Source organism: Canis aureus, chromosome 18 (assembly GCF_053574225.1).
Source record: "Canis aureus isolate CA01 chromosome 18, VMU_Caureus_v.1.0, whole genome shotgun sequence".
NCBI classification, from domain to species: domain Eukaryota; kingdom Metazoa; phylum Chordata; class Mammalia; order Carnivora; family Canidae; genus Canis; species Canis aureus.
The window spans coordinates 8956925-9029013 of NC_135628.1; the positions used below are offsets into that span (position 1 = coordinate 8956925).

At 41.0% G+C, this 72089-nt stretch overlaps 1 protein-coding gene and 2 long non-coding RNA genes across 5 annotated transcripts in view; 1 reads left to right on the top strand and 2 right to left on the bottom strand.

Moving 5' to 3' along the window:
* Nucleotides 1–547: 547 nt before the first annotated feature.
* LOC144288555 (uncharacterized) lies at nt 548–41768 on the bottom strand. 2 transcript variants are annotated; one of them, XR_013356505.1, is made up of 5 exons: nt 40083–41768; nt 14921–15104; nt 4693–4818; nt 1729–1849; nt 548–1613 (listed from the first exon to the last, which is right to left on the bottom strand). It is a non-coding gene; the product is annotated as an uncharacterized LOC144288555 (long non-coding RNA). The 2 variants fall into 2 exon arrangements; XR_013356504.1 differs by lacking the exon at nt 4693–4818.
* Nucleotides 41769–50298: 8530 nt separating this feature from the next.
* Nucleotides 50299–56546, top strand: LOC144288557 (uncharacterized). Its single transcript, XR_013356506.1, has 3 exons — nt 50299–50499; nt 50703–50876; nt 56257–56546. It is a non-coding gene; the product is annotated as an uncharacterized LOC144288557 (long non-coding RNA).
* Nucleotides 56547–59985: 3439 nt separating this feature from the next.
* Nucleotides 59986–72089, bottom strand: part of ZNF277 (zinc finger protein 277) — a 109047-nt gene continuing 96943 nt past the window's right edge. The window contains exons 8-12 of one of the 2 annotated variants that reach the window (XM_077856139.1): nt 71763–71830; nt 70059–70155; nt 68031–68073; nt 66476–66650; nt 59986–64720 (exon numbers count right to left, since the gene is read on the bottom strand). In XM_077856139.1, coding sequence (XP_077712265.1) covers nt 64534–64720; nt 66476–66650; nt 68031–68073; nt 70059–70155; nt 71763–71830 — 570 coding nt within the window. In that variant the 3' untranslated portion in view covers nt 59986–64533. The remainder of the gene's footprint in view (nt 64721–66475; nt 66651–68030; nt 68074–70058; nt 70156–71762; nt 71831–72089) is intronic. The other variant, XM_077856140.1, reaches the window with a different exon arrangement.

The following is a 72089-nucleotide window of genomic DNA, read 5'->3' on the forward strand; positions in this document are numbered from 1 at the left end:
ACCAGCCACCCAGATTCAAATCTTTCACACACTCTCCCTCTAGGGGGAAAAAAAAACAAAACCAAAAAACTCCAAATAGATTATAAAGAGGGAGGGAGAACACTTTTCCATTTAGATGTAAGTGGGACAGTAGAAATCCAAGGGCAGCCTTCACTCCTGAGCCCAGTCCAGAAGCCCAGACTTGTGAGAATTATGTGGAAGAGAAAAAGAGCAGTGGGGTCTTGCTGCTAGTAGAACCTAAATATCAGCCTGGGCTCACCGCCAGAGATGAGTAGCAGAATACAGGTCTAAGACCATGAGCTGCTTCACTCTCCTCCACGGGGCCCACAAGGGAAGGGTGGACCTTCCCCGTATGTGTGTGCTCCATCATGACCACTGCAGACTGGAGGAGGCCTGGGTATGCCAGGTTCACAGCAAGAATGAAGGCTCCCTCATCATTCCTATTCAAGTCTAGAGGATGTGTGAGGGCTTAGCTGCCATGGCTGAGGCTTCTTTTGAATCCACTTGATGGGGTTGAAGGCCTAGAGAATTGAGAGTCCCTCTGAGAAAACAAGATAAACACCAAGCAATTAGTAAACAAGACAGGATAGAGCTTGTTTATATTTACACACTGATATATCTACTAAATTATGCAGTACAGACAACCCAGAAATAGGATAGTATATAATAAGGTCCTGATCATAGGATGCCATGGATAAATACAAAAGATGCTGGAGAATGGACAGATCTCATAGGTGGAGCCATTAGGTCATGGATATCTTGATTAAAAAAAGCAGCAGTTAAAGCTAGATTCTTATCTCTGGCATAAAGATTGTCAAGAAGGCTTGCCACATAGACCTAAAGATGAGCAGGACAGAGGACCATTGGTACATTGGTGACCTTAAGATTATCTGATGGATGTGTTTTTTAGAAGGTCTCAATTTAGCCAGCAGAGGGCAAAAGAACACAGAAACCATTCCAAGATTTGTGATCCGAGAAATGTTTGGAATAGAAGGGCTCTATAGGTGTCTTTGCAAAACTAAACAACAAAAACACCACAGGTGTGATTCTTTTGAAAGATCATATTTAAAAACAGCATTTCCAAGGCAGTGACTAATTACCGTTGACACGTAACAAATTCTTGTTTTATAAAAAGTCAGAATTTATTTAAATGGTTTAAATGATGCATTTCTTTATAGAACCTTAAATGCCTGACAAAAATACGGGAATCTGTCTAAATAATTTAACCTAAATTTTAAGAAATACTTTTATTTGAAAATCTCACAGAAATAAAGTCTCTGAAACGTTAATAAACATGCATAGCCATGATTAATTTTACAAATCTAAAAAATGGATTTCTTTAAAGACTGTGATGCTACTGTAAATACAGAATGCAGTGACATTTGTTAAATGAGCTAACAAGTGTCAAAATGTTAAATGGGTTGTTGATTAAAGATGATTATGCATTTAGCCTACAGGTCAGTCAGAATGGAGGTGGGGAGAGGGAGAGAAGGAAATGCCCTTTCCAACAGACAGAGGGCAAAAGCAGGCTTAGACCTCAACAAAATCCCGAGGCCAGTGGCCATGTGTTCCCTCCAGTTTCCGGTCCTTTCTTCCTTTCCTGCTGTTCACCCCTGCAATTGCAAAAAGTACATTTACTATTCAAATAAAGCTTCAAGCCCACAGACTTCAGACCCAGAGAGACAAACTGCAACAAGGTTTCTCCAGGCATACTGTTAAAACACTTACCTTAGGTGTGGCAACCGAGTATCAAATTCCCTGAGTTGGAAGTCTGAGAACCAGGGTTCTGGCTGCAGGGTGGACACTAGGAGGGTAAACCACTGACTCTCCACTCTGCAGTATTTTTCATCTACAGGATAAAGGTGTGAGGTTAAGTGATGTCAAAGATCCCTGCTGATTCACAGATCCTAAGATTTCTGTTTATTTTGTCCCCATCTTATACTCCTCCATCTCAGTTGATACGTGAGCTGGTAAGCCTATAGGATGCTAGTCTCTGCTCAAGAAAAATATGTAATTTAAGAAAGAACTCTTAAAGACTCTGAGAAAAATAATCTTTACCAATAGAATTGTAGATCTGAAAGCAGGATGTAAGAAAATTTATCTGCTGAGTAGAAGATTTTGATGGCCATTCAAAACACTTTTTTATTTTTGTAAAGATTTTATTTTTTAATTTTTATCTTTGTAAAGATATTACTTTTAAGTAACCTCTACACCTGACGTGGGGTTCTAATTCACAACCTCGAGATCAGGAGTTTCACACTCCACCGACTGAGCCAGCCAGGCACCCCAAACCACACTTTTAGAGCCCCGCTTCAGGTTAGAAGTCTGCTTTTACACATATCAAGCCTTACTGAACTGTAATCGTTAGGGCTCCTAGGTCACTGAGTAATCAAAGCACTAACTAAAGGAATTAATAGAAGGCAAGATGGCCCATTCTAACACTCCTCCAGGCAATGGTGTGAAGAAGCATTACCTCCTACCCAAACTTTAAACCATCTGCAGCGGCTGAAAAGCATTCGGCTTTAAGTAATAGAATACTCAACCACAGAAGCTTAAGCCATAAGGAACAAGAAGCTCTGAGCTCGGCTCTTCCAGGGGTGGTCATCAGGTCAGTAGTTTCATCCACAGATTTAACACCTGATGCTCACAAGGTATCTGCCAGGTTCTAGGCAGCACAGTCTCACGTAACAGCTCCTTGAGCAGGGACAGATGAGTAGACAGGTGTAACTTTCTTTTCCAGCAGATTTTGCTCTTATTAAATGGAAAAATCTTTCCCCCAGACTACTTGCTCTTATATTTCATTGGCCAGAACTAGTTTACATTTATTTCTTAACAGTTATGGATGCCAGGAAATCCAAGATCAATGTGCCAGCCAAATGCAAAAATCCTCAAAAAAATAATAGCAAACCAAATTCAACAGCCTAATAAAAAGGATCACACAACACAAAAAAGGAGGATTTATCCATAGGATGCAATGATGGCTGAACTTACACAAATTCTAGACACCACATTTAACAGAATTTAGAATGAAAATCCTATGATCATCTCAATAGATGTAGGGGGAAAAAAGCATTTCTTTTATAAGGGCACTAATCCCATTCACAAGGGCTACACCCTCATGCCCTAATTACTTCCCAAAGACCCCACTCCAAATACCGGCACATTGGGGATTCGGGCTCCAACAGGATATTGGGGGTGGGGGCTGGGGCATACAGACACTCACCACCCACCAAAAGAGTTTTAACATTTAATTTTCTATTCTGTTGCTTAGCCTGTTGTGTTTCTCTTGCTCTTCTGTTAAAGGAAGAGTCTTTATGTTGAATCAACAGCCAGGTTATTCCCAGGGAAGTGACTGGAGACATTTCCTGGGGAAGATTCTCTTGGCAGACCAACAATATGCATACTATATGTTTCCACAGCTGCCCAACAGAGTGCAGCACTGCACTGCTCACGCCCTCCTGCGGGCGCAACTGTAGCAGTTGCCAAATTCATTTCTTCTTTCGAAAGGTAGAACATAGTTCACTCTGAGCTTCTGCCTGTTTAAGAAGTTAGAGCCAGAACCTTAGACAAAGGGATTTTAATTGCATGCTGATAAGGTGTCAAAACTATTGTGCATAAAATAGCTCTGGATTTTTTTTTTTTTTTTTTAAGAAAAAGATGCCTCCAGGATTACAAGATAAAGATTTCCCCGGTGAGTGAAATCTGTTTTGTAAGTCATCAGAAAATCTTCAACCTATGAGCAAATTCTCATATTTTCTTCTATAAGCCTTATACCGTGTCTTTCTACTTTTTGGACTGCACAGTAACACAATACACTAAAATGAGTGGTCTGCAAATTTGGTTAACCTATTTTTAACTTTAAGTGGTAATTTTTACCTCCCTGTGAAAACCTTAATGATGAATAAGGGCCACTGTTTGGGAAAGTTGCTTACTCCACAGAACACAGCTGTTCTGCCTCATGTTAAAGCATGAAGAGCTGAATCAGAAGGTCACCTTCTCTAACAGTCTTTCTCGCTTTAAAAAGAAAACATCCAGAGACAGCAAGGAAGTGGCGTGCTTTTCAAGGTCATCCAATAAGAGAAAAAGAGTTGCTCTACGTTAAGGCAGAGCTTTTCAACCAAAGCAAGGTCCCACCACGGGTACCCAGAATAGCCAGGGTGGGCTCTAGGGTTTACAGAACAATTGCTAGAATTACCTAGAAATACAGAATCATCTCCCAAAGGGGAAGTTTTTGTTTCTACGAGGTAAGACACATTCTTTGAGGGAGTGATTAATGAGAGGCAAGATGCAAAAGGTCTAAGGCACTTGTCACCATCCTAAGTATAGCATTTAAGCGACAAGCAAAAATGTATATATACATTTCTATTTGAAGGGATGCCCTTCAGGCACCTAGCTTACTCTGCAGTCCAACTGGCTCTTCTTAATTTCAGCAAAACAGTGTATATATATATATCTCAGCTTATAAAAACCTGTTCATCAAGTCTGAAGTTACACAACAAAGGAACAGATACCCTACTATTCTCATGATCGAATTACAAGTGCCTTAGCTGTTGGAGTGCTTTCCCAGGCAGCTTGCAGCCCATGAAAACCTCTAACTCTTCTGTTAGACCCATTAGGGTCCACAGCGGGTGCGTCCTTCTTTTGGCTAATGATGATGGCAAATGAACCCCCAGGTCACATGAGGGTGCTCACCTCCGCTTTAAGGAAACCCCGTGTTGGGTCCCGGTGGAGATCAAGAAGCTCCCTACGTGCACGCATGGACTCCTAAACTTGTCAGAGGTTACAGCCACGCAACTACGAAGCAAAGATGAAGTGTGCCTGTCAATGCAAGATTAACTGTCAAACGTTTAAATAAACTTTTTTGAAGTTTGACATACATGCGGAAAATTACACAACTATGAAGAGTGCAGCCCAGTGGGGAATTCCTGTCAAGGAGCCGGATCATAGGGGAGTTCGCTGAAGCAGCAGCAGGCACACCATGAAATGTTGTGGGGGGGAGAGAGCGGTCAGGGAAGAGCTTCGTGTGAAACCAAAATGAGAAAACGTGACACATGTCCCCCACAGAAAAACTGGTGTCCATGTTCCTCTAAAAGGCTAAAGCTGCCAGCACCCAGGAAGAGAAGGGCGGCCCTCATACCAGCTGTGGACAAGGGGTGCCTGGTTTCCAAACTGACATCTACGTTTCTGATTAGTCAAGATAGTAGTTTTTAATACCTGAAGACAAGACTCTTCAGATAACTGAAAGAGACCAGACATGAATGTCATTTGCCCAAGATGTCCACAGAGCCAGAAAAGAAAATCCAACATGCTGTGTTGAGGACAGCTCATTTTGTAAAGTGGCTACATAAGTTTGACCATCCAGAGCCAAGAGATGAAAAAAAAATGTCTGCTGACTCTCATAAGTTTGTATGCAGCCTAGGGAGGCTTTGGATTCTGAGGCAGGGTTTTAGATGAGATAAAGAAGTCTTTTAAATAAAGTCAGAGGGTAAGAGCAAGGTGACATAAGATTCTCCTCAAAACTTCAAAGCAAAAAAGATTAAAATGACACCTTGGACACCTTGACCATCCTAAGAGTAGGCTGAAGTTTTGAGTATAGTCAAGGTTTTTTCCAGAAGCTAGGAAAAATAATCTCCTTGACTAGTTATCACTTATGTACCTGGCCCTGTCACGCCACATCTGGAGTCAAATATTTCATTCCAGGGACCTCCCTTTCAGAGGGAAGTGGCCCAAAAGTAATAGAAGAATTTTAAACAGGAGAGGAAGGAGATTTGGAGCCCCAAAACACAAGCAAGTGGAAGGAAGCTGGGATGTTGAGTCTAAAGAGACTTAAGGAGCCCATTTCAGAGCTGTGACTGGCATCGTGGTAGCAGTCACTCTGTGTGCCTCTAGATGGCACACCTGCCACTTCATGAGGGGCGAGAGGGTGGCTGGTTTTGTCTTTAGAACCATTGTGTCAAAACAACTCCTAGCTATCTTTTAGGGGAGAGGGTCAACTTAAGGTCTAACAAGCAAGTCCATTCCCTGCTGGGAGCTCCCCCTCCCTTGAAACATCCAGCGACAAGAATAGATTTATTCCTCACACATGGAATTGGAACTCAAGGTTGAGAAGCAGGCAATGAATGAAATTGGATATTGTAGGCCTTGTTTTCCTATGTCTGCCTTTCAAGGAAGAAAAATCTTCAGAGTTGGCACCTGGGAGGGCAATGAGAGGGTTCTCACACATAGTGAGGTTGGTCAGAATCAAAGAAAAAAAATCAATAGAACTCAATGTAGTAGAATTCAAATAGAATTCCATATAATAATTTCAAGGTATTTTCAAGGCCCTCAGATTCCCATATTCTTGTTGATATCACCAATTTGGAATTGCAAAGAGATATAGGGGTTTCTGGCCCCATGGCTCTTGGGGTGAGCAGTGAATAGTAGTGAACAGTTGGGGGTGAAGAGCAGATAGTAGCAGAAGCCCTGAAGTGCCAGACAGAGCCATATGCTTTTCTCATCAGCCACTCAACCAACTTTGGATGTCATCATTGAAACCTGTGGGACACAATTTTGAAATGTGTAAAAACAAGACTAAAACTCTTTGGCAAGCAAGATCCTAAATCTCACATTCACCTAAGAACTCTTCCCTCCTACTTCCTCTCCTCCTTTTTCATAGAGTCTATAGTATACTTTAAGAGCAGCATGAAAAATAAACTGCTTTTAGGCCCTTTCAAAGAATCGTATTGAAACCTTAATGGTAGATTTATAGTAGGGATTTAAAAATGGACTATCCACCCTAATCTAATACTAGTCTTTTGGTACAAGGATACCAGTTGGATGCACTGCCATTATCATAGGATCTTTGAGTAGTTTTATTTTTATTTGTGGTGGTGATGAGTTTAAACTGGTCCACTCAACATGCTCCTAATGAATACATTTTGCAAGGCAGCAGGTAGCTTAGACGTATAATCAATTCATGGAGGGGGCCAAAAACACATGGATAAGGAACAATAATTATGAATAATATTTAATAAAGGTGTGGTATGTGCTAAGCCCTGTTCTAGTACTTTATTCACATGCATAATCTCATTTAATCATCACAGTAGTCTAGTAAGATAAGAAGTACTAGAAGTTCCCTCTTATCCATGGGAAATATATTCCATGTCAGTGGATGCCTAAAACCAGAGATAGTACTGAACCTGAGATACACAATGTTTTTATCTGTGATAAAACTGAATTTATAAATTAGGCACAGTAACAGTTTAACAATAATAACAAAAAATGAAGTAGAACCATTATAACAATAGACTTAATACAGTTATGTGGATGTAGTTCCCCCCCACCCAATATCTTATTGTGCTGTACTCACCCGTCTTCTTGTAATAATATGAGATGATAAAATGCTTACCTGATAGACAAAGTAAGGTGAATAATGTAAGTGTTGTAACAGAGTGAGGCTGCTACTGATCTTCTGATGATTCATCAGAAAAAGAATCATCTGCTTCTGGACCACAATTGACTGCAAGTCCATGAAACCACAGAAAGCAAAACTGCCAATAGGGCAGACCACTAGATCATTATCTGTCCTTGCTATCAGTGAGGAGCCCAAAGCACAGAGAGGTTAAGTGACTATTCCAAAGCCAAACAGCTTGAAAGTACTGCCACCTGGATACTGCCCAGCTGGGCCTGTTCTTCTGTATTCATTCACATAATAACACAATAATTCAATGCTCCCAATAATAGCACTTTCTGGACACAACCAGTTTGCTCTGATAGGTGCAGTTCCAAAATTTCTCCACATATCCAAAATTTCTGCACACCTCCCGTCCAGCCTTTGGCCTTTTGAAAACAGCTTAACACTAGGTGGGTCTGATTTAATGAAAATCTTGAGAATGAATTGAACGTTTCTAGTTAATATTTCTGAGTATACACTGTTGTGTTTGACATCTTAAAACAGCTGAAACTCTATCTTAAGAATGGGTCAGTTATGTGATTTTTTTTAAGACAAATGAAAATTACAGTTATGTTAGTTATGGGCTGTAATTAACATCACTGTTCGGTTTCCTCTAAAGATGATATTCCTTTCCTGCCTTATAATACCCACTCTTCACTGCTGGTTTCACTCTTAGTAACATTAACCTAAAATACTATAGCAGTCTCCTTGCTCTCTCCCTCTGAGACCTCGTTCCTCCCATTTTACCCTCCCTCTGTCCACGTGACCCAGCATGTGCCAGAGGCAGGGGTTCTTGTTTTAAATCATTTGGGACAAGTTACAATTAAGACTCAGATTTCTGAAACAACAGACTGGACATAAAAAAACCAAAAACACAAAACAAAAAAAAACAGGCTGTTAGTGTCTGATTGCTATACTTAGGGCAGAGAGGGTTATGTCTGAAAGAAATGGAAGCTCAGCAGATTTCAATGTTTGTGGCGCCTAGGGCTAGAGTAAAAATGTTGGGGAGGACGTGGAGAAAAGGGAACTCTTGTGCACTGTTGGTGGGAACGGGAATTGGTGCATCCTGTATGGAAAACAGTATGAAGGTTCCTCAAAAATTAAAATAGGACTACCATATGATCCAGCGTTTCCACTTCTGGGTAGTTATCTGAAGAAAACGAAAACATTGACTCAAAAAGACATATGCACCTCCATTTTCACAGCAGCGTTATTTACCATAGCCAAGACATAGGAGCAACCCAAGTACCTATCAAAGGATGAGTAGATAAAGAAAATGTGGTCTTCAGCCACAGAGGAAAAGAAAACTTGCCACTCGTGACTACATGGGTAGAACTAGAGGGTATTACGCTAGCTAAAATAAGTCACAGAAAGACAAATACCATGATCTCACTAATGTGTGGAATCTAAAACAAAATAAAACAAAACTGAATTCACAGATACAGAGAATAGAAGGGGGGTTACTAGAGGCATGAGGTGGGGGGTGGGGTGGGAGAAATGGATAAGGTGAAACAAAGGCACAAACTTCCAGTTATAGGTTAAGTCATGGAATGGAATGCACAGCATGGTGACTACAGTTAACAATGCTCTACTGTATATTTGAAAGTCGCTGAGAGGGTTGATCTTAAAAGTTCTCATCACAAAAAATAAGTTTTTGTGAATACGTGTGCTGATGGATATTAACTAAACTTACTGTGGTAATCAATTCACAATATATACAAATATAGAATCATTGTTCTATATGACACTCATATGTCTATTATATCTCAATTAAAAAAGAAAACACTTAATTTTAATTCATGTTTCAAAATGTTATATTAAAATGAAAAGGCAAAAACTATTATTGGGGGCAGCCCGGGTGGCTCACTTAGTGCCACTTTCAGCCCAGGGCGTGATCCTGGAGACCCGGGATCAAGTCCCACGTCGGGCTCCCTACATGGAGCCTGCTTCTCCCTCTGCCTATGTCTCTGCCTCTCTCTGTCTCTGTCTCTCATTAATAAATAAATAAAATATTTTAAAAAAACTATTATTGGGGCACCTGGGTGGCTCAGTAGGTGCAATGTCCAACTCCTGATCTCAGATCTTGAACTCAGGGTCATGAGTCCAAGTCCCACATTGGGTGTGGATCCTACTTTTAAAAATAAAATAAAACAAAATAAAACAGAAATAAAAATAAAAGCTATTTTTTTGTGGTAAAAAACTCCTAAAACTTACCATCTTAACCATTTTTAGGTATACTGGACAATACTGTTAACTATATGTAGCTTGTAAACAGATCTCTAGAACTTTCTCATCATGCAAAACTGAAACTGTATGTACTCCTATACCCATTGAATAACTTCTCTTTTGTCTTCCCCCTCTGCCTCTAGCAACTACCATTCTACTTTCTGTTTCTAAGAGTTTGACTACTTTAGTTAGATCTTTATATAAGTGAAATCATGCAGTATTTGTTTTTTTGTGCCTGGTTTATTCCACTTAGCATAATATCCTCAAATTTCATCCATGTTGTAGCATGATTAGTGATATTTAAGTTATTTTTTGGAAATATTAAATCTCACTACGTTTTCTATAAAAATAAAATGATTTACAATTTTTGCCAGCCACAGAGGTAAGTCATTCAGAATTCACTTGAAAGAGAAAAATGGGGGGCATCTGGGTGGCTCAGTGGTTGAAAGTCTGCCTTTAGCTCAGGTTGTGATCCCAGGGTCCTGGGATGGAGTCCCACATCGGGGTCCTTGCAAGGAGCGCGTCTCCCTCTGCCTGTGTCTCTGCCTCCCTCTCTGTGTCCCTCATGAGTAAATAAATAAAATCTTTAAAAGAGAGAGAGAGAGAGAGAGAAATGGCCATGAAGTATGCAGTCATCAATGGCTTCTAGCCATACCTTCAGGATCTACCTCAGTGTGCAGGCTGAGGCTATACCAATCTCATGGGGGCCCTCAGCTAGAGGCTGCTGAGATGTTTCTCATTTGAAAACAAATGCCATTTGTTTTCCATTTGTTAGCCATTTCTGCTCAATCCAGGACTCCTCTACCCACAATCTTTACCCTAGAGATCCCCACCATGCTGGGCCACACTGCCTCAGAACTGTACTACAGTCAGGGTATCCTCCTTCCCAAACTTACTTACTTTCCTCTCTGCCTTCCTGGGTGTCAGATGTACATTGTGGTCTGAAGACTTTCCTGACCCATTTCTTCCTGCTCCCTTTTCTCTTTAACAGATATTTCCCCAAATAAATCCCTTGTACTTCTGACTTTGTCTTGGCATCTGCTTCCTGAAAAACCAAAACTGGCACAACTTTTTAGCATTTAGTATCCATTTAGTTGACAGCCTATAGAGTTGGTATTGCATTCTATTCATGTTACATCTAGGCCCACATATATACAATCTTTAAAATAATATGAATTAATATTGCAAACTATTTCTTGGCCACCATTTGCAGTTTTTGTGGACACAATGCTCTGGAAACACAGATTGAAACATGAGGAGAAGCAAGAACATGGACATTTGCACTACTGAAAAATGATATTTTGTTGTGCAAGAATCTATTACATTCAAGTTACCTTAGAGCAGGCATGCAAAAGTTAATTAATTTGTCTTTTCTTTTTTTTTTTAAAGTTCTTTTTTTTTTAAATTTTATTTATTTTATGATAGTCATCAGAGAGAGAGGGAGGCAGAGACACAGGCAGAGGGAGAAGCAGGCTCCATGCACCGGGAGCCCGATGTGGGATTCGATCCTGGGTCTCCAGGATCGCGCCCTGGGCCAAAGGCAGGCGCCAAACCGCTGCGCCACCCAGGGATCCCTAATTTGTCTTTTCTTTACTAAACATTTCCGCTACTCAAATTCTCACACTAAAGCAGTGCCTATCTCCAATGTCTATAGTGGTAAAAACACACAGACGTTCAGGGCATTCAGATCCCAATGCCTATTGTTTAAAAGTATTTGGGCAAAACATGTGGATAAATATTTTGCTACGTCCTGAACAGTATTAGCCCTGAGGATAGAGGCATAATGTCATAGGTTGTACTAGATGAGAGCCAAGCTCTGGATCACAGTGACAGAGAACCTTATATGTTTTCTGTGTCTATGAAATACTGGTGCCAAAAGCCAGTTGGAAAAGGAAAAGAAACCATGTTGCCTGGATCTAAAGATCTAGGTGCTGACACTTTAAAATGGGTATCCAGACTTCTGAGAAAGAGAGCATATAGTAGGAGGATCCTAGGCTCACCTTGTCCCACAGATACACCTAGATAACACCAACATCACTGTAAATAACCCAGAAAACAACCCAAAGACTGGCAGAAATTACTCTCTGCAGTGAAATATAGAGAAGAGACCACATCAAGGAGAGTAGGTGGGAAAGAGATGCAGTCAGGAGCCAAAATGACCCAAAGGCATGGCCACAGGAGAAAGGGACCCTGCAGGTTCAGGGAGGGGAAAGGATCAGACTCCACTCCAGTACCCCAGGCACAGAGGACCTGCACCATGCTGACAATTCCCCATAACATTTGACTTCGTAAACCAGAGGGGCTTAACTTCTAGAGTTCTTACAATAAATGGGGCTTAATACCTGAAACTTTAAAAATCAGTGGGCTTGGCTCTAGGAAACCTGGAGAGTGATGGAAAACTGAGTAACTGCTCTCAAAGAAATAGCACAAGAAACAGCCCTGCTGAGATAGAGCACAGACGTGGTAATTTGAAAGACACCTGGAGTGTATGGGAGGGCGATTTGTTTGCTAATCTTAGGGCCTTTGCTGCAGGGGCAGGGATCTTTGGGAGACTTCTCTAAGAACAGAAGGGGTGGCAGGTGTCATCTCCACCTCTCACCCCCCTGCCTAGATACACAAATCAGCACAGCATGAACATTCCCCCCCTAGCTTGCTAACAGCATCCCCACCCCTGCACACTTCTGGAGAACTGCCCCCTCCAATCTGGCTACCTCCCATAGCAGACCTGTACAAACCTAGCAAATACTACACACCCCACCTCAGTGCTCTCCTGCACCCACCCCCTTTATTTTTTTTTTATTTTAAAGATTTTTATTTATTTATTTATTCATGAGAGACAGAGAGAGAGGCAGAGACACAGGCAGAGGGAGAAGCAGGCTCCATTCAGGGAGCCCGATGTGGGACTCGATCCCGGGTCTCCAGAATCATACCCCGGGCTGCAGGCGGCGCTAAACCACTGAGCCACCAGGGCTGCCCGTCCCACCTCCTTTAATAAACATGGCAGGGTGCAAGCAGCTCCAAAAGTGATCAGTATCACTCCAAATTGACTCCTGTCCCTACAAGAAATGTTAAAGAGGACTCTTTGAATGGAAAGTAAAGACCATAATTAAGAGTAAGAAAAGTAGGAAGTTTCACAAAAGGAGTAAAAATGAGTGTATCTGTAATAATCAGTAAAGGGATTCACAAAATAAAAGGATGTAACGTATGACTCCATATACTAAAAATGGGGGGTGGGGTAAAGAATGGGTTCAAACTTAACCATTAACTTAATATAGGCTGCTATATGCAGATGTAATATATAAACCTAATGGTAATCATAAATCAAAAATCAGTAATGGATATACAAAAGAGGGAAAGAGAGGGAAAGGAATCTAAGTATATCAGCAAAGAAAGCCAAGTTAAAGTGAAAAGAGAGGAAGGGAAGAAAGGAATAGAGAAGAACTATAAAAACAACCATAAACAAGCAACAAAATGGCAAAATATACATACCCATCTATAACTAACTTGAATGTAAATGGACCAAATGCTCCAATCAAAAGATTTAGGGTGACAGAATATATAAAAAGGACCCATCTATATGCTGCCTACGGGAGACTCATTTCAGACCTAAGGACACATGCAGATTGAAAATGAAGAGATGGAAAAGCATTTATCATGAAAATGGAAGTAAAAAGAAAGCCAGGATGTGATACTTCTATCTAACAAAATGGACTTTAAAACAAAGACTGCAACAAGAGGCAAAGAAGGACACTGTATAATAATAAAGAGAACAAGCCAAGAAGATATAACCATTGTTTAGATTTGTGCACTCAACATGGGAGTATGCAAATACATAAAGCTGCTAATCACACATATATAGGAAGTAATCGATAGTAATACAATATAGTAGGGGACTTTAACACTCCATTTACGTCAATGGACAGATAATCTAAATAAGAATTCAACAAGGAAAGAGTGGCTTTGAATGACACATTGGACTAACAGATAATTGAGAATATTCCATCCTAAAATAGAATACACATTCTTTTCAAGTGCATAGGGAACATTCTCCAGAATAGATCATATTTTGCAGCATTATTTACAATAGCCATGATATAGAAGTGTCCAAGTGTTCACTGATAGATGTATGGATAAATAAGAGGTGGTATAGATATACAATAGAATATTATTCAGCCACAAAAAGGAATGAAATCTTGCCATTTGCAATAACATAGATGGAGCTAGAGAGTATAATGGTAAGTGAAATAAGTCAATCAGAGAAAGACAAATATCACATGATTTCACTCATCTGTGGAATTAAAGAAACAAAAAAGAAATATTGGATAAGGCAGGAAAAATATTCAAGACAAATTACCAGAAGAGAGGGAGCTGCTAAAAGAAAAGGAAAAAGCTCTGGAGATCTTCAGAAGCATGCTCTTGAGTATTTTTGGTTGACTATTTATTATTCTTTGAGTGCCGAAAGGAAACTACCCAAGGTCAGGAAAAGAAACATGGGACATGAGAAGTCCTGACAATTCCCAGAGGTCATGTAGAACTGGGAATGGTTTGTTTTGTATCAGCATGAGTGGAAAGATTTCATAATACATGGGGCATTGTGTAGAATCCTCAAAAGTGGGCCACCTTAGTAGTAGGGCTAAACTATCTCCTAACTAAAGGTGACTCTAGATTTTCCCTGACAGAGAGTGCTTAAAGACAAAAGTGAAAAGGATCCAACTGGTTCCAAGTAACTTAACTATGTGCTGGGACAAAATCCAACACAATTTTAAGGAATACAACAAAACCAAACACTCAAAAATATGGAGTTCACAATGTCTAGCATCCAATCATAAATTACCATGTATGCAAAAGAAATAGGAAATATTATCTATAACCAGGAGACATTTTGACTTAAAAAATAAGAAAAGAAAAATATGATGAGTTAGCAAAGATATTGAAAGAGTTATTATAAATATTCAAGAAGGTAGAGAAACATGACCATTATGAGGAGAGAAATGGAAGACCTAAATCCTAACAGGATCACGCCCTGGGCCAAAGGCAGACACCAAACCGCTGAGCCACCCAGGGATCCCCAGATCTTCAGAATTTCTTAATGAAAAGGATCAAACTACTGAATAATTAAACTGTATAGTTACCTACTCTGTATGACAAATTTTTCCAACCCACAGAGACTTGAAAGAATTCCTGTGTGTCAGGAATCTGAGTGCAGCTTAACTGGGTGCCTCTGGTTCCAGGTCTCTTAGGAGGTTGCAATCAAGCTCTTACCTAGGGTTGTAGTCTCATCCAACAGCTTGACTGGTGGTAAAGCTGAGATCCACTCCACAGGTCATACTTGTGGTTGGCGGCAGGATTCAATCACTTGCCAGTTGGATTTTTCCACAGGGTTGCCTCAAAACATGGCAACTGGCTTTCCATCGTTAGTGATGAGAGAGAGAGAGAAAGAGAGAATCTAAAACAGAAGACAGTCTTCTTATAATCTCAAAAGTAACATGATGTCGCTCCTGCCATATTTTATTCATTAGAAGTGAGCCAGTAATTCCGTTCCAGAGCACTAGTGGGAAGTACCCACGGGCATGAACATCAGATAGTGGAGATCATTAGGTATTATTGTAGAGGCTTCCTACCACAATGGCATTGGAGTTTTATATTTTTGAAATGATTGTCTGACAAATGGTCTTGATTTTATTATTTTTTAAAAATTTTTATTTATTTATGATAGTCACAGAGAGAGAGAGAGAGAGGCAGAGACATAGGCAGAGGGAGAAGCAGGCTCCATGCACCGGGAGCCTGATGTGGGACTCGATCCCGGGTCTCCAGGATCACGCCCTGGGCCAAAGGCAGGCGCCAAACCGCTGCACCACCCAGGGATCCCCAAATGGTCTTGATTTTAATAAATTATTTTGCTTTTACATAGTAGCTAATATTGAAATGCTTAGGTTGGGTCAAGTTTTATGATCAATATTTTAGGCACTGAGCCTGTAAAATATACATACTGTTTTTTATAGGTTCTATATGTTTCATCTAGTAACTTCTCTTTCAGTAAATTAAATAGCAAACTAATTTCCACAACTCTGTTTTTTTTAAATAAATTTACTTTTTATTGGTGTTCAATTTACCAACATACAGAATAACCCCCAGTGCCCATCACCCATTCCCCCCCACCCTCCTCCCCTCTACCACCCCTAGTTCATTTCCCAGAGTTAGCAGTCTTTACGTTCTGTCTCCCTTTCTGATATTTCCCACACATTTCTTCTTCCTTCCCTTATATTCCCTTTCACTATTATTTATATTCCCCAAATGAATGAGAACATATAATGTTTGTCCTTCTCCGACTGACTTACTTCATTCAGCTCAGTTTTTTTAAAGTATTGAAGAGAAAGTAAATTTTCATGGTGAGAATTTCATTTATTATATATTACATAATTGGCTTAAATATTATACACACTTTGGCCATTATATATTTAAATATGCCCTTTCCCTTTCTCCTAGGACTTCAATTACCCATGTATTAGAATACTTGATATTGCTCACAATCATCAATGCTTTGTTAGTCTTTTTTCTCTCTGCTTTATGGGAGTGGTAGAGGGAGAGAGAGTCCTTTTTTTAAAAGATTTATTTAAATAAGATACTTATGTGGTTTGTTTTTTTTTTAAGATCTTACTTATTTATTCATGAGAGACAGAGAGAGAGAGAGAAGCAGAGACACAGGCATGGGGAGCCCGATGTGGGACTTGATCCCGGATCCTGGGATCACATCCTGAGCTGAAGGCAGATGCTCAACGGCTGAATCACCCAGGCATCCAGGGAGAGAGAGTCTTAAGCAGACTCTATGCTGAGTGGGAAGCCCATTGCAGGGCTCAGTCTCATGACCCTGAGATCATAACCTGAGCCAAAACCAAGAGTCAGATGCTTAACCAACTGTACCACCCAGGGGCCCCACTCGTGGATAATTTTCTATTGCTACATAACAAATTAGCACAAACTTTGAGCCTTAAAATTAGCAACGTGAAAGTGATGGTTCTTAAAAATCAACCTGGAAGCAGATCTGCCAACAGAAGAACGTGGTTGAGCGAGTCCAACCAGGAAAAGGAGAAATGGAACCGGCTCCCCATGCCGCCCCCCAGCCCTGGTGTTGCTAAGGCAGCTGCAGTGGCAGAAGTCAAAAGCTCAGGTACAGTGAAGGTCTTCCTGAGGCAGTGGGAGAGACCCAGATCATCTGGAACTGGTGTGGAGTGGTGACAGGATTCTACATGGACTTGTGCTTTAGGAAAACTGAAGAGGCCAAGAAAAAAAAGTCAGACAAGATCTAAGTCCTACACTCAGGATAGACCAGGTCCCTGAGAACAGTCTGTGAGAGAAGTGGCTGGATCATGAATAAATAAATAAATAAATCTTAAAAAGAAACTCTGAAGATCCTTTTTATTTTTTTTAAAGATTTTATTTATTTATTCATGAGACACACACATGGGGGCGCGGTGTGGGCAGAGACACAGGCAGAGGGAGAAGCAGGCTCCATGCTGGGAGCCTGACGTGGGACTCGATCCCAGGTCTCCAGGATCATACCCTGGGCTAAAGGCGGTGCTAAATCACTGGGCCACCTGGGCTGCCTTGAAGATCCTTTTTAGATAATATAGGGGAAAATAATCCTACTTCCTACTTTGTGTACCATAGTATTTTCATGGGTCAGTAAACAAGTCAACATGTAGCAGGCTTTTACATGAAGATTCAAAATCTAATATATTAATAATTTGGCACCATAACATATTCAACTATTGTCACCAAGAAGTAGTAGGATATAGAGAACAGAGTTTGCCAGGAACCAAAGTAACACTTGGTTCATTTTATAATCTTAGAGAATTATTAGGTTCTTTTAAAAGTGTTCCAGAGAGATATCTTTAATTGCTGGTGCTATGTTCAAGTTAAACAACTTTCTACCCACACAAATGGGTAAAATTATGTGACTCACTAGTTCTCCCACTGAACAGAGCTCCACAAAACCTTTTGGCCATCTGGCTAAGATAGCACCTTTGAGACTAACAACCTAAGGCTCTCTGGAACCCAATAATTATATCAGACTAATATATATAGCTCCTACTGGCTAAATAATGTCCATGCTGGAGACATAAGATAAAGAAAATGATGATTAAAATAGCATTGGTTTAAAGGTTAAAGCTTGTATTATTCATCATTTACAGTTACATTTGTTTCTCACCAAAATTCTTGTGTACTAAATGTTTTATCACAAGCCCTTTTTACCATGCTTATTCTTTGCTATATATTTAGGACAGGGTTTGATAATTCTAGAATTCAAAAACAATTTGACACAGAGTAACTGCTGGTTCCTTATGCTTGCATAAAAAGTAAATAGATCTATAATAATAAGAAAAATCCTACTACCTAACTGCCTTCTCAACCTACCCTTCGCTGGACTTTGGATTTTTTTTCTATTCTACATTGTTTAAGGCATTATTTTTTTGGGGGGGCAGGTTTACTCTAGCTTAATGAGCCAGATTCTTTGAGCCAACAACTACCTTCCTTACAAGCCCATAAACAAAATTGACCATATTTGTTATGGGAAAAGGCAGTCCAATGACATGGTAATGACTGCCTACTGTGGAATTTTCATCTCCTGCAGAAATTTATGGCCCCATTCACCACAGCATCATATGCCTCCTAGAAAAAAAAGCAATGGGTAGTTTATTCCTGTCTAGAAATTGATGTGTAGCCAGGGGTAACATGTGCACATTCACATCTGCCTAAAGTAGGGTGTCAATGTGCCCATGAATCAAAGATTCTTTAGTATTTTGAAATCACAGAAAGTCAGAACAAGCTACAAGAGGCAGGTTTTGGGAGATAGGCTGCACTTTCCTGAAATACGTGCCTTGATCTTTTGCTGCTCCATTTCCTGGGCTGGAAGTTCTCTACAGGTTCTTTTCACTCTAATATTATAATATTTGTGGACCAGAAGAGTTCGTTTACGGAATCTTCCTAAGTTGTGCTAGCCTTGTATTAAATCCTTGATGTTATATGATATTTTTCATGGGTGCTTTGGATTATGAGACACCGTGTATGTGGGAAGGATATTACAATATAGCTATGGCTGGCAAGGAGTCATCAAAACTAGTTGAAAAAAGGAAATAGGTGAATGAAAAAGAAAACATAACAAAATAACATGTTTAGCAAAGACCACTAGTGGTGTTCCAATTTCCATTCCCCCCATTTCCTTTATATTAGAACTTCTGATTTTATATATTTTTTAAGATTTTATTTATTTATTCATGAGAGACACAGAGAGAGAGAGAGAGAGAGAGAGAGAGAGAGAGACACAGGCAGAGGAAGAAGCAGGTTCCATGCAGGGAGCCCGACATGGGACTCGATCCCGGGACTCCAGGATCACACCCTGGGCTGAAGGCAGGCACTAAACTGCTGAGCCACCCGGGCTGCCCCGAACTTCTGATTTTAAACAGCCATTGGAAACAGATATTTCTTGGTAATTCACCAGTAGATATGGTCATTTGTCTAAGTCGTAGCCAGTGAGATATAAGGATTAGTATTATGTGCACTATCTGGGGAGAGCCTTGCTGGCTTAAATGCAGACAAGCTGAATGGAACACAAGTATCCATCCTGAACCATGAGATGGAACTTGTATGACAAGGATGGCAGAGCAACAATATCAAGGAGGCCTTGAACCCTGACACTGTGACTGATGTCTACATCAGCTCTGAACTATTTCCAAACTTCATTTACATGACAGAGAAATAAATGGATATCTTTTTTACATTACTACCATTTTGGATATTCTGTCATCCACAGCAGAATTATTATTGATGACAAAGCAGGAATATTTGTACTCCATTTTAATAAAGTTATGTAGGTGTGTGTGTTAGGTCCAGCCACCTAACATCCATTCTCTCATTTTAATATCATTCTGATTTCCTTTTATTGAACTGCCACTCTGTTGCTGTGTGAGGCTGTTGTGGATGGTCATTCTCTCTTTAATGCATCCAAGTCTCCTTTCATTAGGTCCTTCTCACAGTCCTGTTTCAGTGAGAAGCAAGGCAGAGTGTTTTAAAGCTCAGTCCTAAGTCCTCTCGATTTCTTGACTGTGCTCTCCCACAAAGGAATTTATCATCCACACCAGCTTCTGCTATATCTATAAACAGAGGGTCACAAAATACATCTCTAGCCTTAGCCTGTCCCTTGAATTGTTTGCATGAATCAGTCAGAAATGAGTGATACACTCAGACTGGCACAATTTGGGTGGGTAGACAGGGTATAGGGAAATTAAAAGAGGTAGCACAGTGTTCTGGAACAAGCAAGAATGTAGCCAGACCTTCGAGAGACAAGGCTTGGATGGGAAGGTGTCTGACAAGAGCTGTGACCTTTGGTTCAGAGATGCAGCCTTTCCACAGCAACTTGGCAGGGAAGAAGCCAGGAAAACAAAGACCCAACTCACTCCTTTTCCTCCTTTGATATCCTGCTAGTGCACCCCCATTGAACTAATGTGATCTGAAGCCAGGCGCTTCATTGATGCAGGTCAGCCCCATAGGATTGCAAGCAGGGTGGAGAGGTGATCTGGAAGGGCAGACAGAAAATGTGGGGAACAACCCATATATCCAGTTACCTACTTAACATCTTTTGATGTCTCAAGGCACCTGAAATTCAGCATGCCTCAGATGAAACCATTCATGCAACCCCTCCCAAGATTTAGCCAACTGGTCATCTTTCATTATTCCAATCTTAGGAAATGGCATCATTACCAATGTATTTATGCAAGCCAGAAACTGGAAATTATTCTTGGTCCCTCTCTTCCCCTGTCCATCCATACTTAGTCTATTGCCAAGTCCAGCTACTTTTATGTAACCCAAATTCAGCAAAACAAAACAAAATTCATTCTCTCCCAGTTCTTTGATTCTTGAGAACAAAGGTACAAGCAAGGAAGGCAGGCCAGGCTGAGACTGCTAGATCCCTCTCTATTATAAACTCTGTTCTTTAGCCTCTCTTCAATCTCATGAGACCCTTATATTTTTCCAGTAAAGCTTCTTTTTGGTCAACTTAGTGATAATTAGTTTCTGCTGCTTGAACAACAGCTTTAATGAATAAAGTAAAAATGTTTAATTAGAAAGCTAACTAAGAAAGTACTTTGCTCCTCAAACATGTCATCACTCTTTATGACTTACAAAATGTCTGAAATTGTTCTCTACATATCTTCTCCAGAGAGAGGTATTAAAAGATAATTCTGTTAATTAAAAAATGTAAAGTACAGTTATGTATAATTCAATCATAGCATGGGCCTAAATGTTAGCAATGGGTATAACATAATCAGAGGAGGGATTAGAGGTGATTTGTATTTTCCTCTTTGGGTCTATGGTCTCCATGTCTTCTACTATAAGTACTTATTATCTTTGTAATTGAATTTTACAAAGTGAGTAAACATTATCTTAAAAAATAAATTATACTGTATTGATGCTGAAATAATAGTAAAAATGCTTTAATACTACATACCAAGGCAAATAGCAAGAAAGCAGCTATTACAGAACTGTACTTAAAACTAAGGTTTGGGTTTGGGATGGGTGTTCTAGTGACACATACACAGTGGCTGAGGTCATTCATTCAATATGTATCCGTAGATTGTCTGCTTATACTGTATTACTTATATTTCAAACAGGTTGTTTGACTAACAGACTGCATCTTCATTATGTGTCTCTGCATAGCATATAGTCCATAGAGGTCTAACAAATACAAATGAATGAAGACTTTCATCCCCCTCCCCCTTTTTAAAGATTTTATTTATCTGAGAAAGAGAGAGCATGATCAGGGTAAGAAGGAGGGAAAAGCAGACTCCCCACCAAGCAGGGAGCCTGATGAGATGCTCCATACCTGGATTCTGGGATCGTGATCTGTGCCAAAGGCAAACACTCAACTGACTGAGCCACCCAGGCACTCAATACTTTCATTCTTAAAACACTTCTAGTCTTGTAGAGAGTTACACAAAGTGTGGCGTGGGAACCCCCTAAATCACAGCCACCTGTGGCAGTGGTTCAATGAAAATGCTTAGGTTACTCCCCAGGAACCAGGGGAGATGACATATTGAAATGAGATTTAAAGCTGATTTTGAATGATATAAGGCAGTAAGGAAATCACTGGCCAAAGAAACAAGAATATGGCATTCTAGTTAGTATAAGACAAAAAAATATTTAAGGACATAATTCTAGAGTTTCCCAATTTAGTAACTTGTAAATACTGTGTCATAACAACAGTATTACAGATTTATACTTCTACTACCAAGACAGTATACATGTTTGAGTTAAAAGCTGACTGCTGGCACTATGGTCTGAAAAAGTAATTAACATATTTATTAATTATCCTTCTGTTTATACTTCAAATAGGTTAATTGTTTGACTAACAGACTATACTTTTGTTATACGTCACATGTGATCAATAACAAGTTGGATTTTTACAGGTACCGTTGAGTTAGAAATATCTCATATTTCATACCTGGAGCCAAGTTCGACTGACTCTATACTAATACTACCTTTAAGTTCATAGAACATCCAGAAAACTTACATGTAAGTTGTTTTCTAAAAGTTTACTACTGAAATATTAACAAACGATTACTTTAAAATCGTAACTCCCTATTCTGCTTTTACCTTGTCTTAATTGTAGTTAACTCATCTATCCATTCGTCGACTGATTGATTGATTGACTGATTCAGTCATTCATTCAAACATTCATTTACACAGAGCACTGTATACATGTGTAAGACACTGGAGATTCAATAATAATTAAATGCTTCCTCAAAAAAGAAAAGTTTGTAGATAAATTTACAGATAAAATGAATAGGAGAGGTAGTATCTAATAAATGCCACAAACTGAAGCATACAAAGTACTAAGAGAGCTCAGAGGTGAGAAAGCTGGCTGCCATTGGGTTTCACAGGACAGCTTTGCCATTGACAGGCCAGATAATGAGGGAGTAAAACTGACAGTCTCAGCAGTTGGATATAGGAGTGGAAGAATCAAGCAGATGCTTGGAGTCTGGGTAGTGATAATGAAAGCCAAGAGGAGAACAGCTTTTGAGATGGGGGGAAAAGGAGTTCTGTTTAGGGCCAAATCTAATATGCTGCTGGGATTATCTAAGGAGATATGAGAGCAGGGAGTTGGGAAAACTAGTCTCTGGTCCTGGAGAAGGTAGAGGGCTGAAGGTCTCAGGGTCAAGGGTGGAGTCAAGGCTCACTGCCAATTCAAATTGTGGCCTAAGTTGTGTTGCTAAGTCTCTTTGATTTTCAACTTCATTCCGTGCAAAGTGAAAATGCTGCATTAAATCCAAGTCCCCAAAGCATGGTACACATACACTGCAGGATTTTAGGTGGTCCACACAGAAACCTCATTTTAATGTTTTCTATTTATTTTCATGTGTTTTACCTATATATATATATATATATATATATATATACACACACACATATATATGTATATATATTTATTTATTTACTAAGTATAAGTGTATAAGTATATATATACTGATATATATTGCATATATATATATGTATATATATATATTGCACAAGAAAGCCTTGATTTCATTGACATTATTTCTTTGGCTAGGTAAAGAAAAAAGGCATGTTGGTTGTTTTTGTTTGTTTGCTTTAAGATTTTATTTATTTATTCATGAAAGACACACAGGGAGGCAGAGACATAAGCAGAGAGAGGAGAAGCAGGCTTCATGAAGGGAGCCCAAGCAGGACTTGATCCCGGGACTCGGATCACACCCTGAGCTGAAGGCAGATGCTCAACCACTGAGCCACCCAGGCATCTCGGCATGTTGGTTTTTAAGCAACATTACATTATAAAGGCAATAGTCTGGTAAGGTGGAAATTGTGCAGATAGCTTGCAAATGCAAAGTTTGTGAGGCCAAATTTTAGGTTGTCTAGAAGGTGCTTAATACAAAATAGTCCTAAATTCTCTCTAAAATCATAGGTTTGATGGTATTTTCATAGGTGGAAGTGAAGGACTAGATAAGATCATCAAGAAAGAGTATATGAAACAAGAAAGGCACCCAGAGCAGAGCCTGGAGGATCCTACACTCAGGAATGAAGAAGAGAGGTGGGACCAGGATGAGGCAGTCCTGTCAGCAGCCCCAGATGGAGGGAGGGGTGCTGCAGGCAGAGAAGGAGGCAGGCAAAGAAGAGTGGCAAGGAGTATGCCTCTGTTCTTAACTCCAGAAAGTGGGACGTGGGGAGATTTTACTGTGTAGAGGGGGCAGAAGGTGGAGGAGACAGCTAGTTACTTGTAATTCACATGCCAAGTGGAAGTACTCTGATCCCACGATTCAGTAAGCTGAGAGAAAAGGAGGGTAACATTAACCGTACATAGTAGAACAACAAACTCAATCATGCTTTGAATCAAATGTCCCATGCTCTATGTCTGCATCTACTCTTCTACGTGTGGGCAATTCATTCTAACTGACATTTAACTGGCGTCTAACCAGTTCCAGACACTATTCAAGGTGGTGGGGATTTAGAAATAGATGAGATACAGCTACTGCCCTAAAGTGTAGAAAGGAAGGCAGACATATTTATAAATTGTGTGTCCAAGATTGTGAATCCGAGAAACCACCAAGGAGCCAGACACCGATGCAAGTGCACGAGGGTTTATTTGCAAGCTGGAGCTTGGGTCCAAGTATACCCGACACAGCGGAGCAGGGACTTGGACCCCGGAAGTGGGTTACAGCTGGGTTTTTTAATGGGCTGGTCTAGGGGATTTTCAGAATGGGTGGAGGATTTTCTCAAGTTCTGTTTACATTCTGATATGGAGCTTTCAAGGGCATTGAGCTCTGTTCTCATTCTAATATGGGGCTTTCTGCCATGGGTGTGGGCTCTGTTGTCTTTCTGATATGGGATTCCCTGCCGAGGACATTCTGCAGTTTTTCCCATAAAGTTCAGTTCTTATTCAGAGGGGCCTAAGATGGCTGTACTTGTGCTAATGCTAAACTTGAGGTGGAATGGCCTTAATTTTTCTCAGCCTCCACATAAATAAATTAGAATTCAGTGTGAAGACTCCAATTATAAGAGTACATGCAAGAAACAGCAGTAGAAGAGAAAGCATAAAACTCTGCTCCAATGAGAATGGAAGAAAGGGTTAATCAGGAAAGACTACCCAAATTGGATGACCCTAAGTCCTAAAGGAAATTTTACATTTCTAAACACTTTAAGATTTATTTATTCAAACAATATTTATTGAATGCCTATTATGTACCAGGCACTATTCTAGCTAGACCTTAGGGATTAACAGCAAATAAGAGTGATTTTAAAAATCCCTGCTCTTGTGGTATTTACAAGCTAGGGAGGGAAGACAAGTAACAAATCAGCAAATAAATAATATTGAGATGGTGATTAAGGGCTATCTGGAAAAATAAGATAAGAAGGGAGGGTGGGAAGGGCTTGATTTAGAGTGATCTGTTATTTTTAAAAGAGTAGTCAGGGGAAGCCTTAGTAAAAACAGGATCTTGGAACAAATTCCCGAAGGAGAGGAAGCAAGCCATGTAGCTTTATAGGAACAGTGTTCCAAGAAAAGGGAAAAGCAATTACAAAGGTTCTGAAGTGGAAGTATGCCTAATGTGTTTAGAAAAGCATAGAACAGAGTGAGTGGACACCCAGGAGTCATAGGAAATAGGTCAGAGAGTTAACAAAGAGCCAGATTAGGTTTGAACATTTTAAGAGCTCTAGAAACCTCATCCAGGTGGGTATGTCCAGTAGACATTGGGCTCTTTGAATCTAGAGTTGAGGTGTGAGGTCTGAGCTGGGCATAGATGGTCCATGGATGGTATTTCAAGTCATGAGCCTGCATGAGACCAACCAAAGGAGTGAATGTAGATGGCGAATACAGGTCTGTGGACTAAGCCAAGAGCCCTCCAGCATTTGGAGATCAAGACAACTAGAAAGAACCAGGAAAGAAAAAAAAAGAAACCACTAGAAGGGAAGAAGGGAAGCCAGGAAAGTGCAATGTCTTTGAAGCCCAGTGAAGAATAATAGTTTCAAGAAGGAAGGAGCGATCAACTCTGTCAAATGGGTTAAATGCTGCTAATGGGTCAAATAAAAGGAAGACTAGGAGTTGGTCATTGAATAAGCAGCATACTAGTGCTTGTTGATCTCAAAAAGACAAGTTTTGGTACATGAGGGGAGCAAAATCCTTTCTTAGGAGTTCAGGAAAGGAGAGTAGAACTGGAACTGGGGAGCGCAGACCAATCTTTCGAGTTTAAGAAAAAAGAGGCAGAGAAATGGGACAGCGGTCAGAGGGAGATGTGGGGTCAAAGAGCTTTTAAAATTTAAGGGTTTTTGTTGTTGTTATTTTTTAAGAACAGGGGTAGCACAGCCTGTTTGTGTACTGACGAGTGTGATCTAAAAGAGAGGACAGCCCGGGTGGCTTAGCACTGCCTTCGGCCCAGGGTGTGATCCTGGAGACCTGGGATCAAAGTCCCATGTCAGGCTCCCTGCATGGAGCCTGCTTCTCCTTCTGCCTGTGTCTGTGTCTCTGCCTCTGTGTGTGTGTGTGTGTCTAATAAATAAATAAAATCTTTGAAAAAAAAAAAAGAGAAAAGTTGGTGATAGAAGAATAAAAGAAAACTGCAGGAGCAATGGGTCTGAATAGAATAAAAAGAAGAATGATAGGAAAATATGCACAAAAATGTTTGGTTATTGAGACAAATAATCATTCATACATTATTCATCAACTCAGGTTCCCTCCATGGGCACAAGTGTTTGTGTGTATGTTTTTGACATTTTTGTGTAAGTATGGTACACATGGCCTGATAATAAACTTGTTCCTCTCTGGTATCATGGTGTTGAATATATCCATATTTGTGTTGTTCTAAAAGAGCATCATGACTTCCAGGCATTCACCCAATTATTCGTTCAACAGATACCTATTGAGCACATCTACTATGTGCTAGACATTTTGACAAGTGCTAAGGATACAAATGGTGAGCAACACAGACATAGTTATCCTTGTCTTTAAGGATCTGAAAATCAGATTAGTAAGCAAGTATTTACAACACATATAAAAACTACAAAAGGGGCACCTGGGTGGCTCAGTGGTTAGGTGTCTGCTTTTGGCTCAGTTTGTGATCCTGGGGTCCTGGGATCAAGTCCTGCCTCAGGCTTCCTGCAGGGAGCCTGTTTCTCCCTCTGCCTGTGTCTCTGCCTCTCTCTGTCTCTCATGAATAAATAAATAAAATCTTTTTTTTTTTCTTAACTGCAATGGTAGAAGTAGGTACAGTATGTTCAGAAAAGTTTAGAAACATTGTGAGAGAGGTCAGGAAAGCTTTCCTATAGAAGTAACATTGAAGCTGAGACTTAAAGAGAAGAAATTAGCTAGACACAGGAGTAAATAGTGTTCTGACCTCTCAGCAAGTGTGACAGCCACTGTGTTTCCAAGTAATTTACATAGACCCATGATTAAAAAGCCCAGATATTTACATAAGGGTTGCTGCTTTCCAAGGCACTATCCACACATTATGTGACCTTTACAAAAATCTGGATATGTAATCAGTGCCGTGTTATTATCACTATATTACATGTGACCAAGTTGAGGTAGAGAGAGATTAAATTATTCCCTGTCTTAGTCTGTTTGGGCTGCTATAACAAAATATCATAAACTGGGTGGTTTATAAACAACACAAACATTTCTCACAATTCTGGAGCCTGGGAAATCCAAAACCAAGACTCTGACAGATGTGGTGTCTGGTGGTTCATGAATGGTCACCTTTTCCCTGGCAGGGACCAGGGATCTCTCCAGGGTCTCTTTTACAAGGGCACTAATCCTATTCGTGAAGGCTCCACCCTCATGACCTAATCACACCCCAAAGACCCCCATCTCCTAATAACATCACATTGGGGTTTAGGTTTCAACATATGAATTCAGAGGTGGAGGGAGGATGACAAAACATTCAGTCTCTAGCACTCTCTGAAGTCTTACTGGTACTTAAGGATCCTGTGCTTTGAGGGGCACACTGGCACTGCAACATCTAAGTGAGGTTTGTTCTTTTCAAATCAGTTTCTTGAGTAGAAATCTGATGCTACTATTGCTCAAAACATCTTTGCAACTCCTCTTCCACTCATACCCTTTGGCATGTAGAAAATGTTCATCCTTACAGCAAGGAATTTGGGGAATGTCAAATGGAATTTATAGCCAATTCTACTGGTCAAGTTTTTCTTTTTAACAGCTTTATTGAGATCTAATTTATATACCATAAAATTCACCCATTATACATTTATGTTGATGATTTTTGATAAATCTGTAGTTGTGTAGTCATCACCAAAACCCAGCTTTAGGATGTTAGTTTGTTTTCATTATCTCATAAAGCTCCCCAGTGCCCACATACATTTAATCCCCACTGCCCTAGGCAACCACAGATCTTATTTCTATGCCTATAAATTTTCCTTTTCTGGATATTTTCTTTAAATAGGATCATACAGCATGTGATTCTTGCTCCTACTTCTTTCACTTAGCATTATGTTTTTGAAGTTCATCCTAATACATGTTGTAGCACCTGTCAGTACTTTATTTCAATATGTCATTGAATAGTATTTCATTGTATGGGTATATCATATTTTGTTTATCCATTCTCTAGATGATAGACATTTGGGTTTTTAGTTTGGGGCTATTGTGGATGCTATAAACATTCCCATGCATGTCTCTCTGTGGTTGTTTTATTCTGTTGAATAAGGCTTTTTAGTATAGTCCGAGTTATGCAACCATTATCAATCACTATCTAATTGCAGAACATTTTCATCATCCTAAAATGAAATCCCGTATTCACTAGCAGTCATGCCTTATTTTCCCTTCCTTCCATCCCCTAGAAACCACTAATCTACTTTCTAACTATAGATTTACCTATTCTGAGCATTTTATATAAAGGAATCATACCATGTGGAGCTTTTTGTGACTAACTTCTTTCACTTAGCATAATGTGCTCAAGGTTCACCCATGTCATAGCATGTGTCAGTGCTTCATTCCTTCTTAGTGGCAAGTAATACCAGATATTCTATGGACACACCACACTTTAACCATACATCAATTGATGCATACATTTGTGTTGTTTCCACTTTTTGGCTATTATGAATAATGCTGCTATGAACATTTGTGCACAAATTTTTGCATGGACATGCGTTTTCAATTCTCAGTTCTCTGGGGTATATACCTAGGAGTGGATTTACTGGGTCACATGGGAACTCTCTGTTCAACTTTTTGAGGAAGTGCTAAGCTGTTTTGTAAAGTGGCTGCACCATTTTACATTCTAATCAGCAAAGTATGAGGGTTCCATTTTTTTCCACATCCATACCAACACTTGTTATTATCTGTATTTTTTTAAAGTGTCTGTGTGGGGGGAGCAGAGAGAGAGACCATTTTAAGCAGATTCAACACCCAGTGCATGAGCCCGACATGGGGCTTGATCTCACAACTCTTGAAATTATGACCTGAGCTGAAATCAAAAGTCAGACACCTAACCTACTGAGTTACCAAGGTGCCCCATCTGTATTTTTTTAATATTCATCCCAGTGGGAATTGATAAGGTTTTGATCGAGGCTTTAATAATATTAAGTTTTGGTAAAATTAAGTAAAACTAATACCATCAATAAGAACAAAAAAGAATCCCAGAGATTGATAGCAAAACGAAGAAAGAACTTTTGTGTGACATAGTTTTGACTGTTAACAATTCCCAAATAGCTGCTTCCTATGATCCTGGAGTAGCAGTGGCTTTGTAGCCTGAATGTAGCCTTCGTGTGACCCTCAAGATGGACAACACTATTGTCTCCCTATGTCTGTCTGAGGATGCAGGAGCTTTGGGATTCAAACATTGTAGGTACGAAGATAAATCAGTCTGACTTCTTTGGGGGGCAATTGAGTTAGTAAGTTTCAGAGGGCTTAAAGTGAACAATTTCAGCTCTCAGAATTTATCCTGAGAAAATAGACACACACAAAATTTATGCACAAAGATGTTCATCACAGTATTATTTATAAAGAATTACTAAAGGCTTTAAAATCTTAAATCTTCTTTGTTCTTCTCTGTATTTTTCAAATCTTCTATTGTTTCTTTATATAATTAAAACAATTCAGAATAAATACTATTTTTTAAAATCCCTATGAATCTTCAGGGTCCAGCCACCTAGGCTGCATCGTTTTTTATGCTTCTTTCAATCTTCTAGGTGTTCCTCCTCCCTTGGCACTCCAGGTACATGTAGGGCTGGACCTGAGGCAAAATATACTAAGAGAAGGATTGTTCCTAATGACGGAGATATGTCACCAAAAGTGACTTTTTTTTTTTAAATTTATTTATGATAGTCACAGAGAGAGGGGGGGGGGAGGCAGAGACATAGGCAGAGGGAGAAGCAGGCTCCATGCACCGGGAGCCCGACGTGGGATTCAATCCCGGGTCTCCAGGATCGCGCCCTGGGCCAAAGGCAGGCGCTAAACCGCTGTGCCACCCAGGGATCCCCCAAAAGTGACTTTTTAACCAGGTTTCTAACTCTTCAAAAATGGAATATACTTCTTGATATTCAAGACTTCTTTCTGGGATTATCAACAAGAAAATTTTTCTCTTTTCCCTAAATAGGCTGTGGAAATTCACTTTTAACCAGCCTTTTAAAAGGGGTTGAGCAAACTTGTGATGTTTCCTACAAACCTAAGATGGCGATATCCCTGGGTCGATCCTCCACAGTGAATGGCTGGGTTACTCCTGTAACTAAGGAGAGAAAACTTTCAAATGCAGACAATGATCCATGGCTAAATCTCAGAGAAAGACTCCTTTGTAATGAGCTAATCAAATAATAACAACCTCATAGTAATAGCTACCCAACAACAGCCTTGCAACTTTCCAGAAACTGCTTATTAAACCTCAGGGCATTATATATACTTCATGATTTCCCTACCCAAATGAGTAGTTTCACTAACAAGTTTTAACTGGTAAAGTAAACTTTCCTCATTCATGTAGGAAATCTGCAAAAAGAAATGAAATGTATATGTGTGTGTGTGTGTATATATATACATATATACATACATACACATATATTACTATAGAATTCAGCATTGTTTTATTACCTACACTAAATCGTCTAGGCAGATAGCCAAAAACCTCAAAATAAGCTTCCCTTTAGTGCAAATAAGTATCAATGAATAATTTAAAAATAGTTCATTATATTGAATTATAATCAGCAATATCTGAGATTATTACATTCTATATTTTATGTACTGTTCAACTGCTTTAATTATAATTTTGGTTTTTTTTTTTTTTTAAGATTTTATTTATTTGAGAGAGAGAAAGCACAAGCAGGGGGAGTGGCAGAGGGAGAAGCAGGCTCCCAGGCAAGTAGTCCCATGCAGGACTGGATCCCAGGATGCTGAGATCACGACCTGAGCCAAAGGCTGACACTTAACTGACTGAGCCACCCAGGTACCTCGGTTATGTTTTATATAATAATAATAAAAGAAAAATATCACATGTCACTAGTGTATTATAACAACGGGTATAATAATGTTAAGTAACAATGCATCCTTAAGTGTGACTCCATAAAGAAAATTCACATATATCATAGCTTAAGAACACTTTAGAAAATATCACATCAATATATATATTTTTTAGATTTATTTATTAACTTGTTCATGATAGACATAGAGAGAGAGAGGCAGAGACACAGACAGAGGGAGAAGCAGGCTCCATGCCGGGAGCCCGACGTGGGACTAGATCCCAGGACTCCAGGACCACGCCCTGGGCCAAAGGCAGGCACCAAAACGCTGAGCCACCCAGGGATCCCCCCACATCAATATATATTTGAATGGACTTGTAATACCAGGCAAATAAAATAGCAAACAAACCAAACATTCCCCTACTTGATTAAAACAGCAATACAATGTCCGTTAGCAACAAACTTTGTAACAGAGAAAGAAGGGTGGGGGAGAGAAAGAGAATAAGAGAAGACAGGGAATCTAAAATTTCAGTATCAAGTCCCAGAACAAAGTAATCTTAAAAATGTTCTCTTCTCCAGATATGTCTCATAGCTCATATTCATATTAATGTACAATAACCTGTTCTATATTTTATTCATTTTCATTGATAATTGGAATTACTAAACTTTTCTTAGCTTTAAGCACAAATTGAGCACTCTTAGTGAAATGTTAGCAAATCCATCCTTGAAATGTTATGTATCATGTAAATGGCCCATTTCTGGCAAACCTATGTCCACAGGGCTTGTATCAAATGACTACAGTTAAGAAGGACAAAAATGTTCCAAAGGTCCTCTGACCAACAGTATAACCTCATGCATTGTGTACCACAGGTCTTCAATCAATAAAGAAGGAGAAAGATTGGAGAATTTGCTAAGCACATATACAAATCAGAAATCATGTTTGTTTTTTTTTTAAAGATTTTATTTATTCATGAGAGATACACAGAGAGAGGCAGAGACACAGGCAGAGGGAGAAGCAGGCTCCAAGCGGGGAGCCCGACGTGGGACTCGATCCTGGGTCTCCAGGATCACGCCCTGGGCCGAAGTCAGCGTTAAACTGCTGAGCCACCCGGGGTGCCCAATCATGTGTTTTCTAAAAAAAATGAACAGAGGGTATCCAGTTGGTTAAGTGCCTGCCTTTGGTTCAGGTCATAATCCTGGGATCCTGGGGTCAATTCCCACATTGGACTCCCAGCTCAGTGGGGAGTCTGTTTCTCCCTCTCCCTCTACCCCTCCCACCTGCTTGTGCATGTGTGCATTCTCTATCAAATAAATAAAATGTTTTAAAAAAAGTGAAGAGAGACATAAAAGGGCTATCCTTTTTGAATCCCTTACAGTCAACCAGATACAGGATTTAATCAATCTCAGAACATGTTCCTCTTCTGAAATAGAGAAAAAGATCTCATAATTATAACAATGTCACATATACCACATCATACCAGGAAAGCTGATGAGTCACTGGAAGGGGCCTCTACACTACTTGAGAAAAGCCATGTCAAACCTGACTCAGCTCTTCATGCCTTTCCTGCGACTATGTCAAGGGACTCCCCTGCTTGGCCCCAAAGACAGGTGGGAGGCAGAGCATCTGCCATACCACCTGCTGTTTCTACACAGAAGAACCCCCCCACCTTCCCCTCCTGGACTACAGCAAAGTCATCCAGAAAAAATACCCTATTCTCAGATCTGGGCATAAAGGAGTGGGTGGCTATTTAAGGTCTTTCATTCTGACTTACTGCACCCCTAAGAATAGAGTTCTCCTTTAAGAGATTAGGTGCTAAGAGGGCTCAATTCTGATTATTGCCTGAATTAAAACCTGTTACAATTAGGGAAACTGGGGTGAGCTGCCCCTGCTGGCATAACCCTGGAGTCCATCTATCAGAGATACTAGTATTAACATAAATGACTTGGTTCTAGCCTGCAGCTAGATTTGGGCACGTGGGACATAGACAACCCCTAAGTCACCTTAGTAACCCAGAAGGTTCTATAGCCCAGAAAAATTATGATTTGGGCTCATAAATAAAAAGTTAAAACATGACCGAAAGAGAGGTCCTATTTCACTTTATTGTATCATGAGGTTACATGAAAATTCTGTCAGATATGTGTTCCACCACTTGTATTATTTGTGTGCTTCTTTTAATTAAAACTATAAGCTGCTTTACAAGTATATAAGTATATACCAGTTACTATTTTGGCAGGGGAGAGAGGGAGAGAGAGAAAGAGAAGAGGGGAAAGGCAAAGGTAAAGGGAGAGAATCCCAAGCAGACTCCCCACTAAGCATGGAACCCTACATGGGGCTTGATCTCATGACTCTAAGATTGTGACCTGAGCTGAAATCAAGAGTTAGACACTTAACCTAGTGAGCCACCCAGGCACCCTCACAATGTATTTTATATTTATTCTGCACATCTTTTTCTTGTCTTCATTTCAATATAAACACATTATGTAGTTATAGTCAAGATTTTGACATAATTTGAGTGCTACTGACAGTAATAACAAATTAGAAATCTTTCTTGAGTAAAATTTTTAGGTGTTTTTTCCTTAATTAGCTTGAATTTGAAGATACCACTCTGCTCATGCACAAACAAATGGAATATTCAAAAACCTTTTAAAGCAATACTTAGGTTGGAAACAAACTATGATATTTGATCTCATGTTCAAATGTTATAATGAAGTCTTTACTGCAGAAATGATTATATAATATTTAAATTTCTCCTATAAATCAATAGCACTCAATCGCCCTTCTTTCATCTCTCAAAGCAATATCTAGATCTATATGTTTCTTAAATTCTTCTCATTTCTAATTTTTTTAATGTTAAGACGTTATATTTCCTGCAATATCCTACTTCAAAGGACTCAAAATCTTAGAAATTACCCACATCTTCTTGAAGTATGAATACCAGGTTTCCTTTATTATTTAATTTTTTTCTAAAGATTTGATTTATTTATTTGAGAGAGAGAAAGGGAGCATGAACAGGGAGAGTGGCAGAGGGTAAAGCAGACTCCTTGCTAAGCTTGGAGCCCGACATGGGGCTTGATCCCAGGACTCCAGGATCATGACCTGAGCTGAAGGCAGATGCTTAACCCACTGAGTCACCTAGTCGCCCCATCAGGTTTCTTTTAAATTACGAGACTACGTAAGTTAAAAAAAAAATCTATAATCCTTAAAAACTCAGTCATTATTACAGAGATTGACGATATGGTAATAAAGGAACTCTGAAGTACACTGACACAGGTGAGGATGTGGTCAGTATAATGCAGGCAGCAACAAACCATTTGTCTTTCAAAGGACCTCAAATTGTAACAGAACTGAAGGAATAATGGCAAACAAGTTTCCAGAACTGCTAAAACCACACAGGAAAACCCGAACCAGCCATCTAAGACAGATGGAGACAGATGCTTAGGGCTATGCAATAAAACTTGTCTAAAGAGAGTTACTAGGGAAAGAAAAATCTCAAATCTCAGAAGAGAAGGTAATTAATCCAATTATTTCAATGAATTTGAGCTTCTTGCTACAATGTTTCTAGAACATTCATGTGACTGTGATCTTGACAGTATGGTCATTTATTTATAATACAGCAGCAAGTATCTGATATAAAATTATAATATTCCAAGAGTACTTTAGTAAAATGCTTTATATAGAGTAAGAATTTTATATTCCTGTTACTCCCTCATTTATTACTCATCTTAAAGTTAACTGAGTAAGAGAAAATGGTTATTTGGGAGCAAGAGGAAGAAAGAAAACTGAGGAAGGCCATCTATATAGAAAAAGGATTGGATGAAGTGAGCACTGTTTGGATTAATTATCAGGGTAGACCTTCATTCATTCATAATCCTATGCTACTTCTGATAGCATGAGATTCACATTGTGTTGCAAAGGACTTTTTATTTGATTTCCTCACCAATATACCATAAGCTTACAGATAAGGATGGTAACCATTGTGTTTTCCATTGTGTATCCACCAATTACACAGGGTCTAACAGACAATATGTACTAGTAAATGTTAACTGGATGGATGGATGGATGGATGGATAAGTAGGTAGGTAGGAAGGTGGGTGGATTAGCTCATGCAGCTGTGGTGTTAGGGAGCTGCACAATCCTTGGCCACAGTAGATAGCAAAGTTGCTTCATATCCATGGAAAGTTGGACTGCCAATAGCACAGTCACAAACATCTCTCAGATACCGTTAACCTCTCTGGAACAGTTTGCTCAAATTACCACTGTTTACCTAAAAGAAATTCCAAATATTCAAAGAGAAATCTTAGAAATCCAAACATAAAAAATGTAGAAAATGTACTACCTTCTCTTAATTGGCAATACCTTTCAGGGATAGCTCTGGTCAGGGATTTACTGCTGGGATGTCTGAGTGGGTTGATATTAACAAATCCATCCCCATGATACATCATATCAATAAGAGAAATGATAAAAATCATATGACTATTTCAATAGATGCAGAAAAATCATGTGACAAAGTACCACATCCACTCATGGTAAAAACCTTCAGCAAAGTAGGTTCAGAGGGAACATACCTCAACATAGTAAAGACCATATATTAAAAACCCGCAGCTGCAGTGCTTGGGTGGCTCAGCTGATTGAGCCTCCAACTCTTGGTTTAGGCACAGGCCATGATCTCGTGGGTCATGGGCTCAAGCCGTGTGTCAAGCTTCACACTCAGCAAGGAGTATGCTTGGAGAGTCTCTCCCTCTACCTCTCCCTCCACTCACACATGTGCTTTCTCTCTCTAATAAATAAATATTTTTTAAAAATAATAAAATTAAAAACCCAGAGCTAACATCATATTCAATGTGGAAAAATGAGAGCTTTTCCCCTAAGATCAGGAGCAAGACAAGGACCACTTGTCAGAAGCAAGACCACTTCTGTTCAACATAGTACTGGAAGTTCTAGCAACAGCAATCAGACAAGAAAAAGAAATAACAGGCATCCAAATTGGTAAGGAGGAAGAACATGCACTGTTCCCAGATGATGTCATACTATGTAGAAAACCCTAAAGACCACCAAAAACCTACTATGAATTCAGTATGGTTGCAGAATACAAAATCAATGTACAGAAATCCATTGCATTTGTATATACTAATAAGGAATCAGCAGAAAGAGAAATTAAGAAAACAATCCCATTTACAATTGAACCAAAGAAAATAAAATACCTAGGGATAAACCTAACCAAAGAGGTGAAAGACCTGTACTCTGAAAATTATAAAATACTGATGAAAGAACCTGAAGTCAATACAAACAAATAGAAAGATATCCCATGATAACAGATTGTAAAAACAAACATTGTTAAAATGTCCATACTACTCCAAAAGCAACCTACATATATTTTTTAAAGACTTTATTTATTTATTCATGAGAGACACAGAGAGAGGCAGAGACATAGGCAGAGAGAGAAGCAGGCTCCCTGCAGGAGCCTGATGTGGGACTCTATCCCAGGACCCGGGGATCACAACCTGAGCCAAAGGCAGATGTTCAACCACTGAGCCAGTCAGGTGCCCCACAATCTACAGATTTAATGCAATCCCTATCAAAATATCAACAGCATTTTTCACAGAACCAGAACAAACTATCCTAAATTTTGTACAGAACCACAAAAGACCTTGAGCAGCCGAAGCAATCTAAAAAGAAAAAAAGCTAGAGAAACCACAATTCCAGATATCAAGTTACACTATCAAGGTGTAGTAATCAAAACCATATGGTAATGGAACAAAAACAGACACACAGGTCAATGGAACATAATAGAGAGCCCAGAAACAAACCCACAATTAAACAGTCAATCTTCAACAAAGGATGCAAGAATAAGTAATGGGTAAGAGTCTCTTCAATAATTATTTGGGGACAGCTACATGCAAAAGAATGACACTGGACCACTTTTTCACACCATACACAAAAATAAATTCAAAATGGGCTAAGTATCTAAATGTGATACCTGAAACTGTAAGAATCCTAGAAGAGAACACAGGTAGTCATTTCTCTGACATTGGCCATAATAACATTTTTCTAGATATGTTTCCTGAGGCAAGGGAAATGAAAGTAAAGATAAACTATTGGGACTATTTCAAGATAAAAAGCTTCTGCACATAAGTGATCAACAAAACTAAAAGGCAAGCTACTGAATGGGAGAAGATATTTGCAAATGACATATCCAATAAGGGGTTAATACTCAAAAGATATAAAGAATATACAACTCAACACCCAAAACCCAAACAATCCAAGTTAAAAATGAGCAGAAGACATCAACAGACATTTCTCTAAAGAAAATATCCAGATGGCCAACAGACACATGAAAGGATGCTCAGTATTACTTACTCATCATCAGGAAAAAGCAAATCAAAACCACAGTGAGATATCACCTCACACCTGTCAGAATGGCTAAAATAAAAAACACAAGGAACATGTGTTTCAAGGATGTGGAGAAAAAGGAACCCTGGTGCACTGTTGGTGGGAATACAAACTGGTGCAGCCACTGTGGAAAACAGTATGGAGATTGTTCAGAAAATTAAAAATAGGGGATCCCTGGGTGGCTCAGCGGTTTAGCGCCTGCCTTTGGCCCAAGGTGTGATCCCGGAGTCCCAGGATCAAGTCCCACATCGGGCTCCCTGCATGGAGCCTGCTTCTCCCTCTGCCTGTGTTTCCCTGCCTCTCTCTCTCTCTTGAATGAATGAATAAATAAAATTTTTAAAAAAATAAAAAATAAAAATAGAACTAACATGTTCTAGTAGTTACTCTAGTGGGCATTTACCCAAAGAATACACAAACCCTAACTTGAAAGGATATACACCCCTATGTTTACTGAGGCATTATTTACAAGAGCCAAATTATGGAAGCAGCCTGTGTCCATCCATAGATGAATGTATAAAGAGGATTTGGTATGTGTGCACATATGTTATACACATACACAGGGTTGATTATTACTCAGCCATAAAAAAAGAAATGAAATCTTGCCATTTGCAATGACACTGATGGAACTAGAGTATAATGTTACGCAAAATAAATCAGAGAAAGTCAAATACCATATGAGTTCACCACTCACATGTGGAATTTAAGAAACAAAACAAAGGAAAAGAAAGACAAACCACAAAACAGACTCTTAACTACAGAGAACAGATGGTTACCAGAGGGGAGGTGATGGGGGGTGGGTAAAACAGGTGAAGAGGATTAACAGTACACTTACCTTGATGAGCACTGAGTAATATACAGAATTGCTGAATCACTATATCATGCACTGAAACTAATATAACATTACGTGTTAACTATACAAGAACTAGGGCAGCCCCGGTGGCGCAGCGGTTTGGCGCTGCCTGCAGCCTAGGGCGTGATCCTGGAGACCCTGGATCGAGTCCCATGTCAGGCTCTCTGTATGATGCCTGCTTCTCCCTCTGCCTGTGTCTCTGCCTCTCTCTGTGTCTCTCATGAATGAATAAATAAAATCTTAAAAAAAAAAAACCTATACAAGAACTATAATTCTTTAAAAAAAATGTATGGTCCTAAAAAAAAAAAGTATGGTCAGAGACATGCTGGACATCCCCTCCAAAGCGAAAGACAAGCTATTACATCTTTCACCAACTATAATGAAGAAGGATGCCCAATGCCATGTAGGTGTCTCTGGGTTCTGGAGACATCGTCTTATACCGCTAGCAATACTTTTATGACCTAAATATGGAGTGGGGTGAATAGGGGCTGGATTTGAGAGCTGTAAGACAGGGAAGGGATCTGCAGCAAGTCCAGACTCCAATGCAAGCAGCCCTCCTGTTTGAGTCATATGACTCAGTGGATCCGCTGGTGTTATCAATGGAAGGAAAATACGATGTGTGAAGTATGTGACAAGCCCCATTGAAAGAATCATAACATAGGTCCCTAAGGCTTGGGAGCAAGGCCATGTCTTCTGGGGAAAAAAACTCCTGGCATGCTCCTGGGCACTGGTAGAGACAGAGTGCCTGACATAGGACACCAAGGGACCAGCTTCTAGAGCTGCCCATCCTAAGCCCCATTAAGACACAGTGTTGGGGGATGCCTGAGAGGCTCAGCGGTTGAGCATCTGCCTTCATTTCGGAGCGTGATTCCGGGTCCAGAGATCGAGTCCTGCGTCAGGCTCCCTGCGAGGAGCCTGCTTCTCCCTCTGCCTATGTCTCTGCCTCTTTCTCTGTGTCTCTCATGAATAAATTTAAAAAAATCTTAAAAAAAAAAAGACACAGTGTTGGACTGGCCCAACAAAATGAAAGTGGTGTCCAGACTGAGCATGAACAGGATCAGAGGGCATAAGCAAGCTGCATGAGAAGGGAGACCAGACCCCAACATACCCGCTACTATTGCACCAGCTTCCCTTCCTCAGCTCCCACTTTACGGCTGCATGGGTGATTCTGTATGACTAACTGAAGATGGAGGAGAAAGCTTAAGCTTGATTTATGGATGGGTCATGTCAGTATGTGCGGACAACCTGAAAATAGACAGCAGCTGCCTTTCAGCCTCACTTGGAGGTGGCCTTGCAAGACAGTGGCAAGGGAAAATTCTTCCTGTAGGTACACCTGGTTATTCATTTTGTGTAGTAAAAGAAATGGCTTAAGGTTAGAATATACTTATGGATTCACAGGTGGCATCAAAAGGGCCAGCCTTTGGACAGGGGCATGGAAAGAAAAATATCAGGAGATGGGGGACAAAGAGGTCTAGCAAAGAACATGTAGTCAGACATATGGGCAAGGACACAAAGTATGAAGGTCTGTGTATCCTATGTTGGCATCCACCAGACAGTGTCTATCAGAGACAAGGTAATGAGCAATCAAGCAGGTAACAGAACCACATCAGTTGGTGCCTGCCACCCTTTGCCATCAGCTATGTGAGGGCTGGCATCTGGTCACAGTGGAAAAGATGGGGGCAATACCTGGGCCAGGAGCATGGTATTCATGGACTCTCACTTACCAAACTGATTTTGCTACCGGTGATTCAATTCGAATGTAAAGAGAAGAAGTATAAGGTCCATGAATGGCACCGCTGAAGGTCCAGCAACAGACACCAGCGCTGAGCCTCGGGTATGGTGCCACGACCCCAAAGAGACTGACTAGGTAACTTGGCAACAAATTAACCTCAACTGGGCTGCCTGGATCCTGCTTGGATCCTGGGAAAGCCACATATTCTGAGGACAGGCTTGCCCTTCCCAGCTGCAGGTCCCGGGCCACACCAAGGGCTCCGAGAGTGTTGTGTCCGCTGGTGTGAGGTCGCACAGGGCACCGCAGCAGAACACGGGGCCACTTCCGTCAAGGGCTCTGAGGGTGTTCTGTCCCCTGGTGTGAGATCGCACAGGGCACCGCAGAACTCGGGGCCACTTCCATCAAGGGCTCCAAGGGTGCTGTGTCCCCTGGTGTGAGGTCGAACAGGCACCGCAAGGGAGCACGAGGCCACACCCTCAAGGGCTCCGAGGGTGTTCCGTCCCATGGCGTGAGGTCGCACAGGCACCGCAGCAGAGCTTGGGGCCACTTCCATCAAGGGCTCCGAGACTGTTGTGTCCCCTGGTGTGAGGTCGAACAGGCACCGCAGCAGAGCTCGGGGCCACACCGTCACGGCTCCGAGGTGTTCCCTCCCCTGGTGTGAGGTCGCACAGGGCACCACAGGGGAGCACGGGGGCCACTTCCATCAGGGGCTCCGAGACTGTTGTGTCCCCTGGTGTGAGGTCGAACAGGCACCGCAGCAGAGCTCGGGGCCACACCGTCAAGGGCTCCGAGGTGTTCCCTCCCCTGGTGTGAGGTCGCACAGGGCACCACAGGGGAGCACGGGGGCCACTTCCATCAGGGGCTCCGAGACTGTTGTGTCCCCTGGTGTGAGGTCGAACAGGCACCGCAGCAGAGCTCGGGGCCACACCGTCAAGGGCTCCGAGGTGTTCCCTCCCCCGGTGTGAGGTCGCACAGGCACCACAGGGGAGCACGGGGCCACACCGTCAGGGGCTCCGAGGGTGCTGTGTCCCCTGGTGTGAGGTCGCACAGGCACCGCAGCAGACCAGGGGCCACGTCACATCAGCGGAGCAGCAGGTTCGGCCCGGCTCGCGCCTGGTTCCTCAGGAGCAGCTGCTCGCCCGGGAGGGTTTGCCAAGGCCTTGCCCCTGGGGCACGGCGTCCACCCTCCGGAGTGCGGTTGAATTCCCAGGCCGAAGCCTTCCCGCGGCGTCTCCACGAGCAGGAACCATGGACCAAGCGATCCGGATGGAGGCTCCGCGGGGCCACGAGACCCGGCGTCCAGGCGGCAACAGTGCAGGCGGCCGGCGGTCCTCGCTCCCCGAGCCCCGGAACCGGCGGGAGGGAGACGACTTACCACATCGCGTGGGCAACTGCCTGCGGCCCTCAGGGCGCGGAGGCGCGCAGTCCCGCCGTGGGGCCGGAGGACCAGGGGCGCCGCCCTCCTGGCGCCTTCCCGCCTCCCCCCCCGCCCCCCGCGGTGACGGCCTCGTGCCCAGAACCTCGGGCTTCCCGGGTGGGGCGGAGCGTGACGGGAACTCAGGGTCGTGCTCCGCTCGCCGCTCTCCTCCAAGTCTCCCTCAGGACGCGAGACCCAGGAGCCCCAGACAACTGCGCCGCCAACCGGATCGGAAAGGAGCCTCGGCGCGAGGGGAAGATGGACGGGCCCAGCCCGAAGGCGCGGGGAGGCGTGGCCTTGGGCCGCAGGCCGGAAGGGGCGGGGTCAGCCCAGGGCTCCTCACGTGATTGGCCGCGGCGGGGGCCGGCCCGCCCCCCCACTTCCGCTCACCTGCCTCTCCAGGTGTGCACCCCTAGGAGGACCAGGGCAACCCAAGCTCCATCTTCGCGGCGTCTGCTCCTGCAGAACCAACCTGAGACAAGGATTGTGTCAAGCACGGCCGGAATTGTTTAGACTTTTTCCCCCTCCTTTTTTTTTTTGCCTTCTCCCATCAGCTTTTTTCCCCCTAAATATTATCCGCTTCCAGTTTTCTCTTTTTAGAGCTCTCAGTGCTCAGGCCCCGCGGCGCAAAGTGGGCCCCAGTCTCCACCCCCACCTCTCCAGCTCGCGCTCTCTCTCTTGTTCCTTTTTCTGCTTCTCCCTTTACTGTCAATCCCCAGGGGAGGGAAAGCTTAGGACATGCTATGTTTTTGGGCCAATCCCACATATCCTATCAATGTAAATTAATGCTAATAGTTTAATAAAGTACTACGGAGAGGTATTTGCGTTTTTAAAAAGTGATTATCCAAAAAAAATGTGATTATCTGGGCAGCCCAGGTGGCTCAGCGGTTTAGCGCCACCTTTGGCCCAGGGCGTGACCCCGGGTCTAAGGATCGAGTCCTGCGTCGGGCTCCCTGCGTGGAGCCTGCTTCTCTCTCTCTCTCTCTCTCTCTCTCTCTCACTCACTTTCTCTGTGTGTGTGTGTGTCCCTCATGAATAAATAAATAAAATCTTTAAAATAAAAAGTGATTATCCAAAGAATGTTTCTCTAATGGAGAATTTCCGGCAACAATTATGTAATAATAAGGTTGAGCCTTCCCTACATCCTTCCAAATGCGCCATTGCTTTGCCTGCGTGCAGCCTCTTGGCTCACTGAAATACCAAAGAGCATTAAAACAACAAAAATAACAAATGACTGAGTTCTTATTACATGCTAGCCATTGGGCTGGGCCTTTTACATTCCTTTAAACCCCACACCAGCTTCGTTTTAGATAAATAGCTGAGGCTTGGAAAGCCTAAGTGGCTCCCCAAGGCATGCAGCTTGGAAGTGGTAGAGAAAAAAATCCACTCAGCTATTTTGACTGCAAGTGCCCAGCCCACTGGAAGAGAAGGAAAGCCGCTCCCAGCTGGCACACAACTGCGGTGCCATTAGCAACAGCTCAGCAGCACACCACAGAAATCAGCACACACTTTGTTGTTGAATGATGTTCAAAAGGCATTTTTCACCATTTAGGGTCTGAAATAATATACCAGACTGTGAAGAAAATGTTTGGGTGGGACATTCTTGGATCAAATTTCCCAAATTTTCTGTTAATTTTCATACCAAACTTTAAAGCAATAATGAAGCTATCTACATATATGAGGGCTGTGGGTTGGGGGAAAAAAAAAAAAAAGCCCTATCCCTGCCCCCTCTTGGGGTGGAGAGCTGCTCTGTAGCCAATTTCACTCAGAGATCCAAACCTAGATCTTAGTGATGGGCAGTTGTTAGAGGTAGTAGTAGAGGTGCACTCAGATGGAACAAAGATGCCATGGCCTTAGCCCTCCAAGGACTACAGTGGTTGAGCCCCAGTGAATAGGTTTGGCTCAAAGAATGATAGCTGATGTGACACAGCCGAAGTGCCTAGAAGCCGCCTCCCCTCCAGTGCAACACTGCCCTTCTTTGTGAATTCCAAGTCATCCAGTGGTAAACAAGGAAAATATGGAGAAGTGATACTGGAATCCCTTACACAACCATTTCAGTAAGTGCAAACTCCTGCTTGGTCAAAGTGGCAGATATTTAGGGGCAGGTAGAGTGGCTGTGATAAGGGGAATAGTCAAAATATTTCAACCATTATTGTACACTATGGACCCAAAGAGGCCAAGTAAAAGTGATTCCTGGCAGTAGGCAGCAGGACACAGCAGCCTTGGGGTGACCAGGTGTGCACTAGACATATTTCCTTACAGGACAACAATCCTGCTCCCAGAGGGACTGGTGTCTGAATGTACTCATAGCATCATTGATGGTGAGAAGTAGAGGGAGGATGGGGGACATATAGGACACCCTCAGGCATGCCGGAGCCTTAGCCAGTTATAAGGCTATTTCCCTCTAGTGCTGACCAGGGCTCCCTAGGCCTGACGTGGCTAGAGTGGTAAAAGGGCATTCAGGGAGCTTGAGCCACTGTCTATTTACCAATTGGAAAGGAGCTTTCTTTTTTTAAGATTTTATTTATTAATTTGAGAGAGAGGTTGAGAGAGAGAATGTGTGGTGCAGGGAGCAGGGAGCTCGACATGGGGCTCTATCCTAGAACCCTAGTACCATGACCCGAGCTAAAGGGAGACACTTACCCACCTGAACCACCCAGGAGCTCCAGGAGCTTTTAATATTGTACCAATGCACACTGCTATACTGGTAGCTGCTTTACAGGGAACACACGGATGACACATGGTGGCTTCCTAAACAACACTGGTGTTATGATCAAAAAAATCTTTGAGCTACTGATCATTTCTTCCAGAGACTGTCTTGCTTCGAAGCTCCATAGATGCCTGGGGCTCGGCTGCAAACACTCAGCTAAAGTCTTCCCCATGGGCAGAACTATCCAGGGCAGATGTAATCCAGGGTTAGGTCCTACTCTCTAAATCAACTTGAACCTTGTGGGGGCCAGGAGATGCCTGGCATTATATCAGTTCCTTCTTATTGATCAGAGGTGGTAAATAGGTGTCATCCTAGTTGATTGCTGGTGGCTACCGGATGCACTATGTTGAGTAGGATTCTAAAGTTATACCCAGTCTTTGAGAGAAAAGGTCCCATCAGTAGTGTAGTGGTGATGTCTTTTAGAGCAGGGCTTCCCCCTCCCCCAAGCTTTTTGGGTGTGTGTCATGGCCACCCTTTGCCACCTAGCAAAGACTATGGACACTGGTTCAGAGTAATGCTTTTCGAAAAAGAAAATTAAATACAAAGGAAACCAGACATGTTAGATACAGTCAACTAAAAACACTAGAAATTATTTAAGCTACAGTAATATATGTGCATCTTTATTATTGCATTCAACGAGATACAGTGGTGAGCCCAGTAACTGTTGAATTTTGGAGTACTAATGAGTATAGATGATATTTTGAGATGTCTACAACAGCGAATGCGACATGAATACATTTGTGGTTCCTATAATCAAAAGCACTGCTGCCTCTACAGTGATGTCTTGCCTACATTCATAGTGGAAGGAAACACTTTTCAGTTTAAGGTTGGTGAAAATAAAGATGTCATTTTTTTTTCCCCATTTGTGTTCAGAGACTCCTCGGATTTTAGCTATGGATCCCTGCGGGGAGAGTTCAGGGACCCCAGGTTTCTAACCCGTAACTGAGCCTGTAGCATAGCCCCAGCCCCTGGTCTGTCATGTTGTTCTCTAAGACATCAGGACTGGTATTCACTGAAGTCCAGAACTGTGCACATCGGTATTTAATGCCTGTTTACCTAAATACATATCATCCCCTGACTCTGGAGGGTGGGAGTGGTAAGGCATGCAAGTGTTTTTCTGGTTTTCATCATGGCCCAAATCATGGCCTGATTCCTGGGAAAACAGAAAAGTCTCCCTATTGTGTTAATTCTCTGGAAGGTTCAGGTTGCCCCAAGGTCCATAGAATGGAACTGCAGACACCAAGGATTCAGGCACTCATGACCTGACAGCTCCCTGTTATGGGCTGGAAGTCTGGGAGTCACCACCAACTGCTCTGGGTGTGGTTAAGCGAGAAAAGAAGGGGACTCCAATAGAATTTATCTGCTAGATAACAGCAGTAAGAGCACACATCATGACCTTCTTAACTGTGTTTGTAACAGTTATACCTTCTTGCAGGTTGATGAATTTATAATTATCTCCTGGTAAAAAGGAAGACTGAGGGCAGCCCGGGTGGCTCAATGGTTTAGCGCCGCCTTCAGCCCAGGGCCTGTTTCTGGAGACCCGGAATCGAGTCCCACGTCGGGCTCCCTGCATGGAGCCTGCTTCTCCCTCTGCCTGTGTCTCTCATGAATAAATAAATAAATAAATAAATAAATAAATAAATAAATAAATAAAATCTTTAAAAAAAAAAAGACTGAAAGAGACCATTTTCCAGACATAGACTTTTAAATAAAAATCAGCAGTAGACTTTCACAGTGGTCTGAATGTGGCAACTGGGACTAACACTTTTACAATATGAAATGAAACTCGAATTGGTCATTACCATTTATCATATTTGAATTGTAGCTATTATTTAAGAGGAGAAAAAAGCAAACTGCTTCCACCTAGGACATCAAATGATGTTGCCATGAGAGAATGTCAACCCAGCATTCTGGCATAGTTACCAATAAACACTCAGAAATTTTGTTGGCTCTCATTAAGCTCCTCTGAAACTCCAGAAGCAATTGTGGAAAATGCATGCTCAGGCCTTGACCTCTGAGCTGTCAGCCCAACATTTTATTCCTTGACCTCAGGTTGGGTCTGCAATCACCTGTACAATAAAGTTCCCCTGTACACTGTTCATTTGACTGTTCCGTTCTCTGTGCAGTGAGATATCAAAGATTTACCCAGCAGTGCGGCATTCAAGACCACAAGCCGCGTATGGCCTCCCATGCTCTGAAGACTCTGTACTTCTGAACAACAGCCCCTAGGGGTCCATAATTGGCTTTGTGTGAGCTATGCCTTTGCGTATAGACTTGCTGACCACTGCCCGCCCACCAACTCCCAATGATGGGACAACAATAAGTCTTTTCATTTCTATTTAAAACCTTGGAAAGTAGAAAAGATTTGGTCAGGTTGAATCCTTGGGGCCCAATAAGATTGGAATCTGCCCTTCCTCAATTAATCGCTGCCTAAATCACATTTCTCCTTGTACTCAGTCAACACTTGCAAAACTCAAAGTTGGTAAAGAAGTAAAGAAATGCACCTGAACTAAATGGCTGACATTAGAATGCAATATATGGAGAAGTGGGCTGGGAAAAGTATCCAGCTTAGTGATGAAGATGATGATGGTGATGATGATGATGATGATGGCGGCACACTTATTGAGTGCATCCTACATGCTAGAAACTGTTATTTCTGAGCTCTCTATTCCATCCCATTAGTCTAGAAGTCTGTATTCCAGTACCATGCTGCTTTGATTCCTATAGCTTTATGATATGTTTTTGAGATTAAGAAGTGTGAGATCGGGGATCCCTGGGTGACTCAGTGGTTTAGTGCCTGCCTTTGGCCCAGGGCATGATCCTGGAGACCCAGGATCAAGTCCCATATCGGGCTTCCTGCATGGAGGCTGCTTCTCCCTCTGTCCATGTCTCTGCCTCTCTCTCTCTCTCTCTTTCTCTCTGTGTCTCTTATAAATAAATAAATAAATAAATAAATAAATAAATAAATAAATAATTTAAAATTAAAAAAAAGAAAAATCCAGAAATAGATTTATATATAAAAAAAAAGTGTGAGATCTCCCAACTTTGTTCTTCTTTTCCAAGATTGTTTTGGCTACTTAGGGGCCTTGAAATTCCATGTGAATTTTAGGTAAGAATTTTTTTTTCTGTTTTTGAAAAAAAATTTTTTGAAAGGGGTTGCATTGTGGAAACTATGTTATACACTTTAATAATATATCCCCATTTATTTCGTATGATACCCTGTGAGATAGATACTATTATTATTTCCCAAATACACATAATAAAGTGGAGGCACAAAGATGTTCAGTAACTTGCCTACAGGTACACAAATGGGTGAGAAAACCAGGTTTTGCACCCAGACTCCAAATACCATATACTCCACAATCATCTTGAACAGACTTCCCACTGAGGATTTGGATGACCTAAAAAGTTTCTGCACTTCTACTGTATAAGAAGTGAGGAGGAACCAGAAGGAATCAGCTACTTCTCACCAATACCTATTCTTCCTTTCTTTAATAATAGGACTCTGAGGGGAACCCTGGGTGGCTCAACGGTTCAGCACCTGCCTTTGGCCCGGGGCGTGATCCTGGAATCCGGGGATGGAGTCCCACGTGAGGCTCCCTGCATGGAGCCTGCTTCTCCCTCTGCCTGGGTCTCTGCCTCTCTCTCTCTTTCTCTATGTCTATCATGAATAAATAAATAAAATTTTTAAAATATTTTATTTATTTATTCATGAGACACACACAGAGAGGCAGAGACACAGGCAGAGGGAAAAGCAGGCCCCATGCAGGGAGCCCGACGTGGGACTCGATTCTGGGTCTCCAGGATCACACCCTGGGCTGAAGGCGGCGCCAAACCGCTGAGCCACCCGGGCTGCCCAATAAATAAAATTTTTAAAGAAAAAAAAATAATAGGACTCTGAGTTTTGGGTGGCGATGTGATGAATGCATGTCCCAGTAGACTTGTTAAGGGCGGCTTAGGCGACTAAATTCTGTCCAGTGGAGTGTCATTGGAAGTGACTTGTGCACTTCTCAGATGTGCACCGATAGAGAACACTCAGCTACTCTGTGGCTCTTCCCCTTCTTTCTCCCGACTTGGTTGGAAGCCCTGTGCAGGGATGGCCAAGCAGCCCTACACCCTGGAGCACCTCAAGACTGTGATGAGAGAGGCAAATAGAACCTGAGGTAAACCAATGTATCCTTTGGTCTCTTTGTTACAGCAGGATAGCCTAAATCCTATTGGTAGTAGGTTTGGGGAAGTTTCACTTGGAATTTTTGTATTTAGGAGAATGACGTTTTCAAACATTTACTTGAGAATAGAAAAATCACTTGCTGGTATTTTTTTTAACTTTCTTGGTAATTTTTAAGTTACACTTCCCCATCTAGTACCTTTTTACAAAGATGTTGGCACTGAGTTATGGAAATTAGGGCATATGCTTTGAATTTATTTTCTAGCAGTAATAATGAATGCTCATCTAGCTAAATTAGTTTTACCTTATTCTTAGGATCATCTGCGTTTATCTGTGGAGTACCTTGGTTGGAGTTGGGGATCAGGCCCCAGAACCCAGGACAGGGCCTAGCCAACTGGATCATCCATCCCGGCAGTGAGATGGCAGTCCACCTGGAAACAACCCCCCTGACAGCTCTGACAGACTGACGTTATACACGCTAGGATGGTTGATGTTCTTCACGGAAAAGGCCATGCTGGGATCATGAATAAGGCTCAGACCTTGTACATACTTGTGTTGACAGCAGCTCTCCAGTGAGGAGAGTTCAAGAGATGGTGCCTAAAATTCACTGCCCAGGTGTAAATTTCATGTGCTATTGGTCAGAGCTAACCTTAGGGAGGGCAACGTTTGGAGCAGTTCGTGTGAACAAAGACCTTAAAAGACTTTTTTTTAAAGGAAAATTTCAAACATATTCATAAGTAGAGAGATTAGTATGATGAGCGCCCATGTCTGTGAATGTTTTATGGAGATGAAGTCAAGTTAAAAAGAACATCAAGGGCACCTTTGAAGAGGAAAAGAATTTGAGAAAGAACAGACAAAGGAGGTCATGATAAAAGGGAGGAGTCCTGCTCAGACAAAGGCTTTTTGTAAGATGGATGACAAAAGAAATAGGGTGACAGCTCACCTTGCCCTGAAACACTTCAGATCCCTCCCACAGAGTTTGAGAATAAATCAATCATAACAAAATAGTTAATATTTATTTAACCTCTCCTACATGCTGAATATTGCTTCACAAACTTCTTAGGTAGCCCCATTTGTATTATTCCCATATTACACATGAGAAATTTGTGACTTTCAGAAGTTAAAGTTAACTTTCTCAAAGTCCAGTGGCTGATAAATATGGGCCAAGATTTGAAACCAGGACCTTTTGACTCAAGAGCCTCTACTCCTAACAATATGTCTGTGTTGAAGTCTGGTTCATGGGTTTTTGACCCAACATCACTTAGGGCACTTGTTAGAAAGGTAGATTTCTCATTCCCACCCTAGACCTAATGCATCAGAAACTATGGTGTATGAGGTCTAGGGATAGGCATCCGAAACCAGATTTTTCAGTCCATCCAAGTTTGAGAACTGTGGCTTACTGACATACTCTTGAGGTATAGTTTCCATCAGAGGTTCCCGGAACTTTTTTGATTCTATACCTTTATCTGTAAGATGTTTTAAAAGATATTTTCTCAGGATATTCTCATTCTTTCTCCAAATTATATACATTCTTTGTAAATTACTCTTTATGATTTAATATGTAGGTATTGTGGTTCTAGTGTATTATGTATACCGTAAGTAGACACAAATAAAAAATTTTAAATATCTCAAGTGCATGCCTTCTATCTCTCTTTTGAGAACACTGGTCTATAGTCAATGCAATGATGAATTTGTTATCCTATTTTATCATGCCATCTATATCAAGAATCATAAACAGGAATGAGCCATCAGACAACAATTATAAATCAGTATTTTTCACATAAAAAAAATACAGATTTCTGACTTCTTCTGAAAACAGTAGATTTGACACCTGGGCCTGAGTTTGTGATGTCATAACTGGCAGCAGAAAATGAGCAGGATCCCAGCAGTGAGTCCCTGGTGGGGAGGATGTGCTGGTGGACGTCTCCAGTCACTGCAGTGTCTCTGCCTTGCCCACCTCATTTGTATTAAACATGGACTTGGTGGACATTTTAGGCTTTGATGTCAGATCTACTGCCAAGACAGACTATTTGTTTACTGACTGTCTACTGACTGACAGTAGATCTGACAAGGATTTCTTATTCTATCCTAACATGGAGACAGTTTTCATCTTGGTATGTTGTATGCTGCCAGATAATTTTTACCTCCAACATTAACTTTTAAAACCAATCATATTAGCTTGATCCGTATGACTTTGCCATTTCTCAGGTCCCAAATGCTAGAAATAAAGGAATTTTACAGGGTTCACCTAATTGTAAATCTGCTTATTGATGCACCATGGTGAGAGTTGTTTTGTTTTGTTTTTTTTTCCTTTTAGAGAGAGAGAGAGAGAGAGAGGCAGAGACAGAAGCAGACTCCATGCAGGGATCCCGATGTGGGACTCAATCCTGGGACTCTGGGATCACGCCCTGGGCCAAAGGCAGATGTTCAACTGCTGAGCCACCCAGGCGTCCTGAGAGTTGGTTTTAATAACAACCTTTCCATGGCTGAGGTAATGAAATGCTGCTGAAAGAAAGACCTTGACTAATGAAGGTATTTAAAAAACGTGATTAACTGGGGCGCTACTGTGGCTCAGTTGGTTAAGCCTCCCACTCTTGACTTTGGCTCAAGTCACATTCTCAGGGTCATGATCTTAGAGTCATGATATGGAGCCTCACTTTGAGCCCCGCTCAAGAGTGTCTCTCGCTCTCTGTCCATCCCCTGCCTCTCTCCCTCTCTAAATAAATAAGTGAATGAATGAATGAATAAATAAATAAAATGATTAACATCGTCATTGGTTTCTTTTTTTAAAATTTTATTTATGATAGTCACACAGAGAGAGAGAGAGAGGGGCAGAGACACAGGCAGAGGAAGAAGCAGACTCCATGCAGCGGGAGCCCGACGTGGGATTCGATCCCGGGTCTCCAGGATGGCGCTCTGGGCCAAAGGCAGGCGCCAAACTGCTGCACCACCCGGGGATCCCCTAACATCGTCATTGGTTTCAAGGGAGATTTAAAATCACCATGTTGTCACTTTCTAAGGAAAAGAATAGTGTGCAAAAAGGAAAATTATCTTATATGTTATTAAGCCAGATTCTTTCCAGACCTGAAACCATTCATTCATTACAGAGTAGGGACATGATGAGGAAAAAAAAAAAAAAAAAAGAAAAAAAAGAAAGAGTCTTTAGTGCCTCAGAATGTCCTTGGTAAAATGCACTAAATTTCACTATGAAGTTTGTGTTGCTCCATTTGTAACTGGCCTACCACAAGGTTGTCTTGAGTCCTGCCTTTTTGGGGCACATTCGAAAAGAACACAGATCCAACTCCAGAAGCTTTGACAACAGGTTTTTACAGAGGAATTGTTTTTCCTAGTCATAATGAATTTTATTAGAAGGAATAATTGCCTCAAAAAAGAACTGATAAGGGATCCCTGGGTGGTGCAGCGGTTTGGCGCCTGCCTTTGGCCCAGGGCGCGATCCTGGAGACCCGGGATCGAATCCCATGTCGGGTTCCCTGCATGGAGCCTGCTTCTCCCTCTGCCTGTGTCTCTGCCTCTCTCTCTCTCTCTCTCTGTGACTATCATAAATAAATAAAAAATTTTTAAAAAAGTTAAAAAAAAGAACTGATAATGGTTAAAATTTCACACTCTACAATTTGTTAGAGAATAAAAAAAGATCAAGTTGTCTTGATAAAATTTATATCTGTAGATATTTATCTAGGGAAACTGGATTTGACAAAAACAATGTTCACAAAAGAAAAATTACAATGGCAGAAGTTATAATGGATACAATTTGATGGATGTATTAAATACTTTCGGGCAGCCCAGGTGGCTCAGTGGTTTAGCGCCACCTTCAGCCCAGGGCGCGATCCTGGGGACCCGGGATCAAGTCCCATATCAAGCTCCCTGCATGGAGCCTGCTTCTCCCTCTGCTTGTGTCTCTGCCTCTTTCTCTCTGTTTCTCTCATAAATAAATAAATTCAATCTTAAAAAAAATAAAATAAATACTTCCCATACAATCTACACAAAACAGAATTGAGTTCTTTGAAAATAAGTAAAATAAAAGTAAAAAATATTAGAGACAAATTTACAAGAAAGAATAAGAAACTGATCAAGGAATTAAACTAGCTTACTGGAATTCACTGCAGAAAATCTATTACATCTGCATTCATAGACATGGAGTCCAAGGGACCACTCAAAACATCATCCAACTGATGTCAGTGGTCAGGGGAGAGAAGGCCTAGTTCCCACTAGGGGGCAGCTTCCCAAACCCAGTGGAACTAGGGCATATGTGTAGAGGCAGCTTGGTTGATTCTGCTCAAACTCCATAGCCTACAACTTAGACAGCTATGGCTGGCACTACCTACCTTCCAGTCACCCACTCCAACTTCCTCTGATCTCCATTTAGATGAGGTGACTTCCCCAGATTGGGTTACCTGGCTCATACCTATTCCCTGTCTGGCAGGTGGTCTTCCGGGGGCCTACTTCCTACTGTTCCTTCAAGACTCAGACCTAGCCCCTCCTCATTGCCTCCCATGTAGCCTCCATCTCCCTGCAATCCAGACTTCGTCCCTCTGAATAAATTCCTACCAAAGTCACCAAAGACCTCTCTGTTGCCAAATCCAACAGAAACACTTAGATTGCCTTCTCTGTCCATCACTCCCTCATTCTGGTCACCATTTCTTCTCAACTTTCCACGACACACTGCACAATGAAGCTCCATGTGGCCAAGGGCAATGCCCATATCTGGATAAAGCTGTGGGCCATTATCAATCTCTACCCAGGCCAGCTGTGGGGAAATGAGGGCCTCAATCCTGAAGGAGGGAGTTGGAGTGTCCACCACATGCCTCAAATTCAGCAGGTCCGAAATAATAGGCATTTGGTCCTGACCATTCTACTTCCAAATTTTTCCTGATTTTGTTGGCCTAGTTCAAGTTTTCATCAGCTCCTGATAAAGATTGATGTGATCTCTTTCTTGGTTTGCTTGGCCTACTGTTAGTTCCTGCTTTATATAGCTTATTTTTTAAATGCTTTTCCCAGTTTTACTGAGAAACAGTTGACATACATCACTGTATAATTTTAAGGCATACAGCATTATGGTGTATTTTATATTTATAAAATTTATATTTATATAAATATTTATATAATTAAAAACAAAATTAATTTTTATATAACTAAAAACAAAATTAATATTTATATAAATATTTATATAATTAAAAATTAATATTTCTTTTAAAATTTATGTTTTGTGAAATGATTACCACAATAAGTTCAACTAGCACCCGTCATTTCATATAAATATACTAAAAATAAAAGGAAAGAAAAATTCTCCTTGTGTGAGAACTCTTAGGATTTACTCTCTTAACGGCCTATATATCATACAGCAGTGCTAACTATAGTTATTGTGTTGTACATCTCTAGTTATTTATTTTATAACTGGAAGTTTGTACCTTTTGACTACCTCCTTCCAACTTAAGACTATGCCTCTGGTAACCACAAGTCTGATCTCTTTATGAGTTTTAGATTCCACCTGTAAGTGATATCATACAGTGTTTGTCTTTCTCTGTCTGACTTATTCCACTTAGCATAATGCCTTCAAGGTCCATCCATGTTGTTGCAAATAGTAGGACTTCCTCTAAGCGCATTTGTGCCTCAATGATATTCCATTGTACGTATGTATTTATATACACCATAACTTCTTTATTCATTCATCCATTGCTGGACACTTAGGTTGTTTCCATGTCTTGGGTATTGTAAATAATGAGGCTATGAACATGGGAGTGCAGATACATTTTCAATTTAGTGTTTTTATTTCCTTTGGATATATGCCCAGACGTGGAATTGCTGGATCATATGGTAGGTCTCTTTTTATTTTTTAAAGATTTTATTTTATTTTAGGGGTGCCTGGGTGGTTCAGTCAGTTAAGTGGTTGTTTTCAGCTCAAGTCATGATCCAGGGTCCCTCCCTGCTCAGTGGAGAGTCTGCTTCTGCCTCTGCACCTCCCCCCCACACTCATGCACTGTTTCTGTCTTTCTCACTCTCTCAAATAAATAAATCTTTAATAAAATAAAATCTAAAAAAAAAAAAAGATTTTATTTATTTGTGAGAGAGCACGAGCAGGGGTAGGGGCAGAGGAAGAGGGAGAGAGAGAATCTCAAGCAGACTCCCCACTGAGTGTGGAGCCCAACACAGGGCTCAATTCCTTGACCTCAAGATTATGACCTGAGCCAAAAGCATGAGTTTGAACACCTAACTGACTGAGCCACCCTGGTGCTCCTTAAAGATCTTATTTTTAAGTAATCTCTGTATTTAATTTGGGGCTCGAGCTTACAATCCTGAGATCAAGAGTTACATGTTCCACTGACTGAGCCACCCGGGTGACCCTCTTTTTCATTTTTTACAGATCCTCCATCCTGTTTTCCATAGCAGTTGTACCAATTTATAGTCCCAACAGTGCACAAGGCTTTTTTTTTCCTCCACATCCATTATAGTATGTTATCTCTTATCTTTTTGATGATGGCATTCTAACAGGTGATATATTGGCATTATGAGGTGGTATCTCACTGTGGTTTTAATTTGCATTTCCCTAATGAATGCTGATGTTGAGCATCTTTTCATGTGCCTATTGACCTCCTTTGGAAAAATGTTCAAGACCTTTGCTCATTTTCAGCTTATTTTTTTAAAAGATTTCTTAATTTATTCATGAGAGAGAGAGAGAGAGAGAGAGAGGTAGAGACACAGGCAGAGGGAGAAGCAGGCTCCATGCAGGGAGCCCGATGCGGGACTCGATCTGGGGACTCCAGGATCACACCCTGGGCCGAAGGCAGGCACTAAATTGCTGAGCCACCCAGGGATCCCCTCAGCTTATTTTTAAAATATTTTTCTTATTGTGATAAAATATACATAATACAAAATAGATAATTTTGAACATTTAATCTAAAAAAAAATAAAAATATTTATTTATGGGCAGCCCAGGTGGCTCAGCGGTTTAGTGCCACCTTCAGGCCAGGGCGTGATCCTGGAGACCAGGGATCAAGTCCCACGTCGGGCTCCCTGCATGGAGCCTGCTTCTCCCTCTGCCTGTGTCTCTGCCTCTCTGTCTCTGTGTCTCTCATGAATTAATGAATAAAATATTAAAAAGATAAAATAAAAATATTTATTTATTCATGAAAGACAGAGAGAGGCAGAGACATAGTCAGAGGGAGAAGCAGGTCCCCTCAGGAAGCCTAATGTGGGACTCGATTCCTGAACTCTAGGATCATGCCCTGAGCCAAAAGCAGGGCTTAACTGCTGAGCCATCCAGGCATCCCCGAACATTTTTTTATTTTTATTTTTTTATTTTTTCTATTTTTTAAAATTTATGATACACACACACACACACACACACACACACACACACACACAGAGGCAGAGACACAGGCAGAGGGAGAAGCAGGCTCCATGCACTGGGAGCCCGACGTGGGATTTGATCCCGGGTCTCCAGGATCGCGCCCTGGGCCAAAGGCAGGCGCCAAACCGCTGCACCACCCAGGGATCCCCATCCCTGAACATTTTAAAATAAATAATTCAGTGGCATTAATTAAATTTACAATGTTGGGGGTGACTGGGTGGCTCAGTCGGTTAAGTTTGACTCTTGATTTCGGTTCAGGTCATAATCTTGGGGTGGTGAGATCAAGCCCCACATGGGGCTCTGCACCAGGCATGAAGCCTGCTTAGGATTCTCTCTTCCTCTGCTCTTCCCCAACACCCCTTTAAAAAAATTCACAATGTTGTGCAATTATCACCATTATCTATTTCTAGAACTTTGTCGTTATCTAAACAGAAACTCTGTAATCACCTAACAGTAACTCTCCATTTCCCCTTTTCCCTGGGAACCCGATTTTTTGTTTCCCCAGGAACATTTTTAGGGAAGACACCAGTACACCATGTGTTGCTGTCCGTGAATATATCTTCAAAGTTCTCTTCACCCTCCCTCCAGTGCTGAAGAGCCTGTCCTCTCTCTGAGCCCTGCAATCTCTCTCCAGTCTTCTCCTGACTTGCTGCTCTCTGGATCTCTTACCTTCTCATGTGCTATTGCACCAGCTTCCTGCAGGCCTTCTAGATCCCACAGAGCCGGCAGTAAGGTGCAGTCCAGCTTTTGTCTCATGGCAAGCAGCCTCTTGGCATTCTTGGGAATAAAATTCTCCATCCTAACCCCAGAAAAATGTGATGTCCCCATACATTTATAATTTTCTCCTCAGAGGCAAGCGTGGGGAGAAACCAAATGCATGTTGGCTTGTGGCACCAAGACTATTTCCAACTCATAGCCTGACCTTCCCCCAGTTCTTTTCTCATGGGGTTGCTGAAAGTGAAACTGCACTGGCAGTCACCAAGATAGCGTAGGACTCTGAAGTGGAAGGGACCAGCATGTGATGGTGAAGCTGAGGCCTGGATAACAAGAAGACAGTCATGTAAAGAGTCCACACAAGAATATACAGACAGAACATGTGCAAAAAAGCTGAGGTGGGAAGAAGTGTTGCCTATTGGAGGAGGCCTGGTTGCCTGAAGGTGGTGGGCATGCAGGAGAGTGGCCAGGTCCAAATCATGAGGGTTTTGGGTGTGATGTAAGAAGTTTACACTTGATTCCACGTTCAACGGGAAGCCATGTGTATAAGCTCAGACACTTTCACTGTATGTAATAGAAAACCCAGCTTAAGCAGTTTAAGCAATAGAGGGAATTTATTGACCCGAATACCTGAAAAGTCCAGAGGAGGATGGTCTTGAGGTGAGGACTCTGGTTTCATTTTAATTTGCCATTCCTCATCTTGCCATCTTGTCTTGGCCTACTTTCTCCCAAGATGGCAAGATGGTTTGGGCTGCAACCAGGGTACCTGTTTCTTTTTTTGCAAGGAGAGGGAGAGTCTAGCTTCTGTAGGCCAATTAACAGAATCCCCCACCTTCACTGGGTTTGGATCAGCCTGGACCAGTCACAGTGGGCGTATCTCTACACACCTCAATACCTGCAGTGAAGCTCTAACTCTAGTCAGGATTCCCTCCTTCCTGACGCTAGGGCTGGGGTCAATCCCAAATGGCATGTGGATACTTAGTGAGGGTGGAGTGGTCCTCCCAAAACAATTTGGAAACAATTAGGAAAGAAAAGGGAAGTGGATGCTGGGCAAGTAACTCCAAAATTCATTGTACCATGGAAGCATTGTTAAAAATCACTCTAGCTGCTATGAGGGCAGACTGGAGGAGCCAGGAAGGAAGGAGGAAGGCTAACTACTAGACTGTTGCAGTGGTTCAGTCCAGGGTGATGGTGGTACAGACGGAGATGCATTTCGGGGATAGAATTGACTGGACCTAGTGATGGATTGGATGATGGAGGAGGTAGTTGTGTCCAGATTCTAAGAAGTCTCAAGTGACAGGCTTTGGATATTATCTTTGTAGACAATGATGGAGGTTTTGGAATGAGTTGCCTTTTGCGAGAGTAGGAGATTAAGAATTTTTGGTTTTGGATGTCTTTCCATTTTTCTTTTTTAGTTTTTACAATTTACCACAGCATATTCTTTTGCTTTTCTACTGTTTTCCAAGTGATGAAAACACCAAAATGAAAGCCTATGATTTCATTAGCTTGATTTACTGCTCACCCTGTATCCAAGTCAACTGACTGAAATTATCTTCAAAAAATCCTGTTTTCTGTAGCCTAATTTTATAAGCCCACAAGAACTCAGCATCACTTGAATCTTACAACACTTTGAAATTAATATTAACTTAGCTGAATGTTTTCAGTTTGAATTAATATGCTTGCAATGTCATTCAATCTTGCAAATTGCTATTATCAGGAAGTGAGCATGTTTTAGCTTTTCAAAGTATCAATTATGAGGCATAAGAGTTCAACTGCAGCTCCTGGTTTAATCCTCTAGCTATCCATCATCTAAAGCTTATTGAAAGAGTTGAATTAAACTTCAAGGATGTAGGGTGGCTATTTTTTACAGACCAGGTAAACAATAGCTGCAGTTTGATGCCCTTGATGGAAGTGGACTGGTGTGTTAATTCTGCATATGAAGTCAGCAAAGCATTACATTTTAAAGGATCTAGTCTTGTTCTGATTCAAATTTAAGTCTGTCCTTTCAAAAAGAATTGCTATTCCTCCATTCTGTAAAGAAGTTCGGGACTTGGCTTTATTTCATTTTAAGTTCCCATATATTATTTTGTCATTAAAATACAAAATACTTGGTGGGGCTTTTTTCTTTTGGACAAGTCCCCATCTCTGTTTCTCAGTTTTCTTATCATTTCTTTACTCTTAATGAGGATAAAAATTCCTGACTAGATAGCTCATAACACTGTTTTGCGGGGCAGGTCAGATGATACAAGGAAAAGTTGTGAGGCTTGCTAAATTCTACATAAAACATTGCTTTTATGGTCACACAACATCTATAGTTGTAGCAGTTACTGTTAGTGTCTTTTTGCACTACTGCTTCCTCAGTCTGTGTAAAGGCACTAGATCTGTGCAAGGCAGGCTGGGAGTGCCAGGCAATTTATACTGTGGGAACAGTCCTAGATCCATGACCATTGGGGGTTGGTGGATGAATATCCCATTTTTTTTTTGCCCTTTGGTGGCAGAATTGGGTGGAGGGCCACACTATGTGTGCTATGCAATCCCCTACAAGTCCTCGGAAAGGTTGAGGTTCAATTCCCACAGCAGTAATTCTTCATTAGTGCACACTTTTGCATTCCTTCCATTTCATTTTTTACATTTTCTGAGTTTACCTGTGAAATAAATGATCTGCACTCAAGTTATCTTCAGGTCCATTTTTTTTTTTTGAAGATTTTATTTATTCATGAGAGAGAGAGAGAGAGAGAGAGAGAGAGAGAGAGAGAGAGAGAGGCACAGACACAGGAAGAGGGAGAAGCAGGCTCCATGCAGGGAGCCTGATGTGGGACTCAATTCGGGGTCTCCAGGATCACACCCTGGGCTGAGGGTGGTGCTAAACTGCTGAGTCATCCGGGCTGCCCTTCAGGTACATTTTTCGTGGAACTCAACCTAAGACCCTAGTTCTAATGGTCTTTCAAAAAGTATACGTGCAGCTAGCTCACCAAGGATAACCTAGAATTCTCTGGCTTTATTGCCCAGCCTTAGTCCTGGATTGGAACTAAGTCTGTTTTGCCTCCTGACCAGCAGGGCTTAAGAGTATTTCCCAGTAACTCTCCAAGAAGTGGTTTCCTACTAATCCTGATTGTACCTACCATCCCCTGATACTGTGTACCTTTTAGGGGGACAGGTGATACATGAGTCAAGCAGACAGAGAGGAAATATAACCTTTACTGCTAATAAAGATGCCATTGGAGAGCATGGCATATAGTTGTGAGCACTAACGATGAACCCCAAAGTCAGGCGGGTTTATCCAGTCACAGACAGTGGTGGGTAACCACAGGCCTCCAACGTCACAGGCAGAGCCTGCCACTCTAAAGTTTGCAGAATGGAGGAGGAGAACAGGATGTGCTCTCTCTGTAGACAGATCCAAAAGAGAAAAAGGGGTGCGGGGAGGGAGGGGTTGAGTCATAGATGCCTAGTTCCTGTTCTAGTCAAAATTCATTCTCCTTGTTCATAGCAGTAACAGGAGAGCAGAAAGAAACCAAGCAAGTTATTGTTAAGAATTCCTTTTATTATGGAAACATGATGCTAGGGAAAGGGGTTTCCCCTTTCCAATACTCCCAGGGTTTTTGTTCTCATAGCTCATTGGGCTTAACCATTAAGCTCAAGGCCAACCAAGAGTGTGATCTTCTCCTTGGTAGAAGATCAGCAATCTATCCTGACAGTGCTGCTCCCACCATGAGCATATCCCCCTACTCTTCCCATCCGAATGGTTGAAAGAGAATAGCTATTGCCCTCACAAGGTAATTCAGTGAATGAAATAATTCCAGGGCCATGCTGAATCCCAGCTGAAAGTTTCTCATTTCACTCTGCAGTCCTAATTATGTCTAACTATGTTGTTTGGTCAGTCTATCAGAGAAGCTCTGAAAAGAGATTATGACGATATAAAGATACTTCCATAGAAAAAAAGTCAAATATTGATGTCCCCCGATTTAAATATGACCCCTCTACCATTGTGAATTTCCCAGGGAGAAAAAGTTAAAAGATTAGATTCTCTTATATGCTTGGGTTAAACTCATCCTTCTGATTGTGCTTGTTCTGAATTAGATGGGTTCTTCACGCCTTGGATAGCACTGTGGTTCTTTCAGCAACTTGGACAGGGTCTCACGAGAACCACTGGTGTGGCTTTTATCAGAATCTCAAAAGTTAAATTATACACCAAATTTCTGGCATACCTCACTTTTTAAAGGATTTTTTGAAAAGATTTATTTTAGAGAGAGTGAAAACTGAGGGAGGGGCAGAGGAGTAAGGGAGAGAGAGAATCTCAAGCAGTCTCTGTGCTAAGCGTGAAGCCTGACTTGGGGTTTGATCTCACAACCCCGAGATCACGACTTGAGTGGAAACTATGAGTTGGACGTTTAACCGAATGCACCACACCCAGGTGCCCCTGGTATACCTCAGTTTTAAAAGAGTATCATCAAAATTCTTAACACCAACATACTTAAACAGAAGAAAACAAATCAATACCAAGATCTTCAAGTAATTACCAAGATAAAATGATGCTCCCAGAACACTGCACCTTCCATAACAGAGACTCAGTGGTATCCTGATTTCAGCTTCACCAGGATGCTCAAGTCCCTGACCTGTAAACTTAAACTTGATTGGGAGGAGTGTCCTCCAAGAGGTTAGCACTGGCAACATGCTTTAACCATTTCTGTGGGAAGAATCAACTGTTATTTCTCTCAGGGTGACATACGGGACTGTAGGAGATCAGAATATGTCACCCCAATCTTTGCCACTCTGGCATAAGGATTATTTTGAGCCGAAGGCAACTGAGAAAAAGTAGGCATAGGATGACCTCTCTGTGGTATCCTATCTACCTGAAAACAAGATCCTAAATTTCCTTATGAAGGTATCTCCCCCCTCTTTCAACATCCCCTACTTTCCATATCAGGAAGGGAACAAACAACCTTATCACCAGAGATGAGATGGCACCTCCACCATTTAATAATCCCTTGAGTAGAGTACTTTCATCTGACTGATCCTCCCCTTTCAAACTGTCCAGCCTTTTGGGGTACACTTGGCATCAGTGTCCCAGCCTTTAATGAGGACTTCCCAATAGTTTTTGGCAAGTAGTCTCTATTCTCTGTGTAGCTCTAAGAGAGTACTTTCCAGTAGTGGTCTATATTCTTGCTCCCTCTGAGAGTCAGCACAGTTGGCTGAAATTTTGCTTCTATTCTTGTTTGATTTTTTTGGGACCAAGTTATTATTTCTGAGCTAAAAAACAACAACAACAACAACAACAAAAAAAAACAAAAAAAACCCAAACCTCCAAAACATCTACTCAATTTAAAAATAACCTCTTACATGAATTAAACCTAAGTACATCATCTTTTCCCTTTTATCTGTCCTTCAATTTCATTTTTCCTCTTATATCCATCTGATCTGTTCTCTAAGATCTCAACTTTATCTCCAAAAAAATCTTTCTCCTTCACAAGCTTAATTATTCTTAATTTTGTTCTCATTCCTTCATTGTTCTTGTTCTAAAACTGAAGTACATTCTAGAAACATTCTAAACATTCCCTGATTTCCTGAACAAATCTGATTCCTAGACACACAAGGTTCTAGGTTTAGGACTAACTATCTTCTTAATCTTTTAGAATAATTTAATGCAATTGTATCTTTAACTTAGGCATTTTCCATTATAGTAAGGCTTCTATGTCTTTGCTTTTTTCTATCTCTCTTTTTTAAGATTTATTTTTTTTAGAGTGGGAAAGGGGCAGAGGGAGAGAGTCCCAAGCAGACTCCCTGCTGAGAACAGAGCCTGCAGTGGGGCTCAATCTCACGAATCTGAGATCCTGACCTGAGCCAAAACCAAGAGGTGGATGTTCAACTGACTGAGCTACCCAGGTGCTCCTTCACTGCTTGTTTTTTTAATAAAAAACTGGTGTGGATATCTGCAAACCTGGAGGCTTAGAAATCTAAAGCCATGGTCAGAGCCTATTAAATTCACAAATCCAGTAAATTCTGGATCACATGGTGGGAGATTACTCTTGGGACTCTTGACAGGCCATATGACTTCAAGATTAGTCTTTGGGTACTGCCTACATAGGCTGGTATCAACAGTTGAAAACTAGAACTTCAAACTACAGTTCTCTACAGTACACATGCTGTGTAAAGACTGACTGTAAAAGAAATGAGAGAATGAAAATATCATCATTTTGAAGACACTAGAAAAAATAATAGATAACAATTACAATGAACACTAAACTAGTTAGATAAAAGACTGATGGAGAACTTTATAATGGTGCATGGACTGATACCTGAATGGACTATTAGCTCTAAAATCTCTAAAACTGGCACATGGGGTATTATATGCCTGATATGATGCAACAACAACAGTACTTATAGATTATTCTTGCAAAAAAAATTGTTTGAACACAAATTTACTGGAATTTCTTACATCTACCAGTATGCAGGGAAAATGGGTGATAGAGGAACACGTTACATGATACAAAGAACATATGATCATCCAAATTCAGAAAGGGAGAGAAATGGCTCAGTTTCTTTAACAAAAAAGTGCCATTTCAAAAGGAACGGAACAGGAACTGTATAGATTAAAAGACCCTTAAGAACCATGCCAACCAAATGCAATATATGGATCTCACCTGGGACCTGATTTAAACAAACCAACCATAAAAGCATTTAAGACTTACAGAAAAGTTGCCGTAGTACCAAGAATTGCTATATAACCTTCACCTAACCAAATGTTAACAATATACTACATTCACTTTAGCATTTTCTCTCTACATATTCACATTGTTTTTTTGAGAGTAAGTTGCAGCCAAAATGCTCTTTACCCCGAATTTTCACTGTGTATTAACTAAAGACAAGGACATTCTCATATATAACCACAGTACAATTATCAAAATATGGAAATTAATACCAATTAACATTAGCTACAGACCTTATTTAAAGTGTACCATTTGTCCCACTAGATCTTTTACAGGAAAAAAACTTTTTTTTTCTTGGTCCAGAATCCAATCCAGTATAACATGTAGTCGTATCTCTAAAGTTTTCTTTAATCTGGAATAGTATTTCAGTCTTTGTTTTTCATGACCTGGACTTTTAAAGAATAAAGGCTGATTATTTTGTAGACTGTCCCTCAACTTGGGTTTGACTACTATCTCTTTGTTATATTTACATTATGCATTTTTTGAAGAATTCCTCAAGCATGATGCTTTCTCTTCCTCAGTGCATCTAATCAGGAAACATACAATATTTTTCCTATAACCGATATTACTCAAAAGGACATTTTTGAGACAACTAGGGAAAACTGAAAACATAAGATATTAAGAAGTTATTGTTAATTTTGTTAGATGTCATAATGGTATGTGTTTGTTTTTTAAAAATGGCATTGATCTGTTAGTGATATATGCATTGCAGAAGACAAGAGGCTTGATGTCCAGTTATAGGGAGTTTGGTTACATTAGGCAGAAAGCAGTAATAATAATAGAGTCAGATCTTGACTTTTCTGAAATAGTTTCCAATTTGTACATTCTCCAGGTCTTTGACCATTTTTCCTTTCTTTTGGTCACTACTTCTACAGTTTACACAAATAGTCAAATTTTGTGACTTGCTGGATGAAGAAAGAGTGTGGGAGAGGAAATTGAAATTACTGGCTGAAATTAACTTTATAAATAATTTGAACATTTCATTTCTTTGTGATTTGTATGTCTTCCTTATTTAAAAACTTTTTTTGGGGGGGATAATCTCGTCATCCAACATGGGGCTCAAGCTCATACCTGGAGATTGAGAGTCACATGCTCAACCACTTGAGCCAGCCAGGTACCCTGCAGGTCCTTCTTATTACAGATAATCAATCAAGTATAATGAAATGAGATCACTTATAATGATCATATAGTAGAGTTTTACAGCCAAAAATACAAAAAGTCCTCAGGTTATTTTTTGAAAAGTATTTTTAAAAAAATTTGTTTCACCAAGGACTAACCCTTTGCTGATGTCCAAATTTAAACTATTTTTCTGAGTTTGTCTCATAAGAGAAAAACATGAAAAGTTGCTTCTGTGGTATTTTCTTCTAGTTTTTCAAGCCCTCATGTAGTAGCAACTGGTTCAAAATACTGCTTTGTTTCAAAGCATGCAGTTTAGATGTATCTTCACTGATGATGGTAATATTTCCATTTTGTTCCTGAGCCGTCAGGTCACTTTCACTATCAGACAGTGTACACAGTAGAGTGTCGTTTTCATAGGTTGGAAAATAATACCTGAAAACAACCACAGATACAGTGAATAATCAAACTATAAAATATCCAGAAAAGTTTCTAGCAGTTGAACATACACATTAATTCTGCTAAGTTTCTTTGCCCACAATTCCAACAGCATTTTGCGAAGGTGGTATGGGTGTCAACTTTGGAATTACTTTTACTTTAACCTTTACTGGCTGATGTCAATCTCACTAGCATCCTTGCTAGCTGCCCATTCAGCCTATACTTGATGTACCCATAAAACTCACAATCTGGGAATGCCTGGGTGGCTCAGTGGTTGAGCCTTTGGCTCAGGGCGTGATCCTCGAGTCCCAGGATTGAGTCCCACCTCAGGCTCCCTCCAAGGAGCCTGCTTCTCCCTCTGCCTGTGTCTCTGCCTCTCTCTCTCTCTCTCTGTGTCTCTCATGAATAAATAAAAATCTTTAAAAAATTTGTTTAAGTACTATTATAGATTAGGCTCGATGCCCTTTGAAGAACACATCCCCACTGTAGGATTTCTTTTTCCTGATAAAACACAGAGTGTATCATACTTTTTATAGGCTATATTTATTGTTCCAATATAGCTACAAAGTAATTTTTGTTATTTCTGTGTAGGTACGGATCAGTGGACCAACTGCCTAACATTTATAAAATGCTAAGATGCAAAATATATACCAAAAGCTCTAATAGTTGTGCTTTGACATAGTAATTTTATTTCTAGGAGTTTATTTAAATGAAAAATTGGGTAAGTGTGCAATAAGATAGGCATAGGGATACTCATTGTATTACTATTCATAAGAGTAAAATGCAAGAAACAAACCTCAGTATCTAGCAAATTAGGGTATATCTACTGAATGGCATATTTGGCAATCATTAAAAATAATGCAACTGATATGTATTGATATAGAAAAATGCTTACAATATTGTTAATAAACTATAATGAAAAAAATCTATACCTCATCTTTATCTTCATGCCACAATATCTGAGAGTTAGTGACACATATAAAAGGGGGATTCCTTTATTTATTTATTTATTTATTTATTTATTTTTTATTTTTTTATTTTTTAAATTTTTATTTATTTATGATAGTCACACAGAGAGAGAGAGGCAGAGACACAGGCAGAGGGAGAAGCAGGCTCCATGCACCGGGAGCCCGACATGGGGTTCGATCCTGGGTCTCCAGGATCGTGCCCTGGGCCAAAGGCAGGCGCCAAACCGCTGCGCCACCCAGGGATCCCCCTTTTTTTATTTAAAGATTTTATTTATTTATTCATGAGAGACAGAGAGAGAGAGAGGCAGAGACACAGGCAGAGGGAGAAGCAGGCTCCATGCAGGGAGCCCGATGTGGGACTCGATCCTGGGTCTCCAGGATCACACCCTGGGCTGAAGGTGGCGCTAAACCGCTGGGCTACCCAGGGATCCCAAAAGGGGGATTCCTTTAAAAATAAGGTTTTTGGGATCCCTGGGTGGCTCAGTGGTTTAGCACCTGCCTTTGGCCCAGGGCGCAATCCTGGAGTCCCGGGATTGAGTCCCACATCGGGGTCCCTGCATGGAGCCTGCTTCTCCCTGTGCCTGCGTCTCTGCCTTTCTCTCTCTCTCTCTCTCTCTCATGAATAAATAAGTAAAATCTTAAAAAAAAAAGTTTTCTAAGATTTTTGCTTTTTTAAAAAAAATAAACACATATTTCTCTTTTATTTAAGTTTGGAGAAATTGAATAAAGGAACAAGTAAGGGATATAGAGTAAAGAAGTATATGTGTGGTTGAGTAGCACTCACTCTGGTTGATCCCAGGTCTTTCTTTCAGGAAGCAGTGATGTATGTTTAGCTTCTTCCATATGAGTCCTTAACTCTGCTTTGGATTTGAATTTCACATGGCAGCCATAACATCTACATTGGTGAATTTGTCTCCGAATGAAATTGACCAGTTTCACTTGCTGGTAGAAATTTAATCCTGAAAACAACAGTTTATACAATCTTTAGAATCAGTCAGACTCATTTTTGCACTGTTATGATTTTTTAAAGGAGCCACTTCTCTTTCTCTTTTAAAAAAGATTTTATTGGGATCCCTGGGTGGCGCAGCGGTTTGGCGCCTGCCTTTGGCCCAGGGCGCGATCCTGGAGACCCGGGATCGAATCCCACGACGGGCTCCCAGTGCATGGAGCCTGCTTCCCCCTCTGCCTGTGTCTCTGCCCCTCTCTCTCTCTCTCTGTGACTATCATAAATAAAAAGAAAAAAAAAAGATTTTATTTATTTGAAAGAGGGGGGAAAGAGAAAAGAGAGAGAGAGAGAGAGAGAGACATGAGCAGGGAGAGGGCAGAAGATGGACAAGCAGAGTCTACACTGAGTGTGGAGCCCAAGGCAGGGCTCAATCCCAGGACGCTGAAATCATGATCTGAGCCAAAGGCAGACAATTAGCCAATTGAACCACCCAAGTGCCTGAGTCACTTCTCTTTATTAACCAACCTGAAGAGGCAGTCTGATTACAAAGCATAATAATAGATACCAAACTGTAACAGCCAATACTTTTATAGGGCTTATGTGCTAGGCACTGTTCTAATCAGTTTCCATGTATTAATACGTTTAGCTTTTGCAGAACATAGGTAGTATTATCATAGCCATGTATTAGGAAACTGCCCAAGGTTGAATAGCCAGTGGGTGGGTAGAACCAGCATTTGACGTACATACATGTCTGTAAGAAGAGCAAAGAAAAGTAACACATACCAGAGTCTAGGAAAGCAGTCAGTGAACTGAGGAATGGGAAGTAGGCTTTCTACTGTCTTTGATCCATTAGCGAGTCAGTAATTTACATCTTCATGCCCCTAATCTTTCCATCATAGGGATACTGAGAATGATGCACCTGGGTACATCTGTGATAAATAAATAATCCAGCTACACTGCCAAGCAGTACAGTAGGTGTTTTATATACATTATCTACTCCCTGTCACATTCTGTTGACCTGAGGCCTTATGTCACACAGCCAGTAAGTGCTGGAGCTGGAATATGAACTCTAGTCTGACATCAAAATCCATGGTCTTTCCATTAGCCCCTTCCACCTTATTTATGATGGATACTAACCGGTAGCTTGTATTTTATTTGAAGCATTCATATATGTAGGAAAGAAGAAAGACCATATGAAATAAAAAACCGTACTTGAATATTACAGTTCAAAATGGTTGTGAATCACCGCTTCAGGCGGTCCCATTGAGACCATCTGTGGAGAGACACATTTTGGCTGTGCACCCTCCCATCACGACACCGAACACAGGCATCGCTTACAGGATGGTGTATAAAAATGCCACATCATGGAAAACAACTTCTGAATCAAACTTACCAAGTTCTGACTTTATTTTGAGGAGATCAAACTCGTGAGCATCCTAAAAAAAGGAATGAATATCTGTGAGCATATAAATTATTTAATCTTTCAGGCTGAAGTTATAAACAGACGGCTTATTCATAGGAGTTTGAACACTGTTGAAACTCGTCTCAGTTCATCATGTTCTGCTTTTGAAGTATTCGAAATATAACTACTTCCCCCCACCACATCCAACTACTTTTTAAAGCACAGTCCAAACAAGTCATGCCAATCAGTTAAAACATTTTAATTATTCACAGTTTGTATCTACAGTTTTCACAATTTACTGTGTATGCATTCTGCAGTCTGACAAAAGTGTCCTCAGTCTCTAGTAAGATGTGGCCCTACTTACTATACTGTGCGCCTGGACTAGAATTATGGATATAGGTCCTTTGCTACACAAGCACATAGGTAATTTTACAAATCTGCTTTTCGTTTTATGCTGTCAAATATACGGTTTAATGCAAATTTCTCCTCACTGATATCTTATCATAAATTACATTTCTTTTGATTTTTACAATGCAGACTTATTCTGCTCTATTCTTGTAATCGTCCAACTGGGTAAATGTTTGAACTTAAAAGCTTACAGAGAATAAAGACCATCCAACTCCCTATGAAGGCATTAGTGTAACATCAGAGGCAGGATAATTAGGAATTCCATGATAGTTCATGATTGAAAGCTACTGAGTAGAGGCCGAGGACACAGGTCAAGGATGTTGCAAAGGGAATTCCTACACAGGGTAGGGGGTACTAAGACTCCTTTCAATTCAAAGATATTAGGATATTATGAACTAAATTTAAATACTGGTAACTATACCCACATACTATTAGCAACCTGTTTCAGAAAAAAAGACTGCTTTCGGAGGGGTAAATGCTCATGGCCTTTTAAACACCTTCTAGTTTTTTTATTTCATGGAACTAGGAACAGTGTTTCTGAATGAGAGTGGGGAGAAGGTGGGTGAAATAGGACAGTCTATATGATGGTTGGCAGAGATGGCTGGGGGAGGGTAGGGACAGCATATTAGAATCATCCAGTATAATATTCCTTATATTCAAATCACCCCTCTACCCTCAAGCTGCGATACTGTCAAGACTCATTAGATGTTCCCCCTTTCCACCTCCACTGTCCAGCTGAGGATCAGAGATATTGGTAATGTGTCATCTTTCAGATATACTGGGGTAAAAAGAAGATTTTGTTTCAAGCTTCATTATAATATAAAAATGGCATCCACAGAAGGGAACACACAAATTGGAAATGCCCTCAAATATCTTCCCTCCAAATCCTTGTGACTGAAGGAGCTTGCACAGCCACACTCTGTACTCTCTCTGCCCACCCCCCTACCCCCATGCTCTACTATTCCATTTCCATCAAGGGCTTTGTAAATGGAAGTTTCTCCCTTCCTGCTTTCTTCATTCACCAGCACAGAAAGCAGTGGAAAAAGACTCGGAACCTGTCCATATCTTGAGTACTGTTAATCATGGTTATAGGACCCACATTCTAAGCTAGAATTATCTTATGAACATCTAGAGGTAGGATGGCATCAGTGGTCTGTGAAATCCCACCCTAACAGTTCACACTCATCCAGGGCAATGTACTAAATTGCCCTGAGTTCTGGTTCTTCTTGATGGTTCTGACCTGTCTCTTCTGCTTTGCTTATAGCACTTAAAAGAAACAAAAAAAATTATTCATTTATTTATTTGACAGAGAGAGTGAGGGAGGGAGTGAGCGCAGGGGGAGGGTCCGAGGGAGAGAATCTTTCAAGCAGATTCCACGCTGAGCAAGGAGCCCAACTTGGGGGCTCTATCTCATAAATCTGAGACCGTGACAGGAGCTAAAACCAAGAATTGGATGCTTAACTGCCTAAGCCACCCAGGCACTCTGCTTACAACACTTTTAGGAATAGGATAGTGACAGAAATTTCATATATATATGCTGTAAGATTACAATCATGATCAGCTTTCCCCTGTCAGAACAAAACAAAATTCAAATGAATAAAAGTATCTCACCTCCATGTGGACACATAATTTCTCAATTGTTTCTGCTTGCTTTTCACAAAATAGGCAGACAGCAGAGTCAGGGTGTTCTTCCCAATCAGACCAATCACTGTGTTAAAAAGAAAACAGCAAATAGGGAGATTCCCCTCATTAAAAGGGTGTACTACACAGTCACTTGGTATTACTTCCTCCTCCCCGGGAAACCCTGCCAATCTCTTTCAACTCTGATATTTTTGTAAAGACTGTCACATCATATTATGACTCCTTGATATAGCTTTTGAAATTCAAAGCAGCACCATGAAATTAATATAAATAGCGAACAGGTGCTGCTCCATTTTCTTCTATTTGCTTCTCTTCTGAGCAACTATTTCACTACAGAATCAGTATAATGCTTTTCTGAGACAACTAGGTTTAATTTGCAAAAGAGGCATATCAGTAGATGTGATGCTGTCTCTCATTAGCCACAACCACTAAGTACGCATGCTGTGAGGTGCAATGCTGGGAGTGTGTCTCTCTCTGCATGACAAATGGTGTGTTTTAAAAAGGCAAACCGTACATCCTTCATGTGAGAAATACTGATCATTTTAAATGGGCAAGTGTTAAATCTGGTGGTAGACAGAGAAGTCAAAAAACATACAGAACTCATGTTACTAATCCTGCCTACCCCCCACACCCTGCATTTATTTTTGAGACACTGCCAACTTCTTGTCATTCCTAAGCCTGGAAAATTGAAATCCCAAGAGAGGAAAAAAGGCTAAATAGCTTTGAAGGAAAAGAGAATGAATAGCAGGGAATCCTTTTAGTTGAAAAGAACACTTCTCAAGCTTGTAATTCCAAGGAAAGAAGCTGCGAATGTTTTAACTAGGTCAATGGGATGCACATGGAACAAGGTTAACTTGAATTCCGTTATATTCTCTATTTCAATGACAAGCAGCGTGGAGAAGCCAAAAGTCGTATCACTTCAAGGTCTGGGTACCAACCAACTGAGCAAAACACCAATGGAATGTATTTTTCTCTAAATTATATTTTATCTGTGTTTTTAATTAACAGTTTAAAAATTATTTTATTTAAAAAAAGATTAATTTGAAAGAGAGCACGAGAAAGTGAGAGGCAGCATAAGCGAGGGAGAGGGCGTGGGAGGGACTGAGGGAAACAGAGAAGCAGATGCCCTACTCAGCAGGGAGCCCGACATGGGGCTCAATCCCAGGACCCCAGGATCATGATCTGAGCCAAAGGCAGATGCCTAACTGTCTGACCCATCCAGGACTCCAGGATCCTAAATTTAAAAAATTTTTTATTCATTCATTTTTAAAGATTTTATTTATTTGAGAGAAAGAGAAGAGGGAGAGGGACAAGCAGACTCTACACTAAGCACAGACCTTGACATAGGGCTTGATCTCATGATCCTAAGATCAAGACCTGAGCCAAGACCAAGAGTCAGATGCTCGACCAACTGAGCCACCGAGGCACCCCTCAATTAACTGTTTTAATGACAAAACCGTATTTAGTTGGAATAACAATTGCTTTAGTGATTTTTATGTCAAAGTTACTTTGAATTCAAGCTTTTGCACTATTACATGGAAGGATGCATGGCTCAAAGAGAAAGTTTTCTTCGTTTCTACTCTCTCTCCAGAATAATAATTTTAAACCCAACTAAATAAATGTTTTCCTCCTCTTAAAACACAGCAATTAATTAGCAGTTATAAGAAGTCTTACTCTTCCTGATGGTCTAGCAACTCCCGATCATCTTCCAATTGAACTTCCTCCCACGATTTTCCAAGTTCCTTTTGTGGGAAGAACAGAAAAATTAGAGATGGAAGGAGCAAGAGGAAGAGGAGAAAGGAGAGAAAATAGGCATAGACTTAAAAGCCACCATAATAAACCCACTCAAAAACACATACACTCACTGGTTTTAAATCAATACAAGTAGGATTTATTAAGTTATTTCAGTGACAAGGAAGGATGTATCCTAAAATTTTTTTTTTTTTTTTTAGATTATTTATTTATTGATGAGAGACACACAGAGAGAGGCAGGGACACAGA